At 36.9% G+C, this 69,581-nt stretch overlaps 7 protein-coding genes, 1 long non-coding RNA gene and 2 other non-coding genes across 21 annotated transcripts in view; 6 read left to right on the top strand and 4 right to left on the bottom strand.

Moving 5' to 3' along the window:
- Positions 1 to 2,573: 2,573 nt before the first annotated feature.
- On the top strand, positions 2,574 to 6,293 carry LOC110867630 (YTH domain-containing protein ECT4). 2 transcript variants are annotated; one of them, XM_022116633.2, is made up of 9 exons: positions 2,574 to 2,721; positions 2,987 to 3,060; positions 3,146 to 3,275; positions 3,422 to 3,486; positions 3,559 to 4,086; positions 4,635 to 5,210; positions 5,290 to 5,502; positions 5,801 to 5,944; positions 6,044 to 6,293. In XM_022116633.2, exons 1-9 carry the CDS (start codon positions 2,700 to 2,702, stop codon positions 6,158 to 6,160), a joined length of 1,869 nt encoding a protein of 622 aa, XP_021972325.1. In that variant the 5' UTR covers positions 2,574 to 2,699; the 3' UTR covers positions 6,161 to 6,293. The 2 variants fall into 2 exon arrangements, with proteins under 2 accessions (XP_021972325.1, XP_021972326.1); XM_022116634.2 differs by having other exon boundaries at positions 3,562 to 4,086.
- Positions 6,294 to 9,702: 3,409 nt separating this feature from the next.
- On the bottom strand, positions 9,703 to 9,788 carry LOC118480715. Its single transcript, XR_004863693.1, has one exon. It is a non-coding gene; the product is annotated as a small nucleolar RNA SNORD24 (small nucleolar RNA).
- An 86-nt stretch (positions 9,789 to 9,874) lies between these two features.
- Positions 9,875 to 9,951, bottom strand: LOC118480807. Its single transcript, XR_004863785.1, has one exon. It is a non-coding gene; the product is annotated as a small nucleolar RNA R12 (small nucleolar RNA).
- Positions 9,952 to 13,298: 3,347 nt separating this feature from the next.
- Positions 13,299 to 19,262, bottom strand: LOC110867628 (ribosome biogenesis protein NOP53). Its single transcript, XM_022116632.2, has 11 exons — positions 19,065 to 19,262; positions 18,773 to 18,988; positions 18,651 to 18,676; positions 17,673 to 17,756; positions 17,452 to 17,562; positions 17,284 to 17,372; positions 15,872 to 15,991; positions 15,090 to 15,212; positions 14,941 to 15,007; positions 14,735 to 14,814; positions 13,299 to 13,533 (listed from the first exon to the last, which is right to left on the bottom strand). Exons 1-11 carry the CDS (start codon positions 19,219 to 19,221, stop codon positions 13,527 to 13,529), a joined length of 1,080 nt encoding a protein of 359 aa, XP_021972324.1. The 5' UTR covers positions 19,222 to 19,262; the 3' UTR covers positions 13,299 to 13,526.
- Positions 13,950 to 31,140, top strand: LOC110867627 (glucosidase 2 subunit beta). 2 transcript variants are annotated; one of them, XM_022116631.2, is made up of 15 exons: positions 13,950 to 14,181; positions 23,889 to 24,023; positions 24,139 to 24,264; positions 24,795 to 24,890; positions 26,227 to 26,466; positions 27,315 to 27,544; positions 27,801 to 27,872; positions 27,981 to 28,380; positions 28,471 to 28,572; positions 28,658 to 28,715; positions 29,279 to 29,347; positions 29,509 to 29,596; positions 30,004 to 30,065; positions 30,694 to 30,745; positions 30,886 to 31,140. In XM_022116631.2, the coding sequence occupies exons 2-15, from the start codon at positions 23,915 to 23,917 to the stop codon at positions 30,934 to 30,936; spliced, it is 1,755 nt and encodes a 584-aa protein (XP_021972323.1). In that variant the 5' UTR covers positions 13,950 to 14,181; positions 23,889 to 23,914; the 3' UTR covers positions 30,937 to 31,140. The 2 variants fall into 2 exon arrangements, with proteins under 2 accessions (XP_021972323.1, XP_021972322.1); XM_022116630.2 differs by lacking the exon at positions 13,950 to 14,181 and having other exon boundaries at positions 23,706 to 24,023.
- A 63-nt stretch (positions 31,141 to 31,203) lies between these two features.
- On the top strand, positions 31,204 to 31,810 carry LOC110867629. Its single transcript, XR_002551724.1, has 2 exons — positions 31,204 to 31,353; positions 31,492 to 31,810. It is a non-coding gene; the product is annotated as an uncharacterized LOC110867629 (long non-coding RNA).
- A 2,454-nt stretch (positions 31,811 to 34,264) lies between these two features.
- LOC110867626 (pyruvate kinase, cytosolic isozyme) lies at positions 34,265 to 37,578 on the top strand. The gene is made up of 3 exons (XM_022116629.2): positions 34,265 to 34,547; positions 35,622 to 36,083; positions 36,497 to 37,578. The coding sequence occupies exons 1-3, from the start codon at positions 34,293 to 34,295 to the stop codon at positions 37,307 to 37,309; spliced, it is 1,530 nt and encodes a 509-aa protein (XP_021972321.1). The 5' UTR covers positions 34,265 to 34,292; the 3' UTR covers positions 37,310 to 37,578.
- A 2,144-nt stretch (positions 37,579 to 39,722) lies between these two features.
- Positions 39,723 to 41,220, bottom strand: LOC110867625 (F-box/kelch-repeat protein At3g06240). Of its 2 annotated transcripts, XM_022116627.2 has the most exons (2): positions 41,036 to 41,220; positions 39,723 to 40,889 (listed from the first exon to the last, which is right to left on the bottom strand). In XM_022116627.2, exon 2 carries the CDS (start codon positions 40,776 to 40,778, stop codon positions 39,993 to 39,995), a length of 786 nt encoding a protein of 261 aa, XP_021972319.1. In that variant the 5' UTR covers positions 40,779 to 40,889; positions 41,036 to 41,220; the 3' UTR covers positions 39,723 to 39,992. The 2 variants fall into 2 exon arrangements, with proteins under 2 accessions (XP_021972319.1, XP_021972318.1); XM_022116626.2 differs by having other exon boundaries at positions 39,723 to 41,220.
- Positions 41,221 to 58,031: 16,811 nt separating this feature from the next.
- LOC110867623 (pentatricopeptide repeat-containing protein At3g49710) lies at positions 58,032 to 63,531 on the top strand. Of its 7 annotated transcripts, XM_035975507.1 has the most exons (5): positions 58,032 to 60,848; positions 61,317 to 61,446; positions 61,947 to 62,224; positions 62,532 to 62,573; positions 63,250 to 63,531. In XM_035975507.1, exon 1 carries the CDS (start codon positions 58,126 to 58,128, stop codon positions 60,247 to 60,249), a length of 2,124 nt encoding a protein of 707 aa, XP_035831400.1. In that variant the 5' UTR covers positions 58,032 to 58,125; the 3' UTR covers positions 60,250 to 60,848; positions 61,317 to 61,446; positions 61,947 to 62,224; positions 62,532 to 62,573; positions 63,250 to 63,531. The 7 variants fall into 7 exon arrangements, with proteins under 7 accessions (XP_035831400.1, XP_021972313.1, XP_021972316.1 ...); XM_022116621.2 differs by lacking the exon at positions 61,947 to 62,224; XM_022116624.2 differs by lacking the exon at positions 61,947 to 62,224 and having other exon boundaries at positions 61,405 to 61,446.
- A 1,255-nt stretch (positions 63,532 to 64,786) lies between these two features.
- Positions 64,787 to 69,581, top strand: part of LOC110867622 (kinesin-like protein KIN-14T) — an 8,141-nt gene continuing 3,346 nt past the window's right edge. Inside the window, exons 1-10 of one of the 3 annotated variants that reach the window (XM_022116620.2) lie at positions 64,787 to 65,269; positions 65,350 to 65,433; positions 66,216 to 66,383; positions 66,771 to 66,877; positions 67,003 to 67,181; positions 67,715 to 67,876; positions 67,972 to 68,187; positions 68,533 to 68,570; positions 68,691 to 68,818; positions 69,467 to 69,581. The exon at positions 69,467 to 69,581 is cut by the window's right edge and continues 849 nt beyond it. In XM_022116620.2, the coding sequence (XP_021972312.1) occupies positions 65,038 to 65,269; positions 65,350 to 65,433; positions 66,216 to 66,383; positions 66,771 to 66,877; positions 67,003 to 67,181; positions 67,715 to 67,876; positions 67,972 to 68,187; positions 68,533 to 68,570; positions 68,691 to 68,818; positions 69,467 to 69,581 (1,429 nt within the window). In that variant the 5' untranslated portion in view covers positions 64,787 to 65,037. The remainder of the gene's footprint in view (positions 65,270 to 65,349; positions 65,434 to 66,215; positions 66,384 to 66,770; positions 66,878 to 67,002; positions 67,182 to 67,714; positions 67,877 to 67,971; positions 68,188 to 68,532; positions 68,571 to 68,690; positions 68,819 to 69,466) is intronic. The other 2 variants (XM_035975510.1, XM_035975511.1) reach the window with 2 other exon arrangements.

Consider the following 69,581-nt stretch of genomic DNA (forward strand, 5'->3'; position numbering starts at 1 on the left):
TTTGGGCAGGAATTTTCTGATCCTACAGACGTTGAGAACAGAAGGAAAGCCTTTGAGAAGGATAATGCTGAGAAGAATGCTGCAATGGAACAATACTTTGAGAGAGTTACTGATCCAGAAGCAGACAAAGCAAAGGCAGAAAGACTTAAGAAGAAAAGAGAGTTGGTAATTTTAAAGAACAAGAATCTGAACCCAGACGATGTTGATGCTCAGGCTACTCATCATCTGATGGATGTTGGTGAAACTCTATATGATCAAGTTGGGAATCGTTTAGGAGTAGTGAGCTGGGGCTATGACCATGATAGAAAAAGATGGTGGATTAAGAGGAAAGTTGGTCCTGTGGAATGGTATAAACATCCTGGTCAGTTTCAATCATTTACAAAAGTTGATCTGACTGAATTGTCAAATGCACCTTATGTTGATGATAACCCTGGAGGTCCTGGACATATGTTTTTCGAAAGACTGAAGAGGGAAGTTCTGCATAACTTTCCATCGATGCGCACAGCTGAATCTTTCGTCAAACCGGTTAAAGGAATTAGAGATCCATTTACTAAGAAGCGAATGAAAATAGTGCACTGGCCTGTGACTGACAAAGAGAAGGTGATTCTGTTGGTCAATAAGATTCCTAAAGGTGCTTTGAAGTCTCTGCATTTCTGGGCTTATGATGAGCGTCTTGGTCAGGCAGTGTTCATTTGTGATGGGGATGTCAGTTTTCGCTTAGTGGATCAAGTAGATGTGCTCAACATTGCTCTTGAAGATTTAGAAGTGTTAGCTCAAAATCAGATTCGAGCTACTGAAAAATATGAAGAAATTGCCAAGGGATGGACTGCAGCTGTTGCTTCTGCTATTCACATTCGCAAGAAAGGCTTTGGTGGTTTTAAAGATCGATTGGGTGGTGGTCATGATACTTGAAGCATCAAGAACCTGCATGCATAAACCTAGGGGGAGATTGTTGGAACCTGAAGGTTTATTCATGTAGGTTAGTATAGTTTAAGGGTTGATTATGTACTTGTTTAGTTCTCATGTTTTGGGTCGATTTTGTAAGGGTTGGGCTAGTCTACTTGGTGTCGAGATGGGCTTAGGTTTGTGGCCCAGTTGTCTTGTATTTAAACACATCTTAACCTTTTGGTTGAGGTTGTTGTTGGTCAGTTGTTGGTTGCGACACAAGAGACACAAGGAACCGAGTTATTGTTGAAGTCTTGTATCAGTCTTTGCTTGTCATTGAATGCAAGATTTCGGTTTGTGTTTTACTTATTATCTTTATCTTGATTATTAGTGTATGTTCTTGAATCGATTTGTGATTGTTTTCCGCACTTTCACAAGTTAAAGATTGATATCATTGATAGATCCTAAACAAGATTTTACAAAGATATTGAATCTCGAGGTACGATAAGCATTCTACAATAACCCATTCGTTAAAGGGTCGGGTATCTATCACCAACAAAGGGTTAGCAAACCAACTCACACTTGACGAAGGAAAAGCACACAAGTAGCATGACAATGTGGCCACCAATAGAATGTCATATGTTAACATCACGTGATTCTATTTTGCAGGGAATCAGAATCATTATGAAAGCGATAATTATCAATCGATAGTATAAGTACTAGCGATGTCACAAAAGAATGGTAAGCTAAAAAGCTCTCAACCCCCTCTTATTTTATGGTGAACATATATTTATTATCACGTTGGATGGTGGTCACATAGAAAAACCCCTTCTTGTGGCGAAGCTAATTGTGTGTTTTTTTTGTTTTATAGATTCAATCCTTGAAGCAATATTCCGATACCTAGATCAATGTTCATTAGAGCTTTTATCTTTAAGCTCTAGCTATTGGGCTTGCGTGTTCATACATTTACCAATGAGTCATTATATGTTGCTTATGTCACATGGTGTAGAATGACCAAACATGCAAATTCTTTAAAGTTAAATGGTATGTTTTTTACGTAACACAATTTTTGACATATATGCAGTGGTGGATTTAGGATTTTTTTTAGTGGGTTTCTATATAGACTTTCACTAAAAATTCTATATCACTAAAAATTCCAAATCGAGTACGTTCCCAGGAACCTGAAAATTGAGGCTAGATCACCCCTGCATATATGCTTACAGAAATGTCATTCAAACGTGTGAAAGGTATTTTCTTTAACTTCATTTATGTTAAATTTAATAATTAATTAATAGTTAATAATATTTAAAGAAATAAGAATTCTAAGTCTTGATATATTAGACAAAGAATATGTTTTTTTTTTCATATTCTAGATGAGTGGGGTAACGTTAATTCAAAACTTCCTTGTATATATTTACATAAGATTATATAAAGCCCATTTATGGGATAACGTTAATTCAAAACTTCTTCTTTTTTCATTTTCCAAAGAATATATAGTTTGGTGTTTCTTCACGTACCAATACCGAAAACACCGAATACCAAAATCAATAAAATTAGGCACCAATACAAATACCAAATACCTAAAATCGATATGGATACACCTACCGTACAAATACACTGGTAGAGATACAAATATTTGGGAAAAATGTCCTCCAAAAGGCAGTTTGTAAAAGAGGAGGGGCCAAAAGTACAAGTGGGCGTGGTGGTATTTATTTATTTCACTCGCCTCTTCTTTCTCATGGAGATTCAAAAACCCAACACCATCATCATAGCAGCCGAAAATCTCTCAAAAACCCAATCTTTTTTATCCAATCATGGCCACCGTTGCTGCAGATCGTATCCTCTGTTCTTGTTCTATATTAATTCGAATTTAACTGTTCAAATCTGGTTTCATGGATCTGAGTTCATTTTATGTTAAATCAAGATCGTTTTTGGTGACTATGAGATTGATTTAATACATCCTGGATTAGAAAAGTTACTGACTTTGACCTTAATCTCGATAATTCATTAATTCCTTTGCATTTCTAGGGTTTATAATATAATATAATTACTAATATATAGTGTGATAAGAAGTGGATTTCCTTTACTTATTATGCAACAGAAGCTGCCAATTTGCTGAATAATTTATCGTTGGATCAATCGAAAACATTGGAAGCCTCAGAGCCTGTTAACAAGGTTGGTTTTTGTTGTTAGTTATTATTATTAAAGCATGTTTGTTAGCTGTTAATTGGCATTATCATTTTATCAATTGTGCTTGCAGCCCTCTGTTGACTCAGAGGTCAATGGGACTGGTCAAAGTCAAAGTCAAAGTCTTGATAGGTCTCTTACACCAGTGATCCCTGATATTATGGATCCAGCAGTGGCTTATTTTCCTGCTTATTACTATGGAGGTAGTTTAATACTTTTTACCATTTTCTAGTTATAGACTTACATCGTAAGTAATGCAAACCGGAATAAAAAGATGAATACCATGTTAAAAATTGTAGCTTTAGTATGAAAATTGTTACTCGAGTTCTTGATGGTATCTTTATTCTAGGTTATGATGGGGCTGCTAATGACTACTCAAGATTTTTAAACTTTGATGGAGTTGATACGTCTCAAGTAAGAATCTTTTTTTTTTTTTTTTTTTTTGTATTGTTACGTTATTGGTGGTGATGATTGTATGAAAATTAGCAGGGTGTTTACGGGGAAAACGGGTCAGTAATGTATCCTGGTTATGGTTATGCACCGTATGGCCCATATTCTCCTGCCGGTTCACCCGTTCCAACTACGGGTCATGATGGTCAACTCTATGGAGCTCAACAATACCAATACCCGAGCCCATACTTTCAACCCGTGGCTCAGACCAATGCCCCTTCTAAAGTTGATTTCACCAGATCTGCAGTACCTGGCGAACCGTCATTTACGGTAGACACAACCGCCAGTGGAATCACCAAGGGAAACACTGGTGCTGCTTCGGTCCGACCAGTGGCGAATCAGAATCCGGTATTTAGTTCAAGTGGATCGTATGACAGTGGTTCGCAAAATGTGTTTCAGGATCCAATATACCGGTTTGATGGGGTCCACTCTCCAATTCCGTGGTTAGACGGTACAGTTTATTCTAATGGGCAGCATAGAAGCAATACCAATTCTGTCCCTTTGTCAAGTGCAAATGGTTTTGCATCAAAGAATCAAAACATCGGTTCTCATTCTCATCTTGTGGTAAGGGTTTTTTTCTTATTTTTTTGTTTTTTTTTTTTATCAAACTGCACGAAATAGAAACCTATTTACTTTAAAATAGCAGCAAAATAGAAACTGGTATTATCTTACCAGTAAAGTTTTAACATGTTAGTTGATGACGTGTCACGCCAACCGTCACATCAGATATCATATAAGAAAAAGGTGCTCATGTAAAGAAAAAACTATTTTTTTTACTTGTTATAAAAAACCATACATGTTTTGAACTTACATTTTAAACAAGACAATATACCATGTGGCATACACATATGCGGGTTAGGGTCAAATGCGAAGTCTCCTAAAAATAAGAAGCCGTAAGAAGGTTATCAAACGGACTTCGATTAACCTCACTCAAGCAGCATTGGAACCGTCTTATCGAACTCTACGATATGAGATTTTAGGTTTTCACTTTTGGATTTATAGCATGTAGATTTTAGAATATATGTAAGTAATTTTAAAAATAATATTATAAAAGTGTCTTGTTACTGTTTGTAGTATTTTCGGTTATGATAGTTTATTATTTGGGTTTGTAGAGTCCAAGGCCATTGTCAGCCGTAAATACAGCAAGTGGATATATGAACAGAGTGTATCCAAACAAGTTATACGGGCAGTACCAGGGAGCATACGGGTCGGGTTTTGGATATGGATCCAATTCTTACGGGTCACAAAACAGGCAGGGTTGGTTAACCCTCGATAACAAGTACAGGTCTAGAGGACGAGGCAACGGTATCTTCAATTATTACAATGAAAACAGTGATGGGCTAAGTGAGCTAAACCGAGGCCCACGAGCCCGGATCACCAAGAACCAAAAGGTCCCAACACGAGTGACTGTAACTACCAAGGGGCAAAATGATAATTTGCCAGATACCGTCGAAAAAATTACGCTATTTGCAGCTCCTGACAGAGAACAATACAACCGGGAGGAATTTCCAGAAACGTTTACAGATGCAAAGTTTTTTGTTATTAAATCATATAGTGAAGACGATGTTCATAAAAGTGTCAAGTACAATGTATGGTCGAGTACACAAAATGGAAATAAAAAACTCGATGCTGCATATCAGGAGGCCCAACACAAACCCGATAAATGCCCCGTTTTTCTTTTCTTTTCAGTAAGTTTTTTTGTTACCAATAATTTAAATTCCCATTTTACGTCTTTTATATTTTTAACTAATAAATTTCTGTTCGCAGGTCAATACAAGCGGTCAATTTGTTGGTGTTGCCGAAATGGTAGGCCCGGTTGACTTCAACAAAAGCTTGGACTACTGGCAACAAGACAAATGGGTTGGTTATTTTCCCGTTAAATGGCATATTGTTAAAGACGTACCGAACAGTATGTTGAAGCATATTATTCTTGAATACAATGAAAATAAGCCTGTAACCAACAGCAGGGACACCCAAGAGGTATTTTTCTTTCATTGTTATTTTCTAGACTTTTTCATGTTTCCATTGGCGAACCATAGTGGGGGCGGCCGACCCCCCGAACTTTTCGCTCAGTAGTGGAGAGTATGTAGTTTTCGTATAGAAATTTTTGGGTATATACGTTTTCGACCCCCCGTTTTATAGAAATTTTTGGGTGTATACGTTTTCAACCCCCTGGTCGGAAATCTCAAGCTTCGCCACTGCATGTATCAATCTTGGCTGATTGCGTATTTGCGTTTTTTTTTAAATCTTTGAAATGAGATTGTACATCGTTGTTTAGGTGAAGTTAGAGCAGGGATTGCAGATGATCAAAATATTCAAAGATCATTCTAGCAAGCGATGCATATTAGATGATTTCGAGTTTTACGAAGAACGACAAAAGAGAATTCAAGAAAAGAAAGCAAAACAACAGTTTCAGAAACAAGTGAGTGACATTGTGACAACTTCTTATTAATTGTCGCGCTATATTCTTCTTACGCTTAATAATAATAATAATAATGTTTATTATGTTTGTTTTTTAAAGGCATGGGAAGAAAAACCAACCTTAGTTGAGAAAAACAAAGAGGAGGTTCCTGCACCAGATTTGGTAAAGGAAGAGGTCAAACATACTGATAATGTATCATTTGATAAAGCAATATGATATAGCAACAGATAGAAAGTGTACCAAATTAGAAGCCAAATCTGTAGTGTTTTAGGTTTTTAACATTTTTTATACCTTTTATCTGTGTTTGTGAATCATCTTTCTTTAATTTTGTTTTGTTGTTTTTGTGGTCTATGATGTTTGTTTTTCTATGTTTGTTAGACTATGTGGCATGGTTGCAAAAGTCGCTAGGCGCTCCCTGATCGGTCGACCAGGGAGTTGAGAGTATTCGGCCTAGGCGGAAAGTACTCGGGTCGGGGAGTACTCGGACATGTTAAATTATAAAGAAATTAGTTTTCAGACATTAAATATGAGTCAAATAACATAAATTTACTAATATTTATAAGAAAATACATGAAAATGATATTCGTTCTTTAATATAATAGGCATAGAATTTATGTTCTATTTTTGTTAAGTCAAACTCGGCCCGAGTTGACCTACTAGATCCGATTCTGGTCGAGGTTGACCGCATTTTATTGATTCCGAGTAATTGGGCGGAGTTGAAGGAAGTCGCCTCGGCAGCCTACCTTGTAGCGACTACTTGGAGAGTACTCGGCCTTGGAGACCTTGTTTTACAACCATGCTATGTGGTGTGTAGGAGCTTGGATTGGGGTCATTGCTCGACATGTGGCGAGGGTGTTATCCACAAGATGACAAGATAATACTAAAAAACTAGGGGTGCGGTGTGGTGTAGCGTGGCTTATCTTGGCGTGACCAGCCATGTGGATTTCTTGTTTATTTTTTATTTTTGTTGTTTAAACTATTTAAAAAATTCACCCAACCAACCAAAGGGGTAGCCCAACGCCAACCCGCGCCCCACGCCAGGCTCAATACCCACGCCAAAGGGGTAGCCCAACGCCAACCCGGGATGGAGCAGCTGGCGTTTATGAGCCAAAACGCCCCCAAACCAACGCCCACACCCCAAAGCCTTATGCTTCTTCTTTGATGGTGAGTAGGGTGGTGTAATCCTGCTAGGTAAATCTGTATTATTTGCTATGTTAGTTAATGCTAATTCTAACCAATAATCTCATTTTAGTCAAATGTTGAATTTATTTAATTTACTATTATTTAAACCTTTTCATACACTAATTTATTTAGTTTACTATTATTTAAGTACTTTCATCAAATAACTAACAAGTGGTTGTAATGGATTGGGAATTCCTAAAGTTTTTAATTGGTTTGCACTTTGTTAAACAACTTAGACACATCATTCTAATTCCATAACATACTTCTAGTATAACTAGTTTAGCCTATCCTTTTATCTGGTCAACTTTCTTTTTTGTAAATCATGACTTATATTTTATTCAAAGAAATACATATGATTTACGATAGCCAACCCGATCGGGCCACAATCGGGCATACGTGGGTTGACCAAAGTGAGCCAAACCAGGGTCATTTTTCATTTTCAAGTTAGTTATCCCACTTCCCTAAATGTTAGCCACATAGGTTGTTTTTAGTTTCCACATTTCCTATATGTATTGTGCATGAGTAAATGAAAAAAGGACATTGTGTTTTAATTAAAAGAATTCTTTTGGTTGGTTTATCTCAATGAATTTTGAGTTAAATTGATTGTGTCTATGCTAGCTCAATTGTAGCATATTGAGTGGTGTTCTTAGACTCGAATTTATAACCGGAGTGGTGATTTTTGTATCTTCGGGAGTGATTCGCACCCCTACTGTTGGTTTTGGTGGTGTATCTTTATCCAAAACGAACCGTAGATTTATCTTTTATTTTACCGTTTTATTTGAACCGATGATTCAAGGGTCTTACTCCTATCAATTTATTTCTTACACTATTTGAGTTTGTGATCTTGTCCATTTATTAGATTAATCTTTGTTTATGAGCAATAAATATTAACTTACCCTTTAAATAAAGTATTTTTAAATGTGAAATTGTGAATATACATTTTTAAGGACAAAACATATGATATATCGTAAAACAAAACCAAGCAGGGTGTACCTGCATAAGTTTTTTTTAAAGATAATTTTATAACACCAAAAACGCAATCTCAATCTCCAAGTAAGAGAAAGAGACACAACCTACATAAGTGGGATGGGGTCGGCTGCACCCCATGAAAAAAATATTTCAATGCTATATATGTGTGTGTGATGAAATCTCGAGCAACTCTCACGGAATTTTGACATAGACCCACATTAAACTGTGATTGGTGGAAAAGTCGAAGTGAAGAGTAAAGAGAGGGTAGTTTGCATTACATTTTTTCCAACCGGCAATAATTGCAAAGCCGATAATGAAAGCTTGAAGGGATAGCCTAAAGATGAAAAAATTGTATTTCTTTTTTCATTGAATGGTAATTGTTTTCAGATTAGTTTCACACATACCCTTACAAATATTCAAAATATCAACCAAAACATTAAAAATAAAATCATATATACCCAATTATAATTCTCCTGATTGAAAATGTAGTTGTTTCACGTCTTCAAAATGCCCATGGTTATGCAAGTCAAACCGCCTTGATAAGTTTCTTAGGGGTTTATCTGTTGTACCGAATCAACATAATCGAATAGATAAATCAATGTTGTTGCAGCCCAAAATGAAATTTTGCACCATAGAAACACCCGACTCCAAACCTTTTTTTAACAATGTTTTGAAAACCAGTTCAGACCGGCTAGTATTACTGGTTGAAGCAACTACTGGAGACATCATAGGTACAATTGAGAAGGATTTAGTTAGGGTACCGGTTTAGTTTTCAAACCAACGGAAAATCCAGTTTTACCGGTGAAACCAACAGAAAATCCAGTTTTACCAGTGAATACCGATGAAAGGGTTTATAGCGATGTTCAGGTTTGGGTTTAAACAAAAATAGAAAACTAAAACTTCTCATTTTATATTGTAGGAAACAGAAATAGTTATGTTCTTGTTAATGAGTTATGAGTATGTCAATAAGAGCAAAATTCGTATTTTCAACACTCTAATCACAAAAACCTATTGCAGACTTTATTTATTATAGATTATGTAATTATGTAATTATGTAATTTTGGACTACTATTAGAACTAAAGTTGTCATTTTATCAAATTATAGGGTCAACTAGTTAATCCAATTGTACATTTATATCAAGAATGAATTCTATTTTGTCTTTTACTTAACGGGGTTTGAAAGTCTGAGCCTGCTAAAGTCATGATTTTCTGACGAGAATTTAGTGTATAAACCAGTTTAAATGATGTTAAACGATGATTTTAAAGCCACTCTCTTACGCGTTTACGCATTTCATCACTCATAAGGGCTTTATAAGTAGACATCGTCTTAAAACTTTTATTCTAGATAACAATGAATTGATGATTAAATGTTTGGGTTAAAAAAAGTGAACTTAACCATTTGCTAATTTCTTACAAGTTACTTAAGATTCAAAATAAATAAAATTTATAATTTATAAACTCGGGAAACGAAGATTACTATATAAATGTTTTTTTTATTGGGTTCAATTGTTTTTTTTAAATATACAAAATCAAAACCAAACTGTAGAATTAAGTATTCAAATACAATATTGGATTATTTTGGTTTGAAGTCAAAATTAAATTAAGGAAACCTCAGAGATCTTGGTGGATAATGAATCATCAAATGAGTATCAACTCATCAAGAGTAGCAAATATCTATCTTACATCACTGGTACCCTTTATTTACTTATTGATAAACAATTTTCAAAAAGAAAATTATCAAAAAAAAAAAAAAAAAAAAAATAGTTGAGCTGAAAGATAATGAGTCAGAAGTAGCTGGTTGTAAGATCACCTTAGAAAATCATTGGGAATCCGTCTGATTTTTTCATCATCCTCATTATCTTGATCAAACTGACAAAAAATTAAAAAAAAAAAAAACAAAAAAAAAATATCAACATAAAGAAGCTGCAAACCATAGAATGAGATGTGTTTATCGTATCTTGACAGGGGTTATATAGTGATTATGAAATGGCTACGGAAACCCTAGGAACATTTCTTATGGGCCTTTGTAAGATTTGGTACATCATGGCCCATGGGCCTAGCCTCACAACAAAGGTAACTTTAGATTCGTTGTAATATACAAATCTGACTAAACAATATAATATAAAACTAGTATTAAGCACCCTACCCTGCGTTGTGACGAGGCCACTAACACTAAATTTGTGGTGTGTTAATGTGAATAACTTAGACTGAAACGTAAAACATAGAAAAGAAAAACTAAGTTGATCTAGGACCCGCGCGTTGTGATGAACCTGTCAAACGTGAAAAAATAGATGACGTAAAAGCATTGAATCACACACACGTTGCACAATGTTAACTCGTAAAATTAAAACGGAACGTAAAATGAAAATTTTTGCGTAAGGTGAAAAGTATAAGGGACGAAAGTTGAAAGTACAAAAGTTGTGAGGTTAAAAAAAGTTTTGGTGTTATAAGTAAAGAAAAAGAGTTTTGGGTGAAAAGTGAAAAATATTTTTTTTTTTTGAAAACCTTCCAAATCATAAGGTAAACACCTCTATGCACAAATTTTGTAAATTTAGAGTATGTAGATATAACTAGTAGATGCCCCACCCGCGTTGCGGGGCGAGGGCCGAATAATTCTCAACCAATTAAAAAAAGACTACTATAATTTTCCTACGAAAAAAAACAAAAACGATAATAAGACCGTAGTAAACCAACTAAAACAAAAAACCTTTATAGTTTTGGTAAAAAAAAAAAACACTAAAACGATGGGAAAACGTAATTTTTAACTCAGGGCCAAATCATAAATTTAATTCGGGGATAAATTTTAAACTAAATGGACCAACGGGGGAGTGCCAGGAAGTTGCCGGCACGACTGTAAATTTACACTGGGGGCAAAATTGTAATGTCACCAGGAAAACAAACAAAAACGATTGGGAAAATGTAAAGTTAAGTTGAGGGTAAAATCGTAACTTGGCCGTGAGAAAAAAAACTAATGGTAAAACTATAAATTTATACGGGGCAAAATCGTAATTTTGAACCAAGGGCAAAATCAAAATTTTTAGCTGGGAGTAAAAGGGAATTTTTTTTAAGTGATGGTCAGAACATAATTTTGAACTGATGGCAAAATCGTAATTTTAAGGGGAAAAAACTAATGGCAAAAGTGTAAAATTAAATGGGGCAAAATCGTAATTTTTAACCGAGGGCGAAATTTTTGAAATTTTTAGCTAAGAGTAAAAGCGCAAATTTATTTTTAAGTGGGGGCAAAAACATAATTTTATACTGATGGCAAAGTCGTAATTTTAAGGCAGGACAAAATCGTAAATTTGCTTGGCCAATAAGGGAGTGCCAGGCAGGTGCCTGGCACTGTTGAGCCTGACGCCCATTTCACCCAATTGGGTGGCGGACCTATTACCCGATGATGTCATCATCTTGAAATTGTATGTATTGAAAATATAAATTGATTAGAGCATGTTTTGCTAAGTTTTTTCAACCAACTTATTGACTTATTGGCTTAATCAAAAAACCAATAAGGAGTTTTAGTGTTTGGCAAATACAAAAGTCATTTTCAAAATGACTTTTTGAGAAGGAGAAAAAGTCATCAAAAAGTCATTTTTGAATGTTGTGACTTTTTGAACTAACTTATTGACTTATTAGCTTTTAGTTATTTTACATTAATAAGCTAAGCCAAACACTTTTTAAAAAACAACTTATTGACTTATTAGTTTTTTTCCCACCCCATAAGGTAATCCAAACACTTTTTTTTAAAAACTCCCTTTCAAAAAGTTATAAGTCAATAAGTTCTTTTCCCAAAAGTCAGTTTTAACTTAAATAAGCTTAGCCAAACATGCCCTTAATAAACAAAATGAACTCATTTTAAAAGTATCCGAGTGGATCATAGTATCATACAACATCAATTCAACCCAACAAAGCTAGTCGATTTGGCGACAACACTTTAATACAAAATTGAAAAGTGTAAGGTTTGTGAGTAAAAATTACTATTCAATTTTGTTACACTTTTTAACCTTACACTTTTCTTCTTTTACAATTTTGTCAAAAACCATTTTTCATTTTATACACACTTTTTCACATTCAACTTTCTTCCCTTATACTTTTCATCTTTGACAGGTTTGTCGTTTTACCTTTCAGTTTAAATTTTGCGAGTTAACATGCTGCAACGCGCACGTGTGGTTCAACGTTTCCACGGTATTTAATTTCTTTTGGGGGGTAAGGGCTCCATCGCAATGCCCGTATCCTAAGTCAGCTTAATTACTCTTTTCCATGTTTTACGTTTCAGCTTAACTATTACGAGTTAACACGCTGCAATACGCACGATGTGGTTCAACGTTTATACCTCTACTCCTCGGAGACTAACGGCGTTAGGGTTCTGTTAGTCAGGGTTCATTGAAGGCCAATATGTGAAAAGATGGGACCGCTAGTGGGAATTTTTGAAGTTGGGATCGTTGCCGGCCAACGGGTAATAGTTGGGATTATTAAAATCCATTATTCCTTAATAAAATTGTGTGAGTAGTCACGAAAATCGTTTAAATTCATGAATAACTTCGTAATTGCAACAAAATAAATATATTTATGACGGGAATATTTCACTGAATTTTTTTGCCATTTTAAAAAACTCTTTATAATTTTTTTCGCAATTTTTAAAATCTTTTCACAATTATGAGTTCATTTACGGCCAAGATTATCAACCATTGAGAGGTAAAAGTATTTGGAATTTTCCTTGATAGCTTATTGAATTGTAAGTTTTGGCCCCAACCCCCAATGAACAAATTGTTGGAAAGCGATAACAGCTGTATAAACGACTTACCTTGGGTGGATACTTCCATGAAGTTGGTTAATGTAAACGTGGAAGCTCATATTACCAAATATAAGGGGGACGGGGCGCCCCGTTATCATCCATCCACCACGCCTGGATTACAGTGGAACACTGCCGCCGGTGGTTGTTTTCACGTGTGAATCCGACAACGCGTGGTCACTATCACGCGTGAAGAAGTTGCAGAATGTGTGAGAGAAATTGTTTGGTTGCGAGGAAAATTATTGGGTGTGGTGAGTGATGGGCATTTCCACTAAAATCCATCACTAGGATGGAATAATGTTTGATGACATGGCGGAACTTGATTAGTAAAGTCATTTCCGTTATGCAGCAGGGTAATAAAAGAAAGCAAGAAACAATCACATGAAATAAACAAAAAAACTAAGAACTAGGGCAAACATAAAAACTAATCTTAATCAACCCAAAAAAACGGAAATCCTTTTATGTCTTCTATGTAGGATACATTGCTTTTGAGGATTAAGAAACAAGAAAACCATTCATAGCTTTTCAAGTTAAGAAATAAACTAGAATACAAAACCGGTTGGCCAAAAAGGACCGGGCGCTTTAACTGGCATATTCATCTCTCATTTCGCTTGATTGACAGCCATTCATGCACAGATACTTCTATTTCCTGCACAAATATATCCAACAAATTGTTAATAAACGGGCTGCATGTAAACCTCACAAAATTATTATTATATAAAAAAAAAGAGAGAGAGAAAAATGCTTGGATAGTCCCTGTAGTTTGCCCATTTTCACCTTTAGTCCCTAACTTTCTAAAATTACACCTATAGTCCCCAAGTTTTTGAATTTCGTTCCCGGATAGTCCCTGCCGTGGAAGAGGGTTAGTTTTCGGTGTTGGGTGCGTGTGAAATGACAAAAATACCCTTACTATCAAATTAATAACTAAAAAGTTAAAATAAATATAATTAATATTTTACAGTGAGACCCACCACCTACCCTACCCACTTCATCTTCCCCACTCCACACCACCACCTTCAACCACCATCACCATCTAACCCAAACCCCCACCGTAATCACCACTGCCAAAATATCAACAGCATCAATATTTGATCTCAAAATGTGAATAATAAAATTACCAAAATCTTCAAAAAATTCTTTAACTGTTCCGGGGGTGACATCAGAGCTCAAGTTGAAAACAACGAGTGTCCCTTGGTTATGACCGTTGGGGAAACCGCCGGCTGAACGTGCTCCGTCGACATTGATCTTCGACGAATCATTCAAGGTTCTACTTCATTGTACTGGTTCAACTCTGCAGGTCTCTTCTTTATCCTCTTTCTATGTTTCTTTGAAATTAACCTAGGGTTTGTATATTGTACGACTGTTTGTTTATAAATTTTTGGTACCAATCGTGCAATTGAGACAGCGGTTGTATTGTGTGATTCGATTAGCAATCTTGTATTGGCCGTAAATATGTGAACGAATTAGGGTTTCACACTTCGACCATGTGAGGTTGCCTCACTTATTCATCAATCCAGTATAGACTAGAGTGCTGAATATATTCAGTTTTACTTTATAAAACAATACAAGCAAAAGATTTAAATTTAAATATATTTCATTTTACATTTAAGTTATTTTTTTAATTTTAATAACAAGGGCATTTTAGTAATTTCACATCCACTTAACACCAAAAACTAACCCCTATCTGCGCCAGGGACTGTCTGGGAACGAAATTGCAAAAGTTGGGGACTATAGGTGTAATTTTAGAAAGTTAGGGACTAAAGGTGAAAAATAAGCAAACCACAGGGACAACCCGGGCATTTTTCTCTATAAAAAAAAATCCCTTTTTAACAAGTATGATATAATAATACCTGCCACTCTTAGCTGTAGGGACAATTATTCCTCTTTTCTCAAAGCTCTTGTATCGGTCTCTAGCTAGGGTACAACATGCCTACAATAATAAGATGAAGAATCTTTTGCAGTTAGCAACAAACATACTATACATTAATGTCAAAAGGTAGTTTTAAGCTTTCTTTTTTATTTTAAGACATTCTGAAAGCAAACCCTAATTGTATACCTTCAACTTCCTCAAAGAACCGGTAATCTCTTCGGATAGCAACACTTGAACAGGCGCAGGCTCAAATCTGAAATGTAATTTATCGAATAATGCTGCAAATAAGATACCATCAACTAACTTCACACTAAAAATAATATAACATTACTTACTTGTGCCTTCCTAAACGTGGGGGGCATGACTTTAGTCTTTCTTGTTTAGCGGTAACACAACGAAGATGTCGATTCTTTTTCTCTTCATCCTCCCTGCCTATCTCATCGATTATATCTGGTAAGCTGCATTATTTGAACCAAAAATACAAGTTGGATAAATATAACAACCATAGTCACATGGATCGCGGTTCGCGGAATGAAAACGGGTACGTATTTCGTGAAATTTTAAAATTCGATACAAGGGGGGGTAAGTTCATTCGGAACGCCAATTCGGACGCGGTACGGCGTACCATATAGTTTGGTACGTCGTATCGTATATAAAACAATTATTACAATATAGTTTATAAAAAAATTCCAATCTGAAAAACAAATTTGATAATCATATCCAAAATTCAAAAGCATTTCACAACCATAATCATAATTCATAAGTTCATAACAGAAAACTCATAAAAAAAAGCAGGTCGGCAATTAGGCTCCATTAAAAAGGCGGGAAAAGTGTCTAAACACGGTTGCAATTCGTGCATCTATTGACTGGTACGCGAATCGAATCGTTCCGAAACGGCGAATTTTTCAATCGGAAACACGTTTTTCAGTGATTCGGAACGAGTATCGTGATAATCGGGTACGACCTTTTTTCCGATCTGGTTCGCGAACCCAGGCCGAATGGTTCGATTCTGTACCCGATTCTGGTATGGCCGAACCGATTCGAGATTCGAGGGGGGATCTGCGTTTCCTGTGACTATGATAACAACAGCTAGCAAAAATGGGTAAAAGCGATTAACCTGTCGAGATCTTTAGAGAAGTCTTTTATCTTTTTGGCTTCTGCTTCCATCTTCAATTTTTCTTTGTTTCTAGCCCTCTTATTCAGCTGTACTCTTGTTACCCTCTTTGTTTTAAAAGGCCTGCATGGTTATAAAATACAAATCGTGTAAAACTGGATCATAGATTAATATAAATCACGTCTTTTCTGCTTGACTGAAATATAAGAATAATAATATTTATGTAAAGCATATCACATTATCCATTATGTAACTCAAAATTGACTAAAACAAAACTCACTAAAAAACTACAAGTCCAGACCAGACTACAAATTAATTCTCAAAATTGTTTTCAAACTTTTAACACGACTGCCAAGGACGCAAACAATTGCAGTTTGGAAATAGAATGTTATATACGGTTTCCAAAGATTGATTTTTTTACGTTTCCACGGATTACTTTGAGTTAACGTTTAAAATATAGTAGAAAACATTTCCTATTTTTATTCAAAAGATTTTTTTTTTTGTGCTAAAGTTGTGTTAGTAAACATTTATTCGTTTTGCTGTCAAACAAAAGTCACAGCTCTAAATACAGAACGGAAATCATTATATATATAAGTGTTATCAAATACTCAAATGAGAACTCGAAGTTAGACTTAGTTGGTGTTTGGTTTTGCAGTCAATGGGTATGGAACTATGAATACTTGAAGCATTTGTTTTCTTGTTTGGTTAATAAAAATGGCGGAAACTGATGCTCTGTTTGTAATATATGGGTAAGTGAAGCCTTTATATGAAGTTTAAGAAACCCTTCTGATCATAAACAGGTTTTAGGAACTAGGGGAAGGTTCATTGGGGAACGCTAAAAAAATGGGGAACAGCGGAGAACCGGCTCAAACGAACTCCGATTTGACTCATTCCAGCGGCGTTGGAACCGGCTCGTCGAACCCTAACTAAGATCTCTTAACCCTAAACCCTAAATCCTAACTCCTAAACTCTAAACCCTAAAGTTAAAAAATAAGGCTAAAACCTAAGCTAAACCGTAAAATCTAAACTATAAACCCTAAAAGCTAAACGCTAAAGCTAAAGCTAATCCCTAAAGCTAAACTCTAAACCCTAAAGCTAAACCCTAAACCCTAAGGCTAAACCCTAAAATCCAAACCCTAATATATTTAGGGTTTAGGGGTTATGATTTAATGTTTAGGGTTAAGAGATCCTAGTTAGGGTTCGACGAGCCGGTTCCAATGCCGCTGGAATGAGTCCAATCGGAGTTCGTTTGAGTCGGTTCCCCATTGTTCCCCACTTTTTTAGTGTTCCCCAATGAACCTCACACTTAGGAACTAAATATTAAATTACCAAAACCATACATACGAAGTCATTAAGTCATTTAATTAAAAACGCATCACCTTGTTCTCATAAACTATTAAAAGTAACAGACATACCTCTTCTCAAGATCCGCATCATCATTTTCATCAGCATCCTTCCCCTCAACATCATCATCACTCTCATTATCCGCATCTAGAAAATACATCTGCAAAGTTTTCTAACATTACGGATCAACTATCTAGATGAACCTAATTCTAAAAATGCAGAAAATTAAAGATACCCACATCTTCCTCATCAATAACTCCACCTTCAACAGTTAAAGGAACAGGTGCTGGGCGCAATTCTTTCGTATAAACTTTCTGCATTTCATCTGCAACAGCTTGAGCCAATGAATCCTGCAAAAAAACAATAAAAGTTAGCCAAATAATTCAAACATACCACGAAATGAACATAAGTTCATAACCATATATATAATATATAATTAAGTAATATATAAGCATGTAACCTGATGACTTTCAGATGTTGGATTGTATGAGCATCCAGGCGGCTCTACTTCCACAGCAGGAATTACAATAGCCTTGTTTGAAACCTATCATAACCTTCCACGAAAAATAAAGTGAGATAACTAAAAATAAAACCGCATCACCAAACAGGTATAGATGAGCAATAACCGAACCGAAATTAACCGAAAATCGGTTATCGGATATTTTTTGTACCATCGGTTAACCGAAATTAACCGAACCGAATCATCTAAATCTTCATGTATTTCTAGCTTGTAAACCTCTATTTCATGTGTTTATACCTCTATTTTATTTATTTATACATCCCATTCATGTATTTATATATCTATTTCATGTATTTATTATACCTCCATTACATGTATTACTCATAGTTGTTAAAAGCCATCGCCTCTTGCGCCTTGGCCCATTTTTCAGGCGAGGCGAGGTAGTTGCGCTTTAAGTCGAGAAAACTGCGCTTTAATTCTCTAGGTGATGGTTCAAGCGTAGATTCCGGCGAGATTCCGAGATTCCGGAGAGTTTCTGGCCAAATTCTCTAAATTCCGACAAGATTCTAGCCAAATTTCTACTTTTATCCAAGGAAAACTACTTTTTCTACACTAATACACTAATATTTTTAGAACTTTTGGTTCTAAATAGATGATATATAGTTTTATATAATAGGTTTCTTTTATTTTATTTGAATAATAGTATTCTTTTTCTGATACATAATATAGGTTAACTTTTTTTCATTATGCGCTTAATTTTTCTCAGGCCCTCGCTTTTTTTGCGCTTTGGGCCTAGGCCCCAGGGGAGGCCTATGCGCCTTAAGTGCGCTTAGCGCCTTTAATAACTATGGTATTACTAAACAAAGATTTTAGCCAATGTTTGGTTTGGTTATTAACTGAACCGAACCGAAAACCGACAAATCAACCTAATAAACCGAACCGTGCACACCCCTATGATACATAAATGTAAAATTTTACCTTTCTTTTCTTTACAGCATGATCACCTGAGACATTCATAAACAATAATAAAAATTAATTAAATTTGAATTCTTTTAACAGCAAAAGGATATTGATATACAAGAAATAGGTAAAACTTAAACCTTGATCATTCCATATATCAAGAAGCATGGTGGAAGCATCTTTTTTCTTGAACGAAGTTGCTTCAGTAGTTTTAAGGTCTTTCTCTTTATAATTCCTACTACACTTTTTAGTATTGGATGATGGCACAGGTTTCACAAAAGAATTCTTTTGTAGTACGCTATCAACACGCAGTATCTTGTCTCTGCTTTTGTCAATTTTACGCTTCACAGAAAGATCTTTAACCACAAATTATTATTATTAAATTATGAAATAAAAACAGAAAGAAGAAGAAGAGGTTAAGTAGTAAGTAACCTCTGGATTTGTCGAGGAAGAAGAGAGAGTCGCTAGGGAGTTGGGTGAGAGAGCCGCCGGAAAGGGCGTCTTTGGTGGATTTGTCGTAGAAATCTTCGATGTCTTGTGTGCTGATGTTCGATCTCCATGCTTTCTTTCCTTTCCTTGATTTACCCATTGCAGAAGCAGCAGCAGCAGATGGAATCTCTCGGGGTCTGTTTGGTATGGGGTAATGGAATAGATGAGAGAATGGAATGGAATGGACGAGGTAATGGAATGGACAACGGAATGAAATGGATCATTCCATTCCATTGTGATGTTTGGTTACTCATACGTGAATAGAATGAATCATTACTTTGTACAGTTTGATAAACAAAAAAAGATGAAGTAACGAAACACAACTGTATTAAAAACAACTTTACCCAAAAAAATTGTACTAAAAACGACAGAAATATAATTGCCTCAATAATAATAATAATAATAATAATAATAATAATATATTAATGATAAAAAATTAATAATAGATTTTTTATATATATTAATATTAGTATGAATAATAATAATAATAATAATAATAATAATAATAATAATAATAATAATAATAAGGGTCTGTTTGGTATGGGGTAATGGAATAGATGAGAGAATGGAATGGACGAGGTAATGGAATGGACAACGGAATGAAATGGATCATTCCATTCCATTGTGATGTTTGGTTACTCATATATGAATAGAACGAATCATTACTTTGTACAATTTGATAAACAAAAAAAAATGAAGTAAACACAACTGTATTAAAGCGACAAAAATATAATTGACTCAATAATAATAATAATAATAATAATAATAATATATTAATGATAAAAATTAATAATAGATTTTTCATATATATTAATATTAGTATTAATATTAATAAATATAAATACAAATAAAAGTATAATAATAATAATAATAATAATAATAATAACATATTTCTTTCCATTCCTTGAAGGAATGGAAAAAAAACACCTACATACCAAGGAATGGAAATTGTTATATTTGGAAGGAGTTACATTCCCTTGGAATGCTCCATTCCATTACCAATGATAACCAAACATGTTTATTTTCATTCCATCATAATGATCCATTCCATTCCACCTTTCATTCCTTCATACCAAACGCTACCTAACATATTTCTTTCCATTCCTTGAAGGAATGGAAAAAAAACACCTACATACTAAGGAATGAAAATTATTATATTTGGAAGGAGTTACATTCCTTTGGAATGCTCCATTCCATTACCACATGATAACCAAACATGTTTCTTTTCATTCCATTAGAATAATCCATTCCATTCCACATTCCATTCCTTCATACCAAACGCTACCTCTGTGTGTGTAGTAAAATAAAACCCTAAGACTAAGACCATCCGTTGTGGGGCGTTTTTTTTTAAATTAAAAAAAAAAAACGCCGGATAACGCCCCCCCTCCATTACATCCGACGTTTCCGGGCGTTATTTTTGGAAAAATTGGTTGTGGGCGTTTTCATTAAAACGCTGAAGTTGCAATATGGTCTCTGACAAAATGGTCTTGTCCACCAATGAATTTGAGATACCCACATGCCACTTTACTTTTCAACCTGCCATCCCTTTTCCTTTTTTTTTTTCATTAAAAATAATATGGACGTTATTGGCATAATGCCCCACTACGCCACTTTTGCTATAATGCCCCAACGCTGACTAGGATGCTACGTGTCAGATAATACCCCATGGTAGAGGCATTAGCCATTATGTTAGTTCACCACTACACATGGTCTAATAATTCATCCAACTGGTGGAGAAGGAGGAGGCGTGTTTGTTTTAAGGGTATGTGACAATTTAAGTCCTTTGGTTTTTGTAAGGGTACTATTTACCCCCCGCGCAGTTTCACAGCTAATGAAAATAAGGCTTGTGATGTTGGTAATGGGTGACATTTGCATTTGTTCTTGGTTAAACGAGGCCCTTGAGGATTTGACTACCATCAAATCACTCTCACTTTATATAGAGATATTACAATAAAAGATTATTATGATGCTAACAAACTATTGATAATGATCATCTCTAAACCAAGTAATATAAAATAAATAGAGAAGAGCAAATATCTCACAAATTTTATGTTTATAAGCTTTGTGTCGGTAATCCCTAGGTGATTAGTGAGACAACCCATAGGACATATGTTGGAAACTAAGAATAGGGATAAGATTTTTCTTATACTTTTCAGTTAGTTTATTGTTAGGTTATTGTTAGGTTACTGACATTTACTATTCTTATCGAAGGATTTCGTTTGTAGCTAAACATACTCTAATTTGTAGTGTTTAAATTCTTACATTTACAATATGATATGTGTGTTTTGAAAGTGTATTCGGAGTCCTATATAATTTGTTCATATTAATGTAAAAAATTATAAAACAAAGTAGTTATGATTAAGAGCATCCATCCCTTAGACCAAACAATGTGAAGGTGGTCTATATCTATAGTATATATAATGCACTAGGTTAGAACCCCGTGTATTACACGGGTTGAATAAATGTAATTTTATATGCTAAATTAAAACAATTATTCTTTAAAAATCTTGTTTATTACACGAGTTGAACAAACGTAATTTTATATATTAAATAATATAAAAAAATTATATCTTTAAGAACCTCATGTATTGTACTGAATAAATGTAATTTTATATACCAAATAATAAAAACCCGTGTATTGTACGGGTTGAATAAATCTAATTATATATACTAAATAATAAAAAAAAGTTATATCTTTAAAGATATATTTTTTATTATTTGGTATATAAAATTACATTTATTCAACTCGTGTATTACACGGGGTTCTAACCTAGTAGGTTGAAGGAAAGATTACCATATGTCATTAATTGGAGTCTTTTATTAATAGTTAGATTAATTAAATAAACACATTCTGGAACTTTATCCCTTTATTGGAGTCGACTTAGGCAAAAGAAACAGATTGTAGTGTTTAAACGTGTTAGTCATGAGGACAAACGGCAAAGACGTGTGTTGCTAAAAGTCACAACATTGTTTTTTTTTCTTTTTTATGATTTTTAATTAAAGCACATCACAAGTTAGTAAACCCAATAATTTTACTTCCGTCCCATTTGAACGGAAAAGATAAGTACAAACTAAATTTAAAAAAAAAGCAATATGAAAATAAGAGATAGAATAAACGATATTTTTTTTTATAAAATATGAGATAAGGGTAAACTAAATAAAAAAGTGTCAATTTGGTAAATAATAATATTAAGTATGAAAAGGTAGGAAATTACAAATGTAGACATCTTTAATGAGTGACACGTGTCCAAAATCAGGTTTCTTTTATTATATAGTATAGATAAGTTATAGATATTTTAAGATATCAAAAAGTTAAAAACTTTTTTAATTTAATGCATACAAATTAGTCTTTTAAACAATAATTATATTTTCATCTCTTTATCTTAATTACACTTTCATTTCTCGATGTTTAACAAAATGATAGATAATTAGTTAATAGTTACGTTTATCAAATGTTTTAAAAACCACTTTTTTAATCATATCGGATTAGGCAGGCTGTTCAAACGGGTTGAATAATTAACCCTATAAATCCATAAAATACAATTTCAACTAAAAAAACAATCCAAAATTACATCATTCAATAATAAAAAATATTCAAACAGTTAATGTATATTCCCGAAGTTAATTCATAGTAAAAAAATAATCCAAAAATTCACTATCAACGGCGTCCTCTTTAAGTTAATTCATTAGAGTGTTAAATGCATAAAGTTCACGATCGCTTAATAGATGAAATTCACTATGAACGACATTCTCGTCAACAAGATCATAACTATTTTCGTTTCCTACAATGTTAAATAAGAAATTTTAGTTATCAACAATCATAATCATAATATGTGAAAACATTATAACCTAATTATTATTTTATTCATCCTATTAAAAAATACAATGAAATACCACCCCATAAGTTCAAAACAAGCAAACATGCAATTAAACACGAAAAAAGAATGACACTAGGAATTTTGAGAGTGACATAAGGTTTATGAACTTATTAAGGTGTGGGTTTGATTTCTATAAGGGGGTTTTTTCTATATTTATTGGGTTTCCTTCTAAATTGGTGTATAGACATTATTGCCTAATGAAGATGAATATGATCGGGTGGTTCAGCTGGTAGCACGATGATACTCCAGTGGAAGACTTGCATTTCTCTTGGGAGATGTAGGTTCAACTCCCACTTGGTGCAAAGTAAGGCACTGATGGACAATGATAGGAGACATCAGAAAATCTAGGTTTGATCCTTATGCCAAATGTGCATATTACCGGTAATTTCACCATCATGCCTATGAACGGGTGAGTTACCGGGTTTTTCCCTAAATTAGTGGTGGACTCGAATTCAGTGGCGGACCTGTAGTGTAAACGGGCGTAGCCCGGGCTACGGCTCAAGTTTTTATGAGTAGTGTAAAAATTTTTTTTTTTCCGATTTTTATACACAGGACACCCCTAAACAAGTACGAGGACACCCCTAAAAAATTTTAGGATACCCCTGAGTTGAAGGTCTAGTTCCGTCACTACTCGAATTACTCTCTCGAAGTACTCTCTTTGGTCTAGGTGCCCAAGAGTGCTTGAGATATGAGAGAGATTTTGTCGAAAAAAGAAAACACACACGCGCACCAAAAAGAAAATACAAAATACGACGTCGTTCTGCTGCATCTCCTCCTCGTTCACCACTTCTGCACCGTCACTCTTTCTACTGCGAGTTCTTCAGCTGTCGTTAGGGTTTTAAATTTCATGTAAACTAACTAATTAGGTCACTAAATTTTTCACCGGTAGGGCACAATCAACACTAGAAGATCAAAATGAAGAAGATTAACGCATCAATCTTCACATTCTTCGTCATAATTTCAACGATTATTCTCCGATCGACCGTAATTTCATCAAACGAGCTGCTTGGAGTTGCACCTGAAGGTACAATACATGTTCTAATTGTTAATCGAACCAATTGTAGTTATAATAATATCATATGCAGTTTTTAATTTTATAATATGTTAATGTTATGAGTTTTTATTGGTTATCTTACCAGATGAGATGTATTACAAGGGATTGTGGTCTTCAGGAACGATTAAATGCAAAGATGGATCTAGAACATTCACTAAGTCACAGCTTAATGATGATTTCTGTGATTGCTTTGATGGAACTGATGAACCAGGTTTACTAGATTATTAGTTTATTATTAGTTCTTGTGAAATGAAGTTATTGATTGTTTTCGTGCGTTGATGCGTGTGTATGGTTCGTATATAGCGATTGTGTTTTGGCTATTGATTGATGCATTGTCTAATTAGATAGATATAAATTTGATATGAGTGTTTGTTATGTATATATGAGCAAATTAGGTTTAAATGCAACTTGACAATGTTGGAAGTAATGTACTTATCTTATATAAAAAAAAATGTGCGCTTAGCAAGCTATTGGTAGGGCCTGGGAGGGTAGGATAGGGGCAAACCTTTCCTCTGTTGCGGAAGATAGTTAGGTTGCTCCAAAACCGTTTTGTATCCGGATAACATGAAGTGTGGCACAAAAATTAGTAAAGTTATAAGCAGTAAACTACTTAAAACACAAAATGGTGAGAAAAGTATAGTAGCAGCAGATTATAGAGCAGAGAGACATGAATGGGGTAGCGAAAATTTTCTTGAGAGTACCAATTTGCTTCCCTAACAAATGGTATATTTGGCTTTGCAGGAACAGCAGCATGCCCCACTGGGAAATTCTATTGCAGAAATGCTGGACATAGTGCCCTTACTATATTTTCTTCTAGGATAAATGATGGTATCTGTGGTAAGTAATGATTTTACACAATTTTTTTTTTTTTTTTGTCATAGTACATGTAAGAAACTACAATATCTATTTTATGAGGTTTGAACTGTAGTGATTAGTTGATTACTTTGTCTTTTAATTCATAAAGAGGCTTTGTCTACCTAGCATAGCAAGGGGTCATTTTTATTTGGAAGTCTAGGATATACCATGATGAGAATTATCCGTAATAGATACAGAATCCTACTTCCTCTTTAATGCAAATAAAATATCTCATAATGTAACTGCTATACAGAATTGATTATCATTGAACTGAAATCGAAGGTTTCCTTGTCTCATGCAGCATGTGTCTGTACACATGAATAGGAGTTCATATTACTTAAATTTCTTTTGAATTTGTGGTCTAGTGATACGTGCCAAACTTCCACGTTTCCATCACCTCCATGTTTCCCATTTTATTGCATTAAATTAGGAATAGGAATAGGTCCATGTAGTTAATCATCTGCACGTTTGCTCCATGTTTGTAAAATTGTAAGCCTATATAAGGCATTCTTGTTTTGTTAAATTATTATGAATGATATATGAAAAACTAGTCTAAATCTCTTTCTAATTGCTTCTGGTCATCTCTAAACTCCCTTCTAAATAATCCAAATCCAAGTGGTACATAACATTTGGTATCAGAGCCACCGTGATCTCCCTTCGGGCCTATGGCTGCTCAAAAACTATCCAAATCCGAGTTCCGTCAATGGAGGGAATCCTTTGCGAGACTCGAGTCCCAGTTTGAAACCGTATTCGCTAAGCTCCGATCGAACCGAGCCGTGTTCGAAGCCTGCCACACCCCTACATCGCCACCACCAGTTACGGCTCCTGTGCCACCACCGGTTTCCGCCACAACACCACCTGCGTCACCACCAAAAGCAGCCCTGGTCATCTCTAAACTCCCTTCTAAATAATCCAAATCCAAGTGGTACATAACATCTAGTTGAACTATCGATCTTCTGATGGGTCAATCAAGAACCAAGTTCCGAAATGTACATTTATTTAGGCTCTGACCACTGTCACATGACATGTCTGTAAGGACCCTTTAGTCTATCATTATATAATGAAATCCACCAGGAGGTAGAAATGTAACTTAATTTCTTTATTTCTGATCACCTTGATCTGGCACTGGCTAAACTTTTACAATAGGATCTGAGATTATATAATATAATATAACATGACCCAGATATAATATGCTGTTGGTCAGTGATTTTATCATCATTTAGTCTTTATTTCTCATCACCACAAGTCCACAACCAAATTTTATGTTCCTCTGATTATGCCATGTGAATAAATAAATTAACTTGGTTTTGTTGAACAGATTGTTGTGATGGTAGTGACGAGTATGATGGCAAAACCAGGTGCAACAACACCTGTTGGGAGGCTGGAAAAGCGGCAAGAGATAAGTTAATGGAAAAAATTGCATTATATCGGGATGGCGTTGCCATAAGAAAGCATGAAGTTGAACAAGCAAAAGTCTCAGCAGCAAAAGATGAGGCTGAGCTGTCAAATCTGAAGAATGAGGAGAAAATTCTCAAGGAGATTGTTCAACAACTTAAGGGTATTTCTTTTTTGAGTAAATTACGATTCTGGCCCCTGTGGTTATATCACTTTTACCCTTTAGCCCAAAAAGAAATCTTTTAACATCTGAGCCCCCAACGTCTTTTTTTCTAACCCTTTTGGCCCCCAATGTCTTTTTTTTCTAACTTTTTTGGCCCCTAAAAGTAAATGGATGTGGTTAGTGTTAGGGGCTAAAAGGGTTAGAAAAAAAAGACGCTAGGGGCTCAGATGTTAGAAGATTTCTTTTTGGGCTAAAAGGGTAAAAGTGATATAACCACAGGGGCCAAAATCGTAATTTACTCCTCTTTTTTAATATTTTTTTTACCGTTGGAGGTATAACATAGCCCAAATCAACACAACCATTATTAAATGATTAGGCATTGTTGGATATAATGTTAAGCTCATATAATGTATATATGTGTGGGCGCTCGGGGGCAAAAGTGAAAGTGCACTAATTTTAACATTATTTTACTAATTTCGTGAAAATAACGTTAAGGGGGGGGGGGGGTTAATCATGCATCATGTTGTGGGTTGATAGCCAAAAGACAAGGGGGTACATGCACTAATCGGCGTTTGTCTCAATTGCTGAGTGTTATGTGCCTTATGTCCAAGGCTTGATGCAAAACTACAATCGAGCCGGGGGTCTCATTGGAAGCAGCCTCTCTATTCCTACGGGGTAGAGGTAAGGCTGTCTATATCTCACCCTCCTCAGACCCTACCTTAGCTTTGCTATTGGTGGGATATACTGAGTATGATGATGATGATGATGCATTGTTGGATATGTTATTCGCATATTTTATTAGGTTATATTAATTATGATATGTCTTTTGTGTCACCACATTTCTCCAGAGCACAAGGAACGAATAGAGGAGGCAGTGGAGAAAGAGCGCATCCAGAAAGAAAAGGAGGAAAAGCAGAAAAAGGAAGCCGAAGAATCGGAATCGAAGGAACACAAAAATGAAGAGAAAAATGATGCTGAAGAACAAGAGCACGTGAAAAATCACAATGTTGAAGAACAAGAGCCTGTGGAAAATAATGACATTGAAGCTGCAGTTCTTGAGGACTCTTCTTCACGCCAGGTTGGAGTTACCGTGCAACTTGAAAGTTCTCACAACCTGAACAATGCATTGTGATAGTTGAATGTGTATCGAGGTGGAAAAATGGGCGGGTTGGGTAATGGGTCAAAGCTGGTAAACCTTTGGTACGGGTTGGGTTGATCCGATTCTTTCTCGCATAACTCTTCAATATTAATACTATACAAGTTTAGATTCTGATTTAGAATCTTTCATGTGAGCTAATTTCTTGTTTCAAATGTTATCGTATTTCTTTACATAGCATGACCCGAAGGATGAGGAAGGGCCTGAATTTGTACATGGATCTGAACCTAATACTGGGCTCGGAAGTAAGGTATCCTAATATATTAATGAAGTTTTTGTATCCTCATATATGAAATCATAAATTATCATCTCATTCTTTTCCCTTACAACTATAAGTCACAATTGGATGTTTGTTCAGGAAGAAGATGCAACCAAAGACATTGATGCATTATCAAGGGAAGATTTGGGGCGTGAAATTGGTTCACGATGGACTGGAAAAAAAACAGATGAGCAAAATCATGATGCTAAAAATGATTACGAGACATCTGTTAATGCTCATGATGAAGAAAACAATGGATACGATACAGAAACTGATGAAGATCAATATTACGATCATGACACCGAGGCCCACAGGGATGATGTTGGAGATGCAGCTGTTGATGATTCAAGTTCTTCATACGGCTATGACCCAGATGATGACATGGACATGTTAGGTACGGAAAGCGAAAGCAGCCCTTCATGGTTCGAGAAGATTCAAAGAACTGTGAGGAATATTCTGCGGACTGTTAACCCCTTTCAGACTCCAGTAGACATATCTGGTAAAACTGGCTTCTTTAATAATTAAGATGCAGAGATACAAAAAAATATCTTCTTAAATTTTTTTATTTGTATGTTACTATTTCATGTAGAAGCTGAAAATGTACGAAAAGAATACGATGAGGCCTGCACAAAGTTATCTAAATTAAAATCAAGGATATCTCGCCTAACTAAGAAGCTAGGGCATGATTTTGGTATGTTTTTTATATTTAATCTTGGAAATAACAGAAGTTTTCGTCTTTTTGATTTTTCTTCTGTGACCCGTGTTTGGCTTTGCAGGATCGGAGAAGGAATTCTACTCCTTATATGGTCAATGTTTTGAAAGCAAACAGAACAAGTTACAACCTTTGCAACTTTCTGTTTTCCTTTTTTTCCATATTGAGCTATAATTTCTTTATGACTAAAATGCCATTTTCGTCCCTGAAGTTTGGCCGGCTTTGCAACTTTCGTCCTAAGGTTTGTTTTATCGCATCTGGGTCCAAAAGGTTTGAAATCTTGCCATTTTCATCCGGCTCATTAACTCCATCCGTTTATCTTCGTTAAGTCAGCGATATTTTCGTACACAAATTGAAAAAGACTGAATTGCCCTTTAAGTGAATTCTTGTACATTATGCTAAATGCTTGTACATAAAGTGAAAAGAAACGAATTGCTCTTTGAGTTAACAAAAAAAGACGGATATACCTGACATAATGGAGAAAAATGGATGGAGTTAACGAGTCGGATGAAAATGACAAGATTTCAAACCTTTTGGATCCAGATGCGGAAAAACAAACCTTTGGACGAAAGTCGCAAAACTGGCCAAACTTCAGGGATGAGAATGCCATTTTACTCTTTCGTTATCTATTTTTTTCTATTAATTTGAATTGTTCCATGTTTTTTATTTGTTGATTTCATTTCAGATATGTTTACAAAGTTTGCCCTTTTAAACAAGCCACTCAGGAGGAAGGGTACAGCACAACACGGTTGGGGTAAGTCAAAAGTCAAAACATACCGGGGTTGAAAAGGGCTATATTTTTTAGTACGGGTGGATGCAGGCTTGACTATGTTGGGCTGGCCCATTTAAAGCTGTTTATAAGTTAAATTAGTCACGCTTTAGTTATCATAGTTGATTCCTCCATTTAATGTACAGGAAATGGGAGAAATTTGAGGAGTCGTATAATGTAATGCTCTTTTCAAATGGTGACAATTGCTGGAATGGTCCTGATAGAAGTGTAAAGGTAATAATCATTGTGCCATATTACTTCATGTTAAGATTTCATGACCACCAGTGGCGAAGCTTGAGATTTCCGACCGGGGGGTCGGAAGTCACCGGACCTAAAATCATACCTTAGAAATTATAAAATCGGGGGGTCGAAAACATATATACCTAAAAAATTCTATACGAAAACTACATACCGGGCACTACTGAGCGAAAAGTTCGGGGGGTCGGGCGCCCCCCGGCCCCCCACTAAGCTACGCCCTTGATGACCACAACATACCTGTATTAAATGCATTAAGTTTTGGACTAAATGTGTTCTGGGTCAACTTACCGGATCCACACAATTGTTGAAAAACCATATAATAGTCAAAACTCATTTATTTTATTTTTTAACAGCTAATCTGGTCTTCTATCTACATATGACAGGTTAGATTAAGATGTGGATTGAAAGTTGAGCTTGCCGACGTAGATGAACCAAGCCGTTGCGAGTAAGAACACCCCCACCCCCTTCTTTTTTCTTTTTCAGGCACAACGTATTGGATAGGGCCTACAGGTTGGCAAATGATTTTAAGTCAAAACAAGTTGAAATTCTTATCTCTAAGGCTGTCCGGAGTGGTGCGGCAAAGTTGAGCGGCAAAGGGTTTTGCCGCGCGGCAACACCGCCGCCGACCCCTTTGCCGCGCGGTAATCAAAGATGAATCGGTGAGGGCTTGCCGCCGCGGTGAAGGGAGTGTATGAGAGAGAGAGGGTAGTGTGGGCCTGTGGGGTGGGGTCCATCCAATCTCAACCAATCACAACTTTTTCCTTTTTTTAAAAAAAAGTTTACCACTTCACCAAGTGTCTAACCATTGCCAACACTTTTCAGCAAAGTTTATACACTTTTCACTGATTGACGTGGCACACTCTGATTGGTTGATTTTTTAGTTTGCCACTCTCAAGTGTTTAACCACTCCTTACACCCTAACTAGTGCAAGCCTTCTTTATTTTACACGCATCCGCAAATTATATTATAATAACAATCAAATAACCATAGACGTGGGTTGATTGCGGAATCAAGTAAATGTTTTGTTTTTTTCTCTATGGGATCTAGGTTCTAAATCAGTATTTTAATGGCAGATATGCAGCGACGTTAACCACCCCAGCTCTTTGCCTGGAAGGAAAACTCAAGGTATCTTTCACCATATAATACTTCGCTATTTAACATACTATAATATAATATAGGGTGGTTGGCGGCAACAGGTGTTAGTGGTGGATGATCATTGACGGTGGATCTTCTAACCATATTTGTGGTAACTGAAAATGTTTCAGGAGCTAGAAGATGAACTAAAGAAGCAACCGCAACCACATGATGAGCTTTAACCGTTGATGGTTTAAAGTGTTCATGATCAACGTAGTTTTTGGCAGGCCATGCGTAATGTCTCATTCTTCGATATTCGTTGTTAGAATGTCAAGACTTGCTTGAAATGTTGAGGGGAGAGGCTTGTAAGCAGATATATTTTAGAGCTACAAGATGAAATAGAAACGTTGTTTAACTAAAATAACAAACTGTGCTTTTTCATATCATATAAGAGACCTATAAATCGAAACAACATATTTACTAAAACCCTTCTTTAACCAAATGAACATATATTCGTTTTGTGAACTAATTGATAATAAGCGATTTCCCTTATACTCAGGAACTTGGTTTTAAAAAGCGATAGGAGCACAAAAGCGACGAGGTCTAAAATTGAGGCGCGAAGCGCAAAAGCGGTGGGCTTTTTGTACCCGAGGCGCAAGGTGTTTATATATATTTTTTTATATATCCCATAGGTTTTTAGTTTCTTTTAACCAAAATATAGCTATAAGTAAGGCTTTTATACCATTTTACTTACATGTACAAGTCAAAAAACCCAAGGTTACAACTTTTTTCTGCAGAAAAACGCCTCTGATACATGAGACGCGCGCCTCAGGCCAAAAAGCCCCCCAAAAAACCCGGAAATCTGCGTCTTTTGGGCGCTTCTTGTAGTTACACAAGGCGCTGAGCGAAAAAGCCCCAGAAATTGCGCCTCGTGCGGTCTTGCCTCAGCACGCCCTTTTTAAAACCAAGCTCAGGAACACGTTACAGTTCATTAAACGTTAGACTCGTTTACAATAATGGGTTAAACAGGTCATTTCACGAGTTGGCGTCTTGAATCTGAACAGGAACACGGGCAGACATCGTCACCACCCATTAATACAATTTTTTTTACACATAGCACAAATGTATGTAGACCAATTGCGCTTAAACTACGTGCCATGTGCTCGTTCCTGTTTTAACATTTTATGTAATATACCTAACCGGTTTAAATATTAAAAAAATACCCTTTAAAAGTTTGCAATAGTAAATGGGTCAACTTTAGTAACCACATAGCGAACTTATCCACATGTTCGACCCTAAAAAGTGACATTGACCCGTTTATATTAAATTCAAAACCATATATTTCGTATTGTGCTCACATCATGTTAAAAATTAGGCATGTTAACGAACCGAATGTTCATGAACTTGTTCGGCGGGAAGTTCATTTATATTCGTTCATTTAATAAACAAACGAACACGAATAAAAAAAATTGTTCGTTTAGTTAAATGAACGAACATGAACACACCTTGTGTTCGTTCATTTATGTTCGTGAACATTCTTTTATGTTTGTTCATTTATGTTTGTGAACGTTCGTTTATGTTCATTTAAATTTTAATAAATACATAAATAGTTATATTTATATAAATATTAGGTTTTCTAACTACTTATATAAATATAACTGATTAGTATATCTATGAACCCTTATTTAGATGTGTTTTTGGATTAAATGTAATATATTAGACTTGTTTTTCAATCATGTTAATTTATGTTTATTCAAATATGTTCAGTTAATTTTTTTATGTTCGCTTGTGTTCGTTTATGTTCGTGAACTGTTCATTTGGGCTTTAAACGAACGAACATAAACGAACACGAACATGTCTGATTTCTTAATGAACGAACACGAACAAAAAAATATGTTCGATTACATGTTCGTGTTCGTGTTCGTGTTCGGTTAAAGTTAAATGAACGAACATGAACATGCCTATATCCGTGTTCGTTCGGTTCGTTTACAGACCTATTAAAAATTGTTAACCTTAAATTGCAACTATACATTTGTCATACAATTAACTTCCCAAAAATGAGCTACATTACATAGATGAATAGAAATATGGAATAACTTAATATGTATTTAAATACTAGTGTTTCTTTATCTTTTATAAATAATATATTATGATTAGAGAAGTTTTATTACACTTTCTTATAATAATATATTGCAGTTAGAAGAGATTAATTATAACTTTTATAAATTATATATAACTTCTTTTTTCCTACTTATTTATGAATTAATAAGCTTGCTAGTTTTTATTTAACCATTGAAATAGTCTAAAATTAACTCATTGCAAATCGATGATTAGACAAGCAGTGGCGTACCCAGGATATATCTGTTGGGGGTACGGAAGAGGGGTTCAACCATATTTTTAAGGGGTGCGGTCGGGTTTTATGCCTAAAAACTACACTAATTTTTTTTCAAGGGGTGCGCCCCCACCCACAAGAACATAGGTCCGCCCCAGTAGACAAGGGCAAATAACGTAAAATGTTACAAAATATAAACTATACTAGATAATCTATAATACATTATAAAATATTTTAGGATTTTTGGCAAAAAAATTTTTTTTTTTGAAAAAACCTTTCATGAGGCAAAGTTCTCTAAGTTCTCACAACTCGTATAAGTTTTCATTTTACCCTAACCCTATATATGTATATAGAGGTTGGTTAACGTACGATTGACCTTAATGCTCGATGCGTACATGCGGATTTAGTTTACAACATGCGGATTTGGTTTCATGCGGCTTTGGTTTATAACATGCGGACTTAATTTATAACGTGCGGACTTGGTTTACAACCTGCGGATTTAGTGTATAACATGCGGATTTTGAAATATAACATGCGGAAATCTCATCGCGTACAAATGATACGTTAAGGGATATTATACGGTACACTTTCTCTCTATTTATATATTCTTGTTATGAACGTGATAAATTATATTTTAGAAAATGAGGCAATTAAATTATCTGTTTTGTTTGTCAAACGGAAAGCGTATTGTGATAAATTATTATTGAGTAAGTTTAGTTCGTGCTCGATCACCGGGAAAAATTAACGAATGATCTTTAGCTAGGATGAATTATAATAACCAATTTAAAAAAATTGGGATTTAGAATTGCAATATTTTTAAGTACGAATCGATTGTGAGTTTTGCTTTGCTTTGTTGAATCAAGTTACGGGGATTCGTTACCTTTTTTCTTTTAGTATCATAATAATTGTTTTGCGTGTTAGAATTGTACTCATTATCGCATGTTTTGATAAATCGAACCAATATATCTTCTGAACAAATCGAACCAATACCGACCAAAACTCGCAGGAAATTAAATCCCACTAGTTTCTATTATATTTTCTTAGTTTAAGGAAAATTTGTGGTATTAGTAAAAGAATTAAATTAATTGTTGTAAAGAAAGAAACCGTCCCATTCAGTTAATTTACATTCCTTTCAATTCGTTAAACCACAAATTATGCAAACACGTTCTAACCTCTCTCTCTCTCTCTCAACCACCTTATTATATTCATCACATTCACTTCATTCAATCAATTGATTGATCAAATCATACCTTTGACAAAACAAAAATGGATCAAATAAACACTGATCTGAGCAAACAACAAGAAGGTGGCTGGAAAAGGTCCAAAACAAAGATTGTGTGCACTCTTGGACCCGTTTCGAGATCCATTCCCATGGCCGAAAAGATGTTGAGGGCTGGTATGAATGTTGCTCGATTCAATTTCTCTCATGGGTCTCACGAGTACCATAAGGAAACGCTCGATAATCTTCGTACCGCCATGAAAAACACCGGTATTGAATGCGCCGTCATGCTTGATACAAAAGTATGTTTTATATCTTTCTATGTACATGTTTTTTGTTGTTCATTGTATGTTGTTTGTACGTAAACATGCATCATAGAATATGTTTCATATCAAATTTGATTCATTTCACAAATATTTGGATTAAGTTTGCAAGTTTTCATTCCTGAGGGCTAAACATGCAATATGATCAAACCATACGGGCCATTTGTGTGATTAAGCATTTATTGTAAATAGGGTTGGTGAAAGACCCTAATATGGGATTAGTTTTGAAAGAATTTCATGAGGTTGGGATGGTTATTTGTTAGGATTAACGTGACCAATATCTGTATTTGTTTTTACATGCATCATAACCGAATATATTAATATATTATATAACCTTAAACGTATAAGAAATAGTATGTTGAAGTTGTTAGAAATTGTTAAAACTATAGATTTGTTAGAATTTTTAGTTGAATAGGTTAATATTTCAAGTCGGTTTATAATAAGGATACACGTGAACAGTAATGGACCCAAAAATTATTTGCTGGGGGTGTGGATGAGTGGTTCAAGCATATTTTCAAGGGCGCAATTGGGTTTTTTGCCTAAAAAATACACTAATTTTTTTTCAAGGGGTGCGCCCGCCCACCCAGGCAGCCACTTAGGTCCGCCCCTGCACGTGAACCGGTTAAGTTATGTGTAACGGGTACCCGACGAGTATCTTAAATCTTATTACTTTATGTGTTGTAAATGGCGTTCACCATTTACTGTTCAGAATCAGTCACCAGTGGCGAAGCTTGACAATGAAGACGGGGGGGGGGGGGGTCGAAAACGTATATACCCAAAATTTTCTATAGAACCGGGGGTCGAAAACGTATATACCCAAAAATTTCTATACGAAAACTACATAAATAACACTACTGAGCGAAAAGATGATTTTTATTATCTTTAAAACTTATATGATTGTCATGAAACTATATAAATCATTATTAGATACTTTGGTTAGGATATATGTGTGCAAACCTACAATGTGTTAGAAGCAAAATTTGAACCTTTCCAGGTTCAGCATACAAACAGTTCATTTGATTTCTAAATAAATATCAATTTGAACCTTTTCAGGGTCCAGAAATTCGAACCGGTTTTTTGAAAGATGGGAAGCCCATACAGCTGACCCAGGGTCAAGAAATCACTATTTCAACTGATTACAACATCAAAGGTGATGAAAAGATGATATGCATGAGCTACCCAAAACTAGCCCATGATGTGAAACCAGGAAGTGTCATCCTCTGCTCAGACGGCACCATTACGTTCACGGTCCTTTCATGCGACACCGAAAAGGGTCTGGTTCATTGTAGGTGCGAGAACTCGTGGACCCTTGGCGAACGCAAGAATGTTAACCTTCCAGGGGTCATTGTTGACCTCCCAACTTTAACCGAAAAGGACAAAGAAGATTTGCTTAAATGGGGGGTTCCTAATAGGATTAACATGATTGCTTTGTCTTTTGTCCGAAAAGGTTCGGATTTGGTCGAGGTTCGGAAGGTGCTTGGAGAACACGCCAAAAACATCGCGCTTATCTCAAAGGTTTGTTCTTTTTGTCTCCACGATGACATCATTTCGGTCATATCATAGTTGTTAATAGCGATGGATGATAGCGAGCGCTATAGCGAATAGCGTTGCGTAGCGCTGGATCTTCGCTATCTGATGTTTAGCGCTCAATAGCGACAATTAGGTTTTTTTTTTCTTTTCTTTGTTTTTTAAATACCAAACAACTGTAATCTTCACTAATTGCATCAAAAAACCTTAGATTCGTGAATAAGACCCTAATTTAAAAAAAAAAAAAAAAAAAAACTATTACGTCATCGCTAAACATCAAATAGCGCTCACTATCTCGTCGCTACGTAGCGTATAGGTAGCTATTTACTGCTATTAACAACTATGGTCATATGACTCATATCACATATGTGTTCTAATCATATAGAAACTGTGTTTGGTAGGTGGAGAATCAAGAAGGGGTATCGAATTTCGACGACATTTTAGAGAACACCGACGGGTTCATGGTGGCACGAGGCGATCTAGGAATGGAGATTCCGATCGAGAAAATATTTTTAGCACAAAAGCTCATGATCTACAAATGCAACCTGAAAGGAAAGCCCGTTATAACTGCGACCCAGATGCTCGAGTCAATGATCAAATCTCCGAGACCAACCCGTGCTGAAGCCACAGATGTAGCCAATGCTGTTCTAGACGGGACCGACTGTGTCATGCTGAGTGGTGAGTCTGCAGCCGGTGCATACCCTGAAATCGCGGTTCAAACCATGGCTAAGATATGCAAGGAAGCCGAAAGCACGGTTGATTACTCGCTTGTTTATAAACGAATCGCTACAAACATACCTGTACCCATGAGCCCACTTGAAAGCTTAGCTTCTTCCGCTGTTCGAATGGCTAACACGGCTCGTGCTAGTCTCATACTGGTTCTAACTAGAGGCGGGACCACGGCTAAACTGGTGGCTAAGTACCGACCTCCTATCCCTATACTGTCGGTTGTGGTCCCTGAAGGGAAGACTGGTTCCGCTGAGTTGTCAGCGAGTGACGAAGCCCCGTATAGACAGAGTTACATCGTTCGGGGTTTGGTTCCAGTTCAGTGTCCAAGGTCGGCTAAAGATTCAAACACTGAGTCAACCGCTGAAGCGCTGGAATTCGGGTTGCAGCATGCTAAAAAAGTTGAACTTTGCAAGGCGGGTGACGCGGTTGTGGCTCTGCACCGCATTGGAACCTCGTCTATAATCAAGATCGTGACCGTTAAGTGATGGGCTTCGCGTTCGCCTCAAGTTTCTGGTCGTTTTCTTCGAATAATAAATAACTTTTTGTTGCTTGATGGCTAACTAGATTTGACATTTACTCGGTTTGGTTTGGTTTCGTTTGGTTCTAGCCTAAAGCCCAACCCTGACTTATGACCCGAAATCCGTTTGGTTTTCTGGGTTTGATTTTTCGGGTTGGGCCGTATGGGCCCTTAAACTCAATTCCAATCACATGTGTTTTAACAACATAATGGACTCTTATCTGCACATTTCAACTATCTATGACTAATGCATGCAACCGATTTATGTACACCGCTTATAAACATTAGCATAAAGTACACGGATGGTCCCTGTAGTTTATCAAAATTTTGGATTTGGTCCCTAACTTTCTAAAAGTACATAGATGGTCCTTGTAGTCTGCACTTTTGAACGCATTTAGTCCCTAACTTGGACATGCTAAAACCTATAGATTTGTTGGATGGGGACTAAATGTGTTACAAAGTGCAAACTACAAACGCATTTAATCCCTAACTTGGACATGCTAAAACCTTGAGTTCATGTCTTCACTCGACCCGACATTTTAACTTTCGGGCCCGGTGAGCCCGTTAACCATGATGCCTCGGGAAGCTTCTCGATCGTGCTCAAAGGAAATTGATACCTACAAACTAGACATGAACTAGGAAGGTCTAACCATGGAATAATACAATCACCATGAAACTTATGTCTACATGGCAGTTCTTTAGCTTCATCCTCCCCTCAAATTCCTACAAACAAACACAACACTGAGCTGAATCCTCTTAGATTTTCACCGTCGGCATGCCCAACACTGCCTCCTTTTGCGCAGGCGGTGTCCCATATCGGTTTGGGTCGTTCTCGGCTAAATGCTGCATGAGTAACTCCAGGCCCGGACCGACCAAGTAATCTCATTTATTTGTCATTCTTTACGGTACTTTCATACGACCCGTATGATATGGGCCAAACACCCTCTCGTATGGGTCATAGAGTCATCTTAGTCCTCTCATACAACCCGTATCACCCATATAGCCTTATAATAAGGCCCGTACGAGTGATGATGTCCATATATAACATCAATTGTGTATCGATATCAACCAGCTATTATTCCTCTCACTTACCAAGTAATGAAAGGTGTGTGTTGTGACATTTGAACTACTTCTTATATATACTACAACTAGCGGGATCTTTCGCGCTTCGCAGCGCATGGACTTTTGATTGGCACTGGTTCGGGTTGTTACAGCACCTTTATGATACCTGGTAGAACAACTAAAAGTGATAAAAACGACTACCAGTACTGGTACCAATGTTATCCAGATGGCATCGATTCGCTTTGGTGCGGTACCCGCACTTGCTATAGCAACCGAAAAAGAAGCCAAAAATAGTCATGGTCATGGTAATGGTATGCCTAAAGGATATTGACAGATATTTTAGAAATAGCCATATACCGGTACGGTTCGAATATATTGATAACATAACGATGATGTTGTTAGGTCAGATTAGTTCGCTTTGTTATGATACCGCACTCGTATACTTTACGATTAAAAATACTCTCTTTTAAATATAACTCTATTTTCAATAAAATTTATATCAAAGAAAAATAATAATTGTATAATTAATAGTTATATATTCATTATTAATGTTACAAACTTGATATAATTTGGAATACATAACTCTGAGTTAGAACTAAATATATAATAAAATATGTTATCTACAAAGAATAATGTCATAAGACCATAAGAAAGCTACGTCAATAAATTGTTGAAATATAAAAAACCCATGAGAAGTCAATAACAAAAAAAAGCCTAGCTTTTGTGGCCAAATCTAAAACCAAAGAAATTTTACTAGTGTACTACAGTGGAATGGAATTGGACTTGTATTTTAATTTAATATATAAATGAGGCTTCTTTTGGTGTTCTCGGGCCTAGGAATATACTACACCTAGAGCCCAAGAGGGCTAGAACCACAATACCCGAAACCGGTTTTTGTAATACATGATTTAATATCCGAACCCAGTTATACCCAATACTTGAAACCAATTTTTTGTACCCAAAACCAGGTATTACCCGGGTATAGCCGTTACACCTACAATAGTAGCCGTTATTTCTATCCCACATAGCATATACGCTTGGGAGTTATGCCAAAAATACCAGGTTTTCTCAAACTTTGGAGATTGAGATGTCCCTCCAGTGGTCCGATAATGTAGATGATTTGGTTTAATAACAACATTGAAAAACACTCTCAAAACCGTACTGTAAACGCTCTTAAATCTCAGTTACATTCTTTTGTTTACAAAGGTAAAAAGAGTGCTTTAATCATAGCAAGAACTCTCAAGTAAGATTATACTGCAAATATTTTTACTCAAGTTTTTATAAAATTAATTGTGATTAGAACTATTGATGAACTACAGTTTAAGAAATAGTCTCTTCTATTTCAACATGATAAACATTAGCAAATTAACAAACATGTGTTTTTTCATTCCACCACAAATCACAATCATTTCATCCTTCATGCCAAACTTAAATACCAAACACTACCCAAATTCTAGTTGTACACAAAAGACCAGCGGTTGATTGAATTTGAAATACAACCTTGAAGAAATGAAATTCAGCTCTTGAGACATGGAGCGATTCAAGGGCGTATCGAATACAAAGTACAAGAAATCAACGTCTCCAATGGTTTATACCTTCTTGTTTTCATAAATGAAATTATCTGGCTGATCAAGCAGGAGTAGTGTTTCCATGTAGGTTGTCACATCAAAGAAACAACCTGCATTAACCCCAAGATTATTGATGCGTTTTGAGTTCGGTTCATAAACAACAAGTGACCGTCCAGGAATACGGTCTACTCGAATTACAGGTTCACCACTCTTCCTAAATTCTAGTACAAATGGTCTTAGAATTGCTACATCGTCTAGTCGGCAAATAGTGAATATCTTTATAAACAATTTAGAAACACCATCCTCCATCATCCATACATTGTAAAGCATTTCCCCTTCATTGCGCTCAAGCACAACAAGAGAGTTCATTAGCTTAGATATGGTCAAGTAGTTTTCATGGTTACATGTTGCTAAAGCGTCCGGCAGGCTTACTTCTTTAAACTCTTCACTTGTGATATCAAATGAAATAATCAGGTGATAACTATCACGACTAATTTCACTTGTATCATCAGTAGCAAGCCAATAAACACACCCATCTAAAACTACCTGATCCCATCGAATAAAAATCGAATTACTACGAGGGAAAATGCTGCCATGTGGACTTCTCCATGCCCCCGTGCTTAATGTAAACACCTCAACTTGCCAAAGGTCATTAGAATGAGTGATCTTGACAATCTTAGGGTCATTAGTCTCAGGACACACCCCAAAACCTAAAACGGTACGGTCCTCGTTATTATCTTCCGTTTCAGGCACAACAACACCGACCGCTTTCCTAATTGAAGGATTCCAAAGAACAGCCAAGTTCATTGCATTGGTATTGTGATTAGAATCATACAAACACAGCAAGCCGTGAAAGCTTCCGATTATTGAAAGATTATCAAGTATGTAGACATATGGAGGAAGTATGGGGGAAAGATCCTGAACGGGGAAAGTACGATCATCATCATCAACAATTGAAACATATTTTTTGATAAAACTATCCACATCTAGATACTTTACAAGCAGATGTTGTTGTGGGCCGATATAATGCTTAATAAAGTGAGAGCTGTCGATTAGAGACTTACATGAATTGGAGACGGATCTGAATCGAAGCAACGATTTCACAGGAAGTCTTCTCATGATTTCCGATTGGATTTCGAATGGTATGTGGTCTGTCATCTTTGATTTTGATTTTGAGTTTCTAGGGTTTACAGACATATGAAATCTCTGGACCGAGAGCGATGTGACGATGTGTGTTTTATTTCCAACCAATTTGGTAGCGAATAATCAATTATAATAAGGATAAATTACATTTTTCGTCCTTTATGTTTGTACCAGATTTTGCAATTGATAACCTTTAACTTCAATAATTACAGTCACGGCTCTTTTTTTGTAAAACTCATTACACTCTACGTCCTTTAGCACTAACCAGGTTATAATTTCAAGTTAAATCTATCCACTTAAGGGTATTATGGTCATTTCACAATTTTGTTTAAAATGTTTCTTAATTAATAAATAGAGTAAATTACAAGTTTTGTCCTTTATGTTTGTATCAAATTGCAGGCACGAGTTTTGTCCTTAACGTTTCAAAATCTTGCATGGTGTGTCCTTTGAGCCTAACTTGATTAATTTTAATTGTTAAGTAAAGGGTAAATTGGTCTTTTTACTTATTTTGATTTAAAAAAAAACTACTTTAATAATTTTAATTAGGTTAATAAACAATAGCGTTTGAAAATAATTAATTCCTCATTTATTTATCCAAACCTGGATCTGGCTACCACCACACCTCCGTCATCATCTCCGGCAATGCTATCGGAATTAACAGACAAACCACCACCGTCATTGTCAGCGTCATCGCAAACTACCTCTGTTCTCTTCGTTACTTCCACATTGTCACACACTCCGAGCAAACACTCATCAGCACGAGATTTACAGACAAACCACCGCCGCCGCAACGGAGCTCGAATCCATCTCAAAAACTGTAAATCATGACTCAATCTCACCATTTCTGTCTTCAATCTCTAATACAGACGGTTCTGATAAGTCTCCGGTACGTAGACAATGCGTTCGCTTAATCTCTACGCTGTCCGAATCAAATGGGTATTTTTGCAGTAACCGTCGATCAAAGTCAGTAGGTTTATACACTGAATTGATTGAATATATATCTTGCCCCAAAAGTTCATGTTTACTTAAACAAACCCAAAAGTTCACTAGTTCATCATTGTTGTTTGATTCTTTCCAATAAACTCAGATGTGGGTATACATGTATGATTTATTTGTGTTTGTTATTAATGGGTTTTTGAAGAGATGAACTGGCTGTGTCTGATGACTTGATCTTGTGAAGAAGATGTGGTTTTTTTAATGTTTCTAATTGGGCTTCTTGAAAACGTGATTTTAGATGATGATTATTTTATTTTCTATTGTGATTTGGGGGCAAAATGATATGATTTTACGAGAAAATTCAGATAGGTTTTTGAATTTAAATGATTTTATATGATTGTCACCACACCTCTTGTTTTTGAATTTTTGATCCACTGGAAGATATATCATTGGTGGTTCTGGTGTAAGGATTGTGGTCCTAGTGTGAGGGTGTTGGTGTGAGGATGGTGATTGCAGGTGGTAGTTGTCACACCCCAACCAATGGCGGAAACATCGGGATGAGACGAAGTGTGAAGATTGCTCGAGACATCATAACGCTAATAATTGTGACAAGTATTTAAATAATCATTTCATTTCATTTCTAAAGAATCAAGTACAAGGTTTTGAAACAAAGTACAACAACATGAATAATAAAATGATACAATACGAATACAATTCTTTCTAAGTGGGTATCTGAGCATCCTACTAGATTCCATGCATCGTCAACATCCACCTGTAACATGTTAAAATAAAGTTCAATGCAAAAGCAAAGGCGAGTATACAAGTTTGATACGTACATAGCAAAAGATAAGTTTGAACAATTCCTCATAGCAAGCATGTGATTCAAGATGAACATTTAAATATGGTATGTATCTAACATATCAAACCAAGGAAACGCAATATGCTCATGACATAACCGAAGATAAAGAGGCGGGTCGTTAATCCTATAGCGCTACATATGTCACGGTTTGGCTCGTACGAAGTTAATGATAAATTCAACACATAAGATAAATCCAAGTTTAAAGCATCAAGCCATCACGTATACAAGCATGTTATAGGAATGTTCATGTGTTTAAGCAAAATGTTCATGTGTAAGTTTGTTGATAGATAAACATGTTACACCCCAAAAGTGGTAAAAGTAAAAAGGGGAATACGAGTATACTCACAAAGTTTGCATATGCTTTCCAATTATCCATTTATTGACGAGTTGATGAGGTTAGAAGATTGAATGTGTAGGGTTAAAGTTCAGGTATGCTTAGAGTCGAGATTCGGTATTAAAACAACATATAAGTAAGATATGAGAATAGCATGTGAAAATAATCATCTTCAACACTTAACACTTGTGTGACACTTGGTAACCACAAGGGTTATGATAATGTTTTCATGAGTTGAACACCCATAAGAATCACAACAAGGTTTAGGTCTTAGGTGATGTTCTACTACTTTAACATATAAACACGAGTTCAACATCAAAGGTTCGAATGAGTGTATATATATATATAGGTTAAGTACTACATATTATTTAGTCCAATAATTCAAGTAGGAGGTAGAAGATTAGGATCTTCATTTAGGCACCTCGTGTTATCATAGATGTCATGTATGGGGTAGGAAGAACATACTTCCATTTAGGAACCCCTTGAATGTTCACCACTTCACTTGATGTAAAAACAACCAAGGAGGGTCACGAACTAGGATTAGCACAATAACATAAACAACCTAACTATAGAGAAATCATCAAATCATGTGAGGATTGTATGTAGGACAACCCAAGTTGTTCCCTAATCACTCATGTATCAAAGGCTATGTTTGACATGATTTGTGGGTTGAAACCCTAGACAAAACACCAAGTTTATGAGGTTTAATCCTCTGATTTTAAATGTCTCAACCTTGTTTTTAAGCTTAACCAACCATGGGATAAGTTGTAAGCATTAGGACATAGGTATGAGATGTGTTGAACACAAGTTACATAGGCATAAACAAGTTTTTGATGAACATAAAAACAAACAGAAAGTTTATGGATGATTTCGGGGCATTTCCAGGTCTGATTTCTCCAAGGAGAAGACTAGGAATCGAACCCCATGATTATCCAAGTAAGTAGGAAAAAGAATCAAGTGATTTCGTTAAGAAATGAGTGAGTTATGCTCATTTTCGTGAAGGGGTGTCAATCTGCTCGAACCTTTGCTTTCAGCTACGGTTTGGAGGATGTTTTGAGAGTTTTTAGTGTTGCAAAAGTGGTAGAGAGGCTGGTTATAAGTGGTATTTATAGGGGGAAGCATTAGGGTTTCAATGGGTTGGGCTTTGGAAGTGTTTAGAAGGGGTTACACCTTGAAACTAGCCCACAAAACCCAACTATATGGGGCTGAATTTTACTGAATTGGGGCTGCCATATCTCTTTATTTTTTTATTTTTTTAAAACATTATAATGAGTAATTTTGTTAGTTAAGTTGTGTAATAATATGCAACAATGTTTCCCCTAACTTGTAACAAGGTGAAATATGAAATAAAACATGATTTAACTATGTAAAAAGTGTAATGTACAAGTATGTAACATGTTTGTAAGTGACAAGTATATGTCACATATTAGATGATTAACCGTTGTATAAATAAGCATATTATTAGGGGTTTTTAGGTATCAACAATTTAAGGACAAGCATGGACATGCATCGTGAACAAGTATCGTATAAGTATGAATTACAAATAAGGATTCGATGTACAATGAATTCGAACGTATGAACATGTATGAATATGTAGATGGTGAATTTAAAGAAATACGAATTTTATTTATGATCCAAGTCTCGGATTTTACAACGAGAAGACGACTATAATAATACAAGATTTTCAAAAATAACATTACAAGGCGAGCTTTCTAATTATGGAAAGTACGTAGAAGCAGGGCGTTACAGTAGTGATAGAGAGAAAGTGTGTATTTTAGAGAGAGAGTGTGTGTGTTTAGGTATATATAATTCATTTTTATTATTTATTAATGTCAGTAAATTGGTATTTTAAATAACTAAGTTAAAAGACCAAACTACCCTTCACTTAACATTTAAAATTAACCGAGTTAGGCTCAAAGGACAAATCATGCAAGATTTTGAAACGTTAAGTACAAAACCCATCAAATTTAAAGGCAAAGGACACCGCCTGCAATTTGGTACAAACATAAAGGACAAAACTTGTAATTTACTCTAATAAATAAAATCAAAAAATTACATATATGAATCTTCTTCCCCAATTTCTCAAAACCCTAGAACACCATCAATCCATCATCCACTCCCGATCACAACCAAACCCCTACCACCACTCCCTTTCTTTTCAGAATCCAGCCCCTTCTACCCACACACTACAAAAACCTTCAACTTTGACTGCAGAATAAAAACATGATCCAGCCCCTTCTACCCAATTCTTCACGCTACGACAGACCTGCCTTTAAACTCGCCATGACTTTGTCCACCAGACGATTGCTGACTGGGGCTCTTGTGGTCGTCAGTCTTTCTCTGCTGAGACTGAGATTGCACAGAAGTTGAACCCTTGCTTGAAGTTCCATCCCATTTCCGTTTGCTGTCACTAGAGGTACCCGAAGTAGTTGCAGCACCTATGCGCTTTGGTAACTTGTTCTGCTCCACCGCCTGATCAGTGAGACGGTGAGCCAACTGAACAACCTGCTGGATAGTAGTCAAGTTTGCTGAAGTCACATGACTTTGGATCTCTGGCACCAAGCCCTTGAGATAGAGTTCAATTCGCTTATACGGAGGGTCCACCATAGTAGGACACAACAAGGCAAGCTCATGCGATCTCTTAGTATACGCCTCAATCTCTGACCCCGTCATCTTGAGGTTGTAGAACTCGTCTTCCAACTTATGGATGTCATCGCGACTGCAGTATTCCTCCCTGATCATTTCCTTGAAAGTTTCCCATGGGGTGGCGTTGGCAGCAACCAACCCCAGCATTTGCACTTGAGCATTCCACCACGTGAGGGCCAAACCCTCGAGAGTACCAGTAGCATACTTCACCCTGCGCGCTTCAGGGCATTCACACATTTCGAACACAGATTCTAGTTTCTCAAACCAGTGGAGGAGACCTACTGCTCCTTCAGTTCCGCTAAAAGTAGTGGGTCGGCAGTCCATAAAGGTCTTAAAAGTGCACACCGGTGCCTGAGCATGTTGACCTAAGGTAGGTGAAAGAAAGACAGAGTTTAACACAAAGGTTGGTTCACGAGAGTAGGATCCTAAAGATCCTAGAATAAGTTCGGACTGCAGGATATACCTCCTGCGTATGCAGCTGCGAGTGCTGCGGCAACTCGTTCGTTGATCAAAGCCGTCAACTGGGCTTGTGTCATGTTAACGCGTCCAGACATGATTCTTCATAACAAGAGTAATACGAGTGAGAGAGGTTCGCGAAAGTACGATAGTAGGATAGAGTAAGCACGCACGTCTTCAAACACAGTAGTTATACTAATCAAGCATACCATGAGCAATGTACTATATAACTAGCAAGTAGGCAATACACACATATCATATCACCTAGAATGTCGAGCCTTGCATGTGGAGTGAAGCGTCGTTGTGGACCGTTGAGCACTAAACCGGTTATAGTCTGGTTTTAACAAAAACGTTTCTCCTTTATTAAGACCAAGTTCACTATAACCAATGGCTCTGATACCAATCTGTCACACCCCCAAAATCCACCCGCGGAGTACTACCGCTTGGAGGCGTGACTGACCAGGATCCAGCCACCAATCATACTGAACAAGCATATAAACAGTTATAAAAGTTTAACCAATACGATTGGTGTTTCAAACAAACAAAGTTTAAGTTGCAAGCGGAAGCATAAGTCTCAAAAGTAAAACATAAGTTCGAATAGTTTCAAGTTTAACATAGTACGCAGCAATCCGTGTCCCCCAACGACTCTCCTCCATGCAAGCTCCAGCTGAGTACCTATGGTCCTGCAAAGCATGTAGTAACGAGTCAACAACTAGTTGAGTGAGTTCACAGTTGGGTGTTCGTTTTAGTTGTTTCGAAAACAGTTTCCTTTAGCTGGCATCCTGCCGTGGGGGTTACCCCATAGTTTAAAAAAAACGTGACTTGTTCATTCCCAGTTACTCTGGCATTCCAGCCGTGGGGGCTACCCCATGTTAGTTATCAGGCATTTCGGCCGTGGGGGCTACCCCATGCGTACACTAGACTCGTTACCATATCGACTGCTGACTGTAGTCATGTTTATGTGCCCTGAAACTGTCAATGTCTATCATCATTGACGTGCCCCAGATCCATTAGTTCACGCCCGTCCTCTGCGACACGGTGTGAGGTTTGTCAGACCTAAATAGCGCTATCTAACTAATGACCCGCTCGCCATTGGCCAGGCGATTAAATCGATATAAAAAGGAGGGACTTCGTGATAGAGTTTTGGTCTAGTACGAGTTATCCGTCCGTCCGGACGAGGAATCACATTCCTGAACCACTGCTGTCCTACCCAAGGAGGACGAGGAACCCACGTTCCTTAACCCCATTCCCAACCCAGGGAATCCCATGCTTTGTAGAGGGTGTGAACTCACCTTGGTTTGCTCGGCAGTTAAATCACAGAAAGGTCAATCAAGTTGCAAGTGGTCAACTATGTCCTAACATAGATACCATTTATATCAGATTCAAACCAAGCAGTGCACGTACAAGTAGCAATCACGGCATACAAGTTCTATCATGGCAGTTTAACAACAGTGCACAGTATTTTCAATTAACAGTAGCACATTTGGCCCATAAGTTCAGTCCAACTACTTAAGCCTAAAACACGTATTAAACAGTTAACACAGAAGCCCATAAGCCCGGCCCATTAACGTAGGCCCATAACTAAGCAAGCCCAATAAGCGTGGTTTCGAGTCGCAACCGGACTCGCAAGCATGGTTGCGGGTTATGCTGTTTGTGTTGATCATGGATGGTTGTGAGTCGCAACCTATGTCGCAACCATGGTTTCGGCTGATCATGCTAAGGTTTCGAGTCGCAACGGGACTCGCAACCTGTGTCGCAACTGGTGGTCTCGGCTTGTAATGCTGTGGTTGCGAGTCGCAACCAGGGGTTCCGACTCCCCAACAGTTGCTGATTCTGCACAGTTGTACTATCCAATGAAATTCAAATGTCATGCAACATTATATGGTACTATCCACTAAAACATGTTTTGTTGTCTATCATTTAGCTAAAGTGGATCAAACATAGCAGAATTCAAATATTCAAGCACCTTCATAACACATTCAACTAGTTCTTCATATATTCATATCATGTTCATGTTGTTCATCATATCAATCAACCCTTATTCAAACACATTATGCATTCATCCTACTCAAAACTATCAACACACTTGAACATACTTATTAAATGGTTTCATTCATCACAAAACATCGATTTTTAGGACATTTATCCGATTCTTATGTAAGCGGTTTCATGTTCATCAACCTAAGTGGTTTGAATCACATTTAAACACAAGATACCATAGCCCATCATGCAATATGTATCCGAAATCAAGACATATTAACCGGTTATCAACATTATACACATTAGAACATCATATACATTAGGAATCATCATGGAACACTAATATCAAACACAATAAACATCATATCGAGCTAACGTCACAATAAACATCATAAACACTAACCGGTTGATGGGTTTCCAAGTGTGTGTGAATCTTCCAACCGATTTCGTGTGTGAGCCGATCCAAGAGTCCAAAAATCCGAGAATGAGGGAGTGAAGGTGATGTTTGGTTTCAAGGGTTTTTAGAGAGGGAAAGAGTGAGAGTGTGGGTGTGTGTTGATCAAAAATGACAAGGTTAGCTAGGGTGATATATATATATATACTAGTTCAAGTGGTGCACCCTAAAGGGTTTCGGATGAGGGTTTACGGCCCAAATGGCCCAACCGGCCAAAGGCCTAAACCGGCCTAATGGTTACTGTTCACTCGAGACCACATGGTCTCGAGTCGGGTCCTTGTTGTCTCGGGTCGCATACATACAAGCATACACATAAGCATAATATATAATCACATAGGGTGTTCACATATTGTTCATTAAGCCAACAATTAATTAATCACATAACGTTTCAAGTCGGTTACACTATAATACACGAAAGGTTCTAAATTTCGAGTTGTCACATCATCCCCAAGTTGAAAGAAATTTCGTCCCGAAATTTGATGGCACTCACTGAGGAAGCTAGTTAAGTTGCATGGTTTTCCCGGTTTTCCTGGGGTGTCACATCCTCCCCCCGTTGATCTGGAATTTCGTCCCGAAATTCCGTAGCTTCAGCCTCAGTAGTGGTCGTACCGTTTGCAAACAGTTGGGGATACTTTTGTTTCATCCGATCTTCACGCTCCCAGGTGAACTCTGGGCCGCGACGTGAGTTCCAACGAACTCGAACGAGAGGTATTCTAGTGCTCTTGAGGACCTTAACATCCCGGTCCGTGATTTCGACTGGTTCCTCGACGAATTTTAACTGTTCGTCGATCGTGAGTTCCTTCAGAGGAACTACGTGGGTCTCATCTGACAGATATTTCTTCAGATTCGACACATGGAAAACGTTGTGAACTGCACCGAGTTCTGCTGGTAAGTTCAGTCTGTAGGCCACCTTGCCTATTTTCTCAATGATTTCGAATGGTCCAACATATCGTGGGTTGAGTTTGCCTCGTTTACCAAAACGAACCACACCCTTCCAGGGTGAAACTTTGAGTAAAACCCGCTCCCCAACCTGGAGCTCAAGTGGTTTCCTGCCCTTATCGGCGTAGGCCTTCTGACGGTCACGGGCGGCCGCCATGCGTTGTCGTATTTGAGCAATCCGCTCAGTAGTGTCTACCACATGTTCCGGACCTGTGATTTGACTATCCCCCACCTCTGCCCAACAAAGAGGTGACCGGCATTTACGTCCGTACAATGCCTCAAATGGAGCAGCTTTAATGCTGGTGTGGTAGCTGTTATTGTATGAAAATTCCACAAGTGGCAGATGCTTTTCCCAGCTGTTGCCAAAGTCGATTACACATGCACGGAGCATGTCTTCTAAGGTCTGAATAGTGCGCTCGGACTGTCCGTCCGTCTGTGGGTGATACGCTGTGCTCATATCTAGACGTGAGCCAAAAGACTTGTGCATTGCCTGCCACAGTTCCGAAGTAAAACGTGCATCTCGATCAGAGATGATAGAGGTGGGCACCCTGTGCCTCGAAACAACTTCCTTGAGGTATATCTCCGCTAGAGTGGAGAATTTATCCGTTTCTTTAATTGCCAAGAAGTGTGCGGATTTCGTGAGTCGATCCACGATCACCCAAATAGTATCGTTTCCGCGTTGAGATCTGGGTAGGCCAGTAACGAAATCCATGGAAATTTGCTCCCATTTCCATTGTGGTATCTCTGGTTGCTGGAGTAGGCCTGAGGGTTTCTGATATTCTGTCTTGACTCGCGCACAGGTCAAACACTTGCTGACGTAAGTTGCTATGTGGGCCTTCATGCTAGGCCACCAATACGTAGTTTTGATGTCGTGGTACATCTTATCCGAACCAGGGTGTACCGAGTAGCGAGATTTGTGTGCTTCATCCAACACAAGTTCTCGTAGGTTGCCATAGAGTGGGACCCAGATGCGTCCTGTCACGTAGTAAGCACCGTCTTCCTTCTGCTCTAAGCGTTGTCATGACCCGCGTAGGGCTTCGGCTCTTACGTTTTCCGGTTTCAGTGCTTCTATCTGAGCAGCTCGTATTTGCGAAGGTAGACTAGAATGGATCGTGAGTTGTAAAGCTCTTACGCGCTTAGGCACAGTGTCCTTTCAACTTAGGGCGTCGGCCACAACATTCGCCTTGCCCGGGTGATACCTGATGGAGCACTCGTAGTCATTTAGTAGCTCGACCCATCGTCGTTGCCGCATATTCAGTTCCTTCTGCTTGAATATGTGCTCTAGGCTCCTGTGGTCGGTGTAGATGGCGCACTTGGTTCCGTACAGGTAATGCCGCCATAGTTTAAGTGCGAAAACAACAGCTCCCAGCTCCAAATCGTGTGTAGTGTAGTTCTTCTCGTGAACTTTGAGTTGTCGTGAGGCGTAGGCTATGACTTTATCTCGTTGCATCAATACACAACCAAGACCTTGAATTGATGCATCACAGTAAACCACAAAATCGTCTGTGCCCTCTGGCAATGAAAGGATAGGTGCACTACAAAGTCTATCCTTTAGATGCTGAAAAGCTAACTCTTGTGCATTTCCCCAATGATAAACAACGCCTTTCTGCGTTAGCGAGGTGAGAGGCTGCGCGATCTTAGAAAAATCATTAATGAATCTCCTGTAGTAACCTGCCAATCCCAAGAATTGGCGAATTTCCTTTGGTGTACGAGGTGCAGGCCAGTTCTTAATAGAGTCTACCTTGGATGGATCAACGTGAATCCCATCCTTGTTTACCACGTGGCCTAGGAAATGGACCTCACGAAGCCAGAAGTCGCATTTCGAGAACTTCGCGTAAAGCTGTTCTGTTCGAAGGAGTTCCAGAATAAGTCGTAGATGCTGTTCGTGCTCCTCTTTACTCTTAGAATAAATCAGGATGTCGTCGATGAAGACTATAACGAATTTGTCCAGATAGGGCTTGCACACTCGATTCATCAAGTCCATAAAAACTGCGGGTGCGTTCGTCAGCCCAAACGGCATGACCAAAAACTCATAGTGCCCATATCGAGTCCTAAAGGCTGTCTTAGAGACATCCTCTTCTCGAACTCTCAGCTGGTGATATCCCGATCTCAGATCAATCTTTGAGTAGTAGCTCGACCCCTGCAACTGGTCGAACAAGTCGTCAATGCGCGGTAGAGGATAACGGTTCTTCACAGTCACCTTGTTGAGTTCACGATAGTCGATACACATTCTGAAGGTACCGTCCTTCTTCTTCACAAATAGTACTGGGGCTCCCCAAGGCGATGAGCTAGGACGAATGAAACCCTTATCCAAGAGTTCTTGTAGTTGCGTGGAGAGTTCTTCCAATTCTGATGGAGCTAAACGATAAGGTGCACGGGCTATAGGCGCAGCTCCAGGAGCTAATTCAATCTGAAACTCGACTTGGCGATGGGGTGGAAGACCAGGTAATTCCTCAGGGAATACCTCAGGATAGTCACGTACAACTGGAAAATCTTCTAGCTTCTTCTCTTTCTCTGTGATGCCAGTAACGAGAGCCAAAACTGCAATGTGGCCCTTTCGTAAGCACTTCTGGGCTTTAAGAAGAGAGATGATGTTCTCAACAGCACTCCTCTTGTCGCCACGAATCAGGAGAGGTTCATTACCAAAACCAGGAATACGAACGATCTTCTCGTTGCAAAGGATCTCTGCTCGATGTTGGGATAACCAATCCATCCCAATGACAACGTCGAAACTACCCAAGACGATAGGGATAAGGTCAATAGAGAAGGTCTGGTTAGCGAGAATAAGTTGGCAACCTTTGACTACGTGTGAGGCCTCCAAACTCTTACCATTGGCTAGCTCTACAGTGTGCTTGGTGTTCAGGGGGGTTGGAATACGCTTAAGCATTCGACTAACTTCTAGTGACACATAGCTAGTATCGGCGCCTGAATCAAATAAAACTGTAACATAAAAGTCGTCGAGAAGGAACTTACCCGTCACCACATTGGGATCATTCCTTGCTTCACCTTGACCAATCACGAACACTCGTCCCTTGGCACCATTGTTGTTGTGGTTCCCATTGTTACCATTCCCCTGATTGTTGTTGTTGTTGTTGTTCTGGTTCAGTTGGGGACAATCTTTCTTGAAGTGGCCTTCAGCTCCACACTGAAAGCATCCTTTGTTGTTACCCTGTTGTTGTCGCTGGTTCTGTTGAGGTTGCTGACGATTCTGGTTGGCGGGGTATGCGCTCCTACAATCCTTTGCAACATGACCAGGCTTGTTGCACCGATGACAGTTGCCCCTGGTGCATGGCCCACTGTGGTGTAGGTTGCAGCGATTGCATTTGGGGTGATTCCCCTTGTACCCACCATGACTTTGTCCACCAGACGATTGCTGACTGGGGCTCTTGTGGTCGTCAGTCTTTCTCTGCTGAGACTGAGATTGCACAGAAGTTGAACCCTTGCTTGAAGTTCCATCCCATTTCCGTTTGCTGTCACTAGAGGTACCCGAAGTAGTTGCAGCACCTATGCGCTTTGGTAACTTGTTCTGCTCCACCGCCTGATCAGTGAGACGGTGAGCCAACTGAACAACCTGCTGGATAGTAGTCAAGTTTGCTGAAGTCACATGACTTTGGATCTCTGGCACCAAGCCCTTGAGATAGAGTTCAATTCGCTTATACGGAAGGTCCACCATAGTAGGACACAACAAGGCAAGCTCATGCGATCTCTTAGTATACGCCTCAATCTCTGACCCCGTCATCTTGAGGTTGTAGAACTCGTCTTCCAACTTATGGATGTCATCGCGACTGCAGTATTCCTCCCTGATCATTTCCTTGAAAGTTTCCCATGGGGTGGCGTTGGCAGCAACCAACCCCAGCATTTGCACTTGAGCATTCCACCACGTGAGGGCCAAACCCTCGAGAGTACCAGTAGCATACTTCACCCTGCGCGCTTCAGGGCATTCACACATTTCGAACACAGATTCTAGTTTCTCAAACCAGTGGAGGAGACCTACTGCTCCTTCAGTTCCGCTAAAAGTAGTGGGTCGGCAGTCCATAAAGGTCTTAAAAGTGCACACCGGTGCCTGAGCATGTTGACCTAAGGTAGGTGAAAGAAAGACAGAGTTTAACACAAAGGTTGGTTCACGAGAGTAGGATCCTAAAGATCCTAGAATAAGTTCGGACTGCAGGATATACCTCCTGCGTATGCAGCTGCGAGTGCTGCGGCAACTCGTTCGTTGATCAAAGCCGTCAACTGGGCTTGTGTCATGTTAACGCGTCCAGACATGATTCTTCATAACAAGAGTAATACGAGTGAGAGAGGTTCGCGAAAGTACGATAGTAGGATAGAGTAAGCACGCACGTCTTCAAACACAGTAGTTATACTAATCAAGCATACCATGAGCAATGTACTATATAACTAGCAAGTAGTTATACTAATCAAGCATACCATGAGCAATGTTCGGACTGCAAGTTTTGTGGGGTTTTAGAGAGAGGAAGGTTCTGGAGCATGCAAGATCTACACGGTGTGTTTTTTTTGTGTTTTGTTTGATTATTTTATTTATTGTGTGGATTAGAAAATGGATTAGATTTGTCTTGTTATGGAAGATAACTGAAGAAGATGACTGGAGCTGGGAATCTTTCTTCCTTTGAAGCGAGTGTAGGAGGGTCTTATGGTGGTTTAGAGTGGATGGTTGATGGTGGTTAAGAGTGGATGGCTGATGGTGGTGGTGAGAGGGAGAACTAAAGAGGGGGTGGGGGTAATGGATTTTATATGTTTAATTTTTTTTATTGTGTTGAACGGGAAAAGACAATAATGCCCTTATATGCAAGTGACATGCTATATTTAACTTAAAAGTTTAACGTTGTTAGTGCTAAAGGATCTAAGGTGTAATGAGTTTTACAAAAAAAGGACCGTGGGTGTTATTATTGAAGTTAAAGGTCATCCATTGCAATTTGGTACAAACATAAAGGACGAAAAATGTAATTTTTCCTTATAATAATGACAACTATTGCTTGTTCACCGACAACAATTTCAACCTTACAAAATTCTCATTAGTAATTCAATTTTTTCACATATTGGTCTTTAATGGACCCTGACTAACAGAACTCTAACGCCGTTAGTCTCCGATCACCAGAAAAACGTTTTTCGTCGGAAAAAAAGTTCCTAAAGGTCCGATCTATGGTTACAAACAGGTTTGGGACGAAAACTTTGAGTTTTCCGGCCAAAATGTTGAGTTTTCCAGCCAAAATAAAGTTTTCCGACGAAAAAATATTTTTTTCGACGACCTTAATAATTGGGCCTTTTACTATAAAATGTTTCTAAAGGTTCGTAATAAGGTTACAAAAAAGTTTGAGACGAGAAAGTAGGGATGATATCGGTACGATACTGGTACCGTAAATACCATTACTGAAATTGAGGAAATGTGGATACCGATTACCGTATCGTATTTATAGATTTGGTACCGGTACGGTACCGATATTTCAGTAATTTACCACATTGGTACCGCTTTGGTGTCATCCATTGTTTTACCTGAAAAAATATCATTTGCAACCCATCCATCCATTATTAACTAAATTAGAGTAATATATAGAAGAATATAAACAAACTGTAAACATATTAAGTAGTCAAAAAAAATCAAAAGATAAACATCCATATGTTCGACTTTTAACATCCAAATTCCAGCATGTCTAAAAAAACATCATAATTGATTAAAAATAACCAAACAAAAGAAATTTGATATTGGTTTAATCTCGTTAATCGCTTTGCATTTTCCCTTTTCCTCTTTCGTTTTGCATATTTATCGCATCTTCAATCTCTGTAGAAAATCAAGAAAGAAAGTTAATAAATATTATTTGACAACCAAACCATTGAATAAATAAGAACTATTTTACCTATGGCAATTTCGTCATCCTTTAAAATATCATCTATGTCATCAATAATCAGCTTTCTTGATTTTCTCACCCAATCTTGAGTGCAAACCAAAGCTTCAACAATATTACTTGACAATCTTGTTCTATACGCGTCTAGGACACAACCGCTCGTACTAAACGCCGACTTGGACGCAACGGTGGAAATTTGAATTGCTAAAATATCTAATAATTAAATAGACAATTTTAATAAACAAAATTAACGTAACAAAAAAATGAAAAAGAAGCTTGAAAAGATAAAAACATTTTACCTATTAGAATTCATTATTATATTTGGTATTAATACCGGTATTTACCGAAAAATACCGGTACCGATACTGTTTTTTACCGATACCGAATTTCAAAAAATCTATTACCAATAACGGTACTGTTTATGATCGGTACGGTACGACATCGGTACGGTACCGGTATTTCGGTAAAAAATTTCATCCCTAAGAAAAAGTTGAGTTTTCTGCCCAAAAAGGAGTTTTCCGACCAAAACGACTGGAGACTAACGACGTTAGGGTTCTGTTAGCCAGGGTCCATTGAAGACCAATATGTGAAAAGAGGGCACTACAAGTGGGAGTTTTTGAAGTTGGGACCGTTGCCGGCCCAACGGGCAATAGTTAGGATTATTAAAATCCATTATTCATTTCTTTTATAACTATTGTTAAGCACTCCCATATTGTGGCGGGGTAAAACCATGTCAAATAGCATCAATGTCACACCACCGCGAGCGACCATCAACACTGAATTTGCGGCATGTTAATGCGAAGAAATTAGATCAAAATGTAAAACATGGAAAATAATAACTAAGTCGATCTAAGACCCACACGTTATGGCGAACCTGCTAAATGAGAAAAAAAATAAACGACGTAAAACGTTGAACCACAAGCACATTGCGTCCTGTTAACTCGTAAAACTTAGAACGAAACGTAAAAATGTTGAATCACACACGCATGTTGCACTGTGTTAACTCGCAAAATTAGAAAGAAGTGTAAAACAAAAAATTTGCGAAAGATGAAAAATATAGGGAACCAAAGTTGAAAGTAAAAAAAGCTGTAAGGTTAAATTGGAAAAGATAAAAAGTTTTGGGTTAAAGTAAAAAATTCAAATAATTTTGGGTTAAAAGTAATTTATCAAATACTTTTGGACAAAAGTAAAAAAATCAAATTTATTTTGAAAAACTCCTTAAGCATTATCTACAACACCTATATGTTAATTTCTTGTTCATTTTATTTATAGTTTCCTCAAAATTACTATTCTATTAGGCATTAGCCTAAATAAAGTTTTATTTATTGTTTTTTGGTTTTATGTATATCATTATGTGTAAAAAATACAAAAATATAAACTTTTTTAAAACAAACGAGCCTGCTCGAGCTTTTGACGAGCCAAACGCGATCCCAATTTTCCAGCTCATTAAGAAAAAATGAGTTAGCTCGGCTTGATTCGATTTTTTAAACAAGCCGAGTCTGAGCCCACCTGGTTCGGTTCGGCCCGCCTCGTTTACGGCCTTAATTATCTATATTTTTGGTTGGTCTACAACTCTATATTTTGACTTAAATTTCTAATTTTTAGCAAATGACTAGGATCAAATATAATACGTATTCATAATCTATACATATAATAAAAGAAACCATTTTCGGGACACTTGTCATCATATTAGGCCATGTGTTATAGATAATTATTATTTAGTTTAATTAATCTCTTTTAATTAATTATAGATAATCATCCTATTAAATTATTTAGTTTAATCTCTTATAGATAATTATTATTTAGTTTAATTTTAATTTAATCTCTTCTAGAAAAAAGTTCATAATTATTTATTAACGAAACATATTTTTTTAATAAATTATCTAACCATAAATTTTAAAATTCGTTTGATGAAAAGGGAACACACTCAAATATCTTATTTATTTATTATGAGGATTTTAATTATTGTCTATTAGTTTATTTTTAGAAATTTATACATAGTTAGGTTCAATATTTGTTTTGTCATATTGTTATTATTAAATTAAATATATAACTTGATTGTTTGTACTTAGGTTCTTAATCTGTTTGTCATATTATTATAACTAATATATTTATTTTTGTATCATTTTCAAAGATTACATGTTTCTTTGATGAATTTTATAATAGTAACATACATCATCTTTATATTAACTCATTTATGTCAATTTGGTATATAAACGTCTCCATCTTTGGTTTGCATTTACAAGAAATTTTATTATATAGTTTAGATTGTTCAACCCGTGTAACACACGGGGAACTAACCTAGTTATTTTTATATACGTTTTCAGTTGTTCTATATTTTAAACATATTTTTTTTTTCCGAAATACCGCCACATCGATGTCGAGGCAATTTACTAGTAACCACTACTTAGGCCCAACAATCTTGACCCAAATATGTAAATTTGGCCCTGATCTAGACACTAACAATCTTTATGCTTTAGGGGTCAGAAACTCTCAAGACTACAGGAACAAGCACAAGCAACCACCACCAGCAACAACCGTTGTAGATGAACCAAACATCACTCAGACCCTTACAAGATTTTACCCATTTACTCAAAACATGCATATCCACTCGAGATCTCTTCACCGGAAAAACCCTCCACACAATCTACATCAAACACCTCATCCCCCATTCCACCTATCTCTCCAACCACTTCATCCTCTTATACTCCAAATGCCGCCGTATATCCGCCGCCCACACCACCTTCAACACTATCCCACACCCAAACATATTCACCTTCAACACCATCATCTCAGCCTACGCTAAAGAGTCCCAACCCCACATTGCCCACCAACTGTTCGACCAAATTCCCCAACCAGATATCGTGTCTTACAACACCCTTATTGCAGCCTATGCTGACCGCGGTGAAACCCGGCCTGCGATCGACTTGTTTGTTGAAATGCGTGAGCTTGGGTTTGATATGGATGGGTTTACATTCTCTGCTGCTGTTACTGCAGCTTGTAAGGATGTTAAATTGATTTGTCAGCTTCATAAGTTGGCGATTTCGGGTGGGTTTATCTCTTATAGTTCGGTTAATAATAGTCTAATTAGTTACTATAGTAAGAATGGGTTGTTGGGTGAGGCTGAATGTGTTTTTGAGCATATGGGTGGGAACAAAGATGAGGTGACATGGAATTCGATGATCGTGGCGTATAGCCAGCATCGAGAAGGGTTAAAGGCGCTTTCTTTGTACTGGGAAATGGTTTGTTTAGACTTAACTGTTGATATATTTACTTTAGCTAGCGTGTTAACCGCGTTTACCTGTTTGGAAGATTTACGCGGTGGGATTCAGTTTCATTGTCAGTTAATCAAGAAAGGGTTTAATCAGAATACTCATGTGGGAAGCGGTTTAATTGATTTGTATTCGAAATGCGGTGGGGGTATGTTGGATTGCGAGAAAGTGTTTGCGGAGATTGTTGAACCGGATTTGGTTTTGTGGAACACTATGGTTTCGGGGTATTCGCAGAACGATGATCTGTCGGAAGAGGCTTTATGTTGTTTTAAACAAATGCAACGCGAAGGTTACCGTCCGGATGATTGTACGTTCGTTTGTGTCATTAGTGCAAGCTCTAATCTTTCGTCACCGAATCAAGGAAAGCAAATTCATTGTCTTGCGTTGAAATCCGATATCCCGTCGAATAGAATCTCTGTGAATAATGCTCTAATCACCATGTACTCGAAGTGTGGAAATTTGAAAGATGCACGAAAAGTGTTCGATAAAATGCCGGAACACAATACGGTTACTTTCAATTCTTTGATCACTGGTTATGCACAACATGGTTTTCCGATGGAAGCATTGCATCTTTTTGACCGCATGCTTGAAACAAACGTAACCCCTACGAGTATCACGTTTATATCAATCCTGTCTGCGTGTGCACACACGGGAAAAGTGAAGGAAGGAAGAGAACATTTTCGCTTAATGACGGATAAATTTGGTATCGAACCGGAGGAAGAACACTTTTCCTGTATGATTGACCTTTTGGGCCGAGCGGGTCAACTCGAGGAAGCTGAACGACTCATCGAGTCAATGCCGTTCAACCCCGGGACCGTAGGATGGGGTGCTTTACTCGGATCGTGTAGAACTCATGGGAATTTGGAACTAGCGGTTAAAGCAGCCGAACAATGTCTCCTTCTCGATCCTTCTAACGCAGCCCCATATGTGATTCTTGCACACATGTATGCGAAAGCTAACAAATGGGAAGAAGTGGCAACGGTTCGAAAGCGTATGAGAAACAACGGAGTGAAAAAGAATCCGGGTTGTAGTTGGATCGAAATAAACAAGAAGATTCACGTGTTTGTTGCAGAAGATAGCTCGCACCCAATGTTGAATGAGATTAATAACTATTGGGAAAATTTGTTAAAGAAGATGAAGCAAGTGGGATACGTGCCCGATGTGGTTAGAGATGATGAAAACGCGCGGCATAGTGAAAAACTAGCCGTTGTGTTTGGGTTGTTATCGACTAAAGATGGGGAACCTCTTTATGTGGTGAAGAATTTGAGAATATGTAATGATTGTCATAACGCGATCAAGATCATATCGGGTTTGACTCGAAGGGAGATTACGGTAAGAGATGCTCGCAGGTTCCATTGTTTTAAAGATGGACGATGTTCGTGTGGAGATTATTGGTGAAAAAGTATACATTGACTGACCTAAACAGTGTCGATGTGCATTGGTTTAATGTAATCTGCTTGACTGTATCAAAGTAGACCTTGCAAGTTTAACCCAAATATTTAAAAATGGGTTTATCTGGGCTTTTAATATTAGGTTGTGGGCTGTATATTACTTTCGCTAGGGTTTGATGATTCTTGTAAGAGGAAAAATGGTTATGAAAGAGATGTGATGGTAAGGCTGGTGGGTGTGAGGGCGCCACCCTGCCACCTCAGCCTCCATAGTGCCCCCAGGGCTCCATCGTCCACACCGCCGTAATTAAAGGGGGGGGGGGGGGCGCCATCATACTTCCGCCAGCATGTTAACGAGCAAAGGGGGGGCTCCATCGACGTTGATTAGCTTTAAAGGGGGGGCGCTATAAAGCCCCTAGCCACACCCTCCACACCCTACAATTTAAAGGAGGGGGCTTTAAAGCTCTTGTGTGACGTGGCGGTGAGGTGGCGTGATAAAGCCCCTAGCCACACCCTCCAGCCTAATGATGAACTTGCAAGACAAAGGCTGCGGCTATTGCGATAAGGGTTTAGATTTTTATCGATTTCTTCATCTGCCAAGCTTCCGAGGTTTGATTTTTCTTTTCTTACTTCGACTTCCAATGATTTACAGATTTAGGATACTTGTTTTGAAAGATTTGGTGTTCTTTTTTTTTTTTTTTTTTTTTTTTTTTTTTTTTGTGACTCTGTTCAGTGTTCAGTTTAAGGGGTTGACATTATGTATCTCAGTATGTTATCTGATTTTTTATGATATTCGATTATTCAGTTTTAGGAAACGTTTCTTTTTTCTTACATTCTGATTTTGACCTAATTGTTAGTTGATTTCTCCTTGTTCTGGTTTGATCTATGTTTTCTCCTGGACTTTCTTTGTTTTGGACATTGTTTTGATTTTACTTGTTCAAGGTTTAGCTGCTAGCTGTTTGCTTCATATTCATTTTCTCTTATCACGTGTTGTGCATTATTGTTGTGATTTTTTTTTTTTTTCTAATAACATTATTTGGACTTGTTTTAAGTTATTTTACATGTTTACCTTTCCAGGATCATGTACTTCAATGCACATCACATTATAGGAGTTATGAAGATTTGGTCTTCGTATTTATATCCATTTCTGATTTCCTACATGCAGGCCCTATGAGGTTCTTGTTCCGCAACTTTGGGTCGATTTCAGGTATGTTGGGTTGACCCCGAAACACTTTCTTATTCATCTTTTTAAATATAATTTACAAATTTATAAATGATTAATGCGTTAAGTATGATTATAAAGACTATTTATTACAATAAAAATATATCTATGTATAAACCAGTTTATGAGGTTGTAATCGGAATGAAAGCAAACACTTTTTTTTCTTGTATTTTTGTTTTCAAAAGTGAACCGATGTCCTTTCCTATTTTTGTTTTTTCGAACCATAAAAACTTATGTTTGTAATGCACGTATATTGGTTGAAATTTCAAGTGAAGTTAGGGTTAGGTTCATTAGTGAACAACCCCCTTGATTGTGAACACTAGTGAACTAATCCTAGCCCTTGATTATCAATACACAAGTGTATACATAAGTGCAAATCAATGGTCAGGATCACACTCATCCAGTAAAATGTTAAAGTGAGTACAAAAAATGTTATACCTAAACTTAAATAGTACTTATAAAAGATTCTTTTTTTTTTTGTAAAGACTTTAAGGACAATTACACCAAGATAGCCGGTAAGCGGGCAACAAGCTGCGCCGCTATCCCCTTTTGAATAGCGAAACCTAACCTAGTAAAAACGAAACCCCGATCTCTAGGAGACGAAATGTTGCTGTGAACAACCCGTTGGACCCGTTCAAGAAATCTGATGGCTTCTGGGGCTAGCGAGCCAAAGGTATCAAAGGCAAAAGGGATAAAGGAATGTTGATTTTCCTCGCAGGCTTTTGCATGTTTGTCCATTTTCTTCGCTGCCGCCTTTGCAATGGTCAGGATTTGATGATGAAAATACCCTAGTGTATTTTACGATTTGATGATGTAAATTAATGGTCAGGATTTGTTCACACAGTTCACAAATACACCAGTGTTTACTCTAGAACTCCACCCTATCATTATAAGTGTCTTTTGAGATATTGATTTTGGTTTACAAAATTTTCATAATTAAAAACTGAAAGTTAATATCACAAGTATTTGTATCTATTTTGTGTCATGGTGGAAGGGTATTATAGACATTGGGACAATGTAAATATGTTCGTCTTAAGCAATAATCTTGAAACTTTGTTTTTTATATGTAGGAACACATATAATGGTTCACAAGGCTGAATGTCAAGCTAATGGTAAGATTATTTGGTCCTTGATTTGATAGTTCACTCGTCAAATTCATTTTTTTTAACGGCCAACAGAATCAATCCCGAGCACTCTTGGGGCACCCACTGGACAAACGGAGTACTCCGAGAGTAACCCGAGTCCACCACCAATTCCGGGGAAAACTCAGTAACCCACCCGCCCGTAGGCACGACAGTGAAATTACTAGTAAAACCCATTTGGCTCAAGGATCCAACCCAGGTTTCCCTGGGTCTCCCATCATTGCCCACCAGTGCCTCACTCTCTGCACCAAGTGAGAGTTGAACCTGCATCTCTCAAGAGAAATGCAAACCCTGCACCACTTGATCTGGAGATCATTGGCTCGTCAAATTCATTTTAAGGGTGTGTTTGGATATTTGTTTCGAAACTGGTTGTTTGATGTTTGTATTCACAATCAAATAATCATTGTAAGTTATAACCTCACATCCAAACACCCCCTAAAATTGAATTTTGTTCTTGCAAGAGAAAATATGAATTTACTTCATATGTCTTGCACTTCAAATAATCATTGTAAGTTATAACAAAAATATAATATTTTTTCTTTCAAAAAGCTAACATTTTGACAAGACCAAGATTCTCTCAGTGAAATGTATTATTTGTAAATATTTCATATGTATTATATATTCTTTAATGTTTGTTCTTCAACAGTGTCTTAAACAACTACCACCAACCACCATCTCACCCTAGACCACATCACACACTCCTTCAGACTCGAACCATCACCCACCCGTGCTTGGAAAACGAGGCGTATAACTTGAATCAAGATGAAGAACCAAAAAGGGTGAATCGGTGTGTAAATTACTAAATCGAATTTGGAAAGCGATGCCCGTCACGTGGGTTCAATCCGATTATGTGACAAGTGTGTATATATATTTTATGTATGTTAATTTACAAGATGATGAAGACATAGAAAGATGGAATGTTTCTTTCATAAAGTTGGTAGCTTGGATTAAAAACATAGCAATAGATTTTTTATTCTAATTATGTAGCAGTTGGCAAATTCATTAAATCTTAATTAATTTAACTTAATAAGTTAATAATCCCTCAGTCCCCCACCCACACTCAAAAAAAAAAAAAAAAAAATAAATAAATAAATAAATAAATAAAAATAAATAAAGATTAATAATCATTCTTATGAAGAATGTATGTTTTTCTGTCCACAAGCCACAGTCCAAAAATACTTGTGTGTTATTTACAGTGGGGCAGTGATGAACAGCCATGAAATTTGGTGCCCTTTATACTATCACATGTTATTGTACTTCAAAAAGAATCTCAATAATACAAAAGGTACACACACACAGTAACATTACACAATATTCCAAATCTATGACACTAAAACAAACAAAAAAACTACCTTTCAATGGTTTTATCATTTATTTGCAGCATCCAAAGTCACTCAAAACTTTTCTCACTCCTACTTCTCAACTAAAACTTCATCATTCATCTATACCCTGATAACAAATTTTGACCATTTAAATTTTATCTTCATCTTGGTCGTAATCGCGATGGTCCGTTTCCATTCCTTGAATTCTTATTTTTTTTTAAAAAATATCCCATTAAAGATCATGATTTTTGTATGTTCTAAGAATTGTCCGTTTCCATTCCTTGAATTCTTAAATTTAAAAAAAAATATCCCATTAAAGATCATGATTTTTGTATGTTCTAAGAAAATCTTGGCCACTTCTTTGATGAAAGTTCTGATATGGACTTTCTTTTTCCTAACATCCAAGGTACACAAGTTTCATGTTTTTATTTATTTGTTTTGACTAATTAGAGAGAGACATATATATATGAGTTAATTACTGTTTTCGTCCCTGTGGTTTGTCAAAAATCACTATTTCAGTCCATTAGTTTAAAAATTACGATTTCAGTTCCTGTGGTTTCACTTCGTAACCATTTCAGTCCACCTCGTAACCATTTTAGTCCCTGTACTTAACAGAATAAAAGGTTGAAATGGTTACGAAAGTGAAACAACAGGGACTGAAATGGTTACGAAAGTGAAACCACAGGGATTGAAATCGCAATTTTTAAACTAATGGACTGAAATAGTGATTTTTGACAAACAACAGGGACGAAAACAGTAATTAACTCTTTTATTTATTTATTTTGACTAATCAGAGAGAGACAGAGAGAGACATATATATATATATATATATATATATATATATATATATATATATATATAGAGAGAGAGAGAGAGAGAGAGAGAGAGAGAGAGGGAGGGAGGGAGAATATGAGAGGGTAACCTCCTAAAAAAAGTGGGTCAGCTTCTGATGATGGGTTGATTCTATACCTATTCCCAAAAGGCTAAACCTCATATTCAGTTTTATAGTGTGTTATTCACACATTAAGTATCTCTAAAGGTTGTTGCAGCCATGGAATCTTATCAAGATACAGTTGATCATCAACTTTCTACAATCAAATGAACATTGAATCATGATGAAGATGAAGAACACCAAGAAATCTTTCAGAAGTTTAACTGAAACAATCCATTCTCTTCTCGGATTCAAGACCGAAACTAATTCCACTTGGGCTAATACCGTGTGTGACATCATCAAAAGCTTGCCATCCACAGCTGACTACGAGAATGATTACGATGATTCGGCTCATGCGCGTGATCGTGATCATGATCATGATCATGATGATGTTATTATTTCAAAAATTCATGGTAAATGTTATTTTGATCAATCTGCTTTTCATGAAAATGTCGAAAAAAGTTATGTTTATGTTTTAGAATCATCTCAACAGGTGAACTTGCCACCCTGAATCGGGAAGTTGGTAGATTAAATGCGCAAAGAAGGCGTGTTCTCAATGAATTTCTACAATTGAAAGGTAACTAAATCTAAGAAGCTCGTCTTAATAACAAATGGGCCGTTCGGGTTGTATTCAATCTTTAACAGGTCAAATGTAGGGGTGCAAACGAGCCGAGTCCGAGCTCGACCAGGCTCGAGCTCGTTTAACATATGAAAGCTCAAGCTCAAGCTCGGCTCGATTCGAGCTCTATTTCTAAAGCTCGAGCTCGGCTCGAAGGTAAATTTTCAAGCTCGAGCTCGGCTTGGGCTCGACTCGTTTAGTATTTATTAATTAATTTATATTAATTATAATTATTATTATACATATCATTAAGTTATTTTTTTTATATTTATATAAATGGTAGTTATTAATATATAAATATATGTTTAATATATTAAAAAAAATATATTAACAGAAAGCTTGTTTAGGCTCGCGAGCCGGCTCGAGCTCGATAAGCGAAGCTCGGGCTTGTTTACGAAACGAGCTTGTTTTTTTAGGCTCCGGCTCGAGCTCGAGCTCGTTCAAGCTTTTCTTCGAGCCGAGCTCGAGTAGCTCGGCTCGTTTGCACCCCTAGACTCAAATGGGTCAAAACAAGATTTAGCTAAAAGGGTAACGGGTCTAAGGGGTTGAGAGTAGCCGGATTCAATTTTTAATCCATGCAACCCCTTAAATTATTTTATTAAAAAATGTAGGTTACTATTAAAATCAACACGTTAACTAAAATGGCCCGTTTCAACTCAACTAATTTTGATCTTGCTACATTTAACAAAGATAATTGATATAGGTGCTGAATATAATTCTCTACCTTATTAACATTACAGGAAATATTCGTGTATTTTGTCGAATCAGGCCCACAATAAACGGCGAGAAATTTAGCCATCAAAGGCCCGTTGTTCCGGTAGATTCAAGTGGCATTCTGGTTCATTTTGCCGAGAACAAGAGAAAACTGTATAATTTTGACATGGTTTTACACCCTGGTTCAACACAAGGTGCTCTATATATTTTGTTGGTTTAATGGGCGGGTTGGGTAACGGGTCAAAACCAGTTCAGGTCAAAACGCGCACTCTCTTTTGTTTGACCATCTGTTCCCTTTTAAGCTAAAATTCCCATTTTTGCTCTTTTGGAATGTTAGGAATTAAACATAACCCAAATCATCGTATTCATTTGTAAACGGGTCAAACGAGTGCTTTCTCCTGTTTGACCGTTTGTTTTCTTTTAAGCTCCATTTTTAGTCTTTTGACATGTTAGGCGTAAAACATAGTCCAAATTCAGCCTATTCATATATAAACGGGTCAAAACGGGAACTTTCTTCTGTTTGACCATTTGTTTGACGGTAAAAGCCTAACAGATGAATAATCATGATCTTAAACTGTCAGATGAAGTATTTTCAGAAATTGAACCGGTTATCAAATCCGCTTTGGATGGATATAATGTCTGTATATTAGCATACGGGCAGACGGGCACAGGCAAGACTTTCACCATGGTAATTAGTTTTTGTACTTATTATTGCGACTTAAAATACGAGTAACTAGTTCTTTTAATGTTTGGATAAACGTATAAAGCTTCTACTAATCCTATCATTTTTGTAATAAACCAACACATTTATAGGAAGGAAATCCAGATAGTCCAGGGGTAGTTCCCCGCACAATCGAAGCATTATTCAAGCAAGCAGCAGATAGCAACCATACATATCTTTTTAGCTTCAGCATGCTTGAAATTTACCTTGGTCAACTCAAAGACTTACTCATACCTCATGCAAGAAAAGCTACTGATCCTTTGCCCCCATGGTGAGTTTAATATGTATAATAGAGTAAAATACCATTTTCGACCCTGAGGTTTGGCCAGTTTTGCGACTTTCGTCCAAAGGTTTGTTTTTCCGCATCTGGATCCAAAAGGTTTGAAATCTTGCTATTTTCATCTCGCTCGTTAACTCCATCCATTTTTTTTTCCGTTAAGTCAGGGATATTTCTGTCTTTTTTCGCTAAATTAAAGGGCAACTAGGTCTTTTTCACTTTATGTAAAAAGACCGAATACCCCTGAAAAGGACCGAATTGCCCTTTAAGTTAACAAAAAAGACGGAAATACCCCTGACTTAACGGAGAAAAATGGATGGAGTTAATGAGCCGGATGAAAATGGCAAGATTTCAAACCTTTTGGATCCAGATGTGGAAAAACAAACCTTTCGACGAAAGTCGCAAAACTGGCTAAACCTCAGGGACGAAAACGACATTTTGCTCTTTATAATATGTGGTAAAAATTTATAAACTCATCATATCACTTGCAGATACTAATAATTATGTAAAATCGAAACTTTTTACAGTCTTTCCATCCAAACCGATCCTAACGGTGGGATTGTGATCGATAATCTTGTAAGCATCCAAGTCAGCAACTTTAATCATGCAATAAGTCTTTATAGACTCGGAAGTCAACTCAGATCAACTGCTTCAACAAATTCCAATAAAGTTTCTAGTAGATCACATTGGTAACTCTTTTCTCTTCTTTCCTGAATAAGAGCAAGAAATTCAATTCATTATCATAATGTCGTAAACAAAATGTTTTTTTTGTTATTATTTGCAGCATGATTCGCATGTCGATGACTTGTTCTGATGCTACCGAAAGGCGAAAGGTTACAAATAAAATTTGGATGGTTGATTTGGGCGGAAGTGAGCGCGTTTTGAAAACGAAAGCATGGGGAAGAAGATTTGAAGAAGGAAAAGCTATTAATCTTTCTCTTTCGGCCCTTGGTGATGTCATCAATGCTCTCCAAAGAAAGAATAGCCACATACCTTACAGGTAACTGAAACTAAAGATATACTCAAGTGTTGACCATTTTCCAAAGTCAAACTCAGTTTCAATATACAAGTAGCAATTAGACACATTCACTTATGAACAGGTTGATTCTGGTTATGTTATATCCTTAACGGGTCAAACAAATAAATAGAGAAGTTAGCTAAAAATGGGTCAAATCTTTTTTAATGCAGAAAAGAAAAAACCTCTTAAATTATTTTTTTAGAACAAACTAAGATTATTATCGAAGTTATATAATTTCTTAAATCATTTTGTACACACTTAACTGTTTATTGAAAAAAAATGGACAAAAAACGAAACTTTGAAGTGACGTATTTATGTGATTTACAGGAACAGCAAGCTGACGCAGGTGCTTAAAGATTCATTAGGTAATTGCACAAATGCTCAAGAAATCTTTATTCACGAAAACTATGAAACAAGAGTTTTTTTTTTTTTTTTTTTTTTTTTTTTAAAGAACACCAAAAATATAAAGTTCTAAATCTTTACAGGAGAGGATTCCAAAACACTGATGCTTGTGCATGTCAGCCCGAAAGAAGCAGATTTATGCGAGACTGTCTGTTCTCTAAATTTCGCACTACGCTTGAGAAGCATCCACTTAGGGAAGACCGAATCGAACGTGAGTTGATCAAATTCTAAGCTGATAATTGCTTCATTAATAATTTATGGTTTTTTACACTTACATACATATAAGATGTGACAGTTTCAAACAAATTATTTATAAATTAGTCAATTTTAGTTGTGACTTACAACAAACGGGTCAAATGTTACTTTTTTTAAGATTACTATTCGTTTACCACATGAAATATGTATACTTTTAAAACAAAATTACGGGTCAACCCATAGTTGTTAATAGCGACCATAGCGGTCGCTATAGCGCGCTTTATGGCAATGCGACTATGTGTCGCTAAGTTGGTCATGGCGATGAATAGCGATTTTAGCGACAGTTATTATTATTTTTTTTATTTTTTTTAATGTTATAAAGGGTTATAGCTATAAAATAGCTAGATTTATAGGTTTTTGTTAATATACATGTAAAATAGCATATATACAAGGGTATTTTGATGTAATATACATATAAAAATTTTCAAAATTCTTTTTCTAGTGTAATCGCTATTTATAAAATTGCCGTCGCTATTCGCTACGTAGCCTAGCCATGCCTTGTCGCTATTTGTTGCTATTCGCTATCGACAACTATGGGTCAACCCAAATGACCCATTTAGACTATTTGAACCCTTTAAGGCTCTAACTGAAATTTGAAAAACAGGAAACAAGAGTAACGAGGGAAAAAGCAATGACCGACCTACAACACGAGATGCAAGAGATCGAAAACAACCGTTACGGATTCATAAAAGAAATCAAGAAACTGAATCAGAAATTGG

This window comes from Helianthus annuus, chromosome 7, assembly GCF_002127325.2.
Source record: "Helianthus annuus cultivar XRQ/B chromosome 7, HanXRQr2.0-SUNRISE, whole genome shotgun sequence".
NCBI lineage: Eukaryota > Viridiplantae > Streptophyta > Magnoliopsida > Asterales > Asteraceae > Helianthus > Helianthus annuus.

Excerpts from the sequence above, each read along its gene's own strand:
- LOC110867625 (XM_022116626.2), bottom strand. The coding sequence starts at position 41,168 with ATGTCTGTAAACCCTAGAAACTCAAAATCAAAATCAAAGATGACAGAC.
- LOC110867627 (XM_022116631.2), top strand. The coding sequence starts at position 23,915 with ATGAAGAAGATTAACGCATCAATCTTCACATTCTTCGTCATAATTTCA. Across the intron at positions 27,873-27,980 it reads ATACTGGGCTCGGAAGTAAG|GAAGAAGATGCAACCAAAGA; the intron begins GTATCCTAATAT and ends ATGTTTGTTCAG. Across the intron at positions 30,746-30,885 it reads GCCTGGAAGGAAAACTCAAG|GAGCTAGAAGATGAACTAAA; the intron begins GTATCTTTCACC and ends AAAATGTTTCAG.
- LOC110867628 (XM_022116632.2), bottom strand. The coding sequence starts at position 19,221 with ATGGGTAAATCAAGGAAAGGAAAGAAAGCATGGAGATCGAACATCAGC. Across the intron at positions 18,677-18,772 it reads TGATATATGGAATGATCAAG|GTGATCATGCTGTAAAGAAA; the intron begins GTTTAAGTTTTA and ends TGAATGTCTCAG. Across the intron at positions 14,815-14,940 it reads GTTCTTTGAGGAAGTTGAAG|GCATGTTGTACCCTAGCTAG; the intron begins GTATACAATTAG and ends TTATTATTGTAG.
- LOC110867626 (XM_022116629.2), top strand. The coding sequence starts at position 34,293 with ATGGATCAAATAAACACTGATCTGAGCAAACAACAAGAAGGTGGCTGG. Across the intron at positions 34,548-35,621 it reads CCGTCATGCTTGATACAAAA|GGTCCAGAAATTCGAACCGG; the intron begins GTATGTTTTATA and ends GAACCTTTTCAG. Across the intron at positions 36,084-36,496 it reads ACATCGCGCTTATCTCAAAG|GTGGAGAATCAAGAAGGGGT; the intron begins GTTTGTTCTTTT and ends TGTGTTTGGTAG.
- LOC110867623 (XM_035975507.1), top strand. The coding sequence starts at position 58,126 with ATGAACCAAACATCACTCAGACCCTTACAAGATTTTACCCATTTACTC.
- LOC110867630 (XM_022116633.2), top strand. The coding sequence starts at position 2,700 with ATGGCCACCGTTGCTGCAGATC. Across the intron at positions 3,276-3,421 it reads TCCTGCTTATTACTATGGAG|GTTATGATGGGGCTGCTAAT; the intron begins GTAGTTTAATAC and ends TCTTTATTCTAG. Across the intron at positions 3,487-3,558 it reads ATGGAGTTGATACGTCTCAA|CAGGGTGTTTACGGGGAAAA; the intron begins GTAAGAATCTTT and ends TATGAAAATTAG.